Genomic DNA, 72,089 nt, shown 5'->3' with positions numbered 1-72,089 from the left:
GAGCTAAGCTAATTAATCATCAAGTTCTACCCTTCATATCAAGATATTTAGAATAGGTGCCATGCTTCCTTAAACAAGGTCAAAGGACTAGTTTTAACAAGCTGGAGAAACTTTCCCAATATTAACACTCCAGAAAGGTATTCCATAGACTGCAGTTCCAGGAAGATGGGAAAAAGTGAAGTTTACCATAGACTATTGGACAAAGGATTCATTGTCCACAAAGTTTACCCTTGAGTTCAGTTACTACTGTAACTTTGTGCTCCTGGAAGATGTCAATTTTTTGGTTTACATTATATTATAAGTGAAATAATTTAAGATGCTGAACATTTACAACTTAACTAGAAGGACAGATATGCAAATGTAACTTTTCAATATGTGAAATGCTGGTATACTTCAGGGATTCAGACACAATTAAGCATTTCTTAGATCCTACTCCATTTCAAAAGCTTAGAATAGGTGTTAGAAGGATAACAAAGCCAGCATTGATGCTAATATTCTTATCTTCATTATAGTGATAATTATCTTTCCTCCAAGACCTTAGAGATATTAAAAAAAAAACTCACCAATAACTACAAGAAATTATAATAGAAAAGAACAAGTCTGACTCCAGATTAGGTCTGTTTCTTTGGCTTTAACCCTATGTCCTTTTTTCTAGGCTCAGTCTTGCTGGCTCCACATATTTTGTAAAAGAATATTGCCTTTCGCCTGAAATAGACAGGAGAGTCTGTTCCCAAGGCTCTGAACTTTAAGGATGTTAACACTTTTGCACTCCTATAAAGATAACAAGTTGCAGAATAGAAAATAATATTTGTTGTATTAGAGGTTTTACAGGGACACCATGACCTGATCCACATGGACAGTTACAAGAACAAAGTATGCCTGCACCAAGAAGTTTGCAACAACCAACCACACCCCCCCTTCTTAGTATAAAAGAAGCCTGAATTCTGACTTGAGTAACATGGTTCTCCAAGTCATTAGCTTGCCATATACTCAGTCTGCTGGCTTTCTGAATAAAGCTGCTATTCCTTGCCTCAACAATTGTCTCCTGATTTACTAGCCTGTTGTGCAGTGAGTGGACCGAGTTTGGACTAGGTAACAAAATAGGATGGTATCAACTTATATTGCCACTAGTTGTATATAAAAAGTGGCTATTTGCACATTATTTGCACTGTTTCCATTATTTAACTTTTTCTAAGAGAGAGATATCTCAATTCGGAGAGTTTTTTTTTTAAATGTGTTTTTTAAAATTTGTATTTATTTTGTGAATCGCTTGTTCATTTTGCAGGTCGTCATCTTTCTATTATTTACTTAGAAAATATTCTGGTACTAATATACAACATTGCTATATTTGCAAAATGTTTGTTACCCCGTCAAGATATACAAGGATTCAAAAATCAGTCATTGAGAAGTTTTCAGAGCTGTATTAGATTCAGCTTGGCTACATCAGTATAATCTGTAAAAATAAGAATGCCTGCTTTCGTAGAAGCAGTGAAGGTTATACAAATTATTAGAAAATAATATGCCAGATTTAGAGGCACACTCTGTAATCATTTAAGGTACAGATAATCTCATCTTATAGAAACTCTTTTAGAGATAGAAAAGGAGGTAAAAATCTCCCACCTATTTTTTTTTTCCACTGGGGAAAGAACTGTATTTGCATATATTTATGCCATCCTTGTCAGGAACTTTTTTTTGTTGTTATTTTGTTATCTTCTATTTTTTAGTGTATATATTTATTGAAGTCTAGTCAGTTTACAATGTTGTGTCAATTTCTGTTGTACAGCATAATGCTTCAGTCATATGTGAACATACATGTTTGTTTTCATATTCTTTTCGCCATAAGTTATGAAAAGATGTTGAATATAGTTCTCTGTGCTATAGGGTATGAATTTGTTGTTTATCTCTTTTACATGTAGTAGTTAGTATCTGCAAGTCTCAAACTCCCAACTTATCCCCTCCCATCCCCTTCTCCCCCAGTAACCATAAATTTGTTTTCTGTGACTGTGAGTCTCTTTCTGTTTTGTAAATAACTTTGTCCTTTTTTCAGATTCCATATATAAGTGATAGCATATGTCCCAACTGTTTTTATGTAGCTGAAATAACCGTTGAACTGAAATCAGACAAGGACAAGATAAGAATGAAAAGTTGTGGACCAATGTCACTTATAAATACAGATGCAAAAGCTGTAGTGCAGAAAACCTGTGTAGCGTTGCTGAGTATGATGTTTTTAATGATGTTTGGAGTGAAGGGTAAGACTCCACGTAGATTATTAGCAGACTCTCTGATACCAGAGCAGTGTGGCAGAATCTCAGGTAGAGCTTTACCTAAATCAAGTCAAATGAACCTGGATGCATTCCCAAGCACTGGGCATAAAGCATGGATATTTTCTTCCTGATCTAAATTTTGTTAATCAAATTTCAACTTTGTGATCAGCTTTGCTGTTTACGAAAGGAATCTGTCAAATAAGAATTTTTCTTTGATGGGATCAAAAATTCTCAGAATGGATGAAAAGCAGGAGCTAGCTATATTGGGAAAGTTAGTACTTTTATTGACTTACGTGCCAAATAAAAATGCTATAGCTGCCAACTGACCGGTTTCAAAAGATGAGAAAACACTTATCATTGAGCCCAAAGTAAATGTTACCTCCAAAAGGCATTGTTACAATTTAATATCTTTGCTTTTAGCTGCACTTATAAGACTATATCCAGGGCATATAGTCTTACCAAGAGCTCCCATTGTATACGACTTCTCTTGCTTGGCAGTACAGAAAAAGAAATAGTTAGATTACCTCAAGACTTAGCTCTTTTGTAACAGCAAATGGAGTTTTGCTAAAGTCCTATCCACTTCAAATGGATCGATTTCATTTACAATATCCACAGTCAAAAGAATTTTCAGATCAGTTTGAAAGTAAAAGTAAACACAAGCTTCATTTTCTTTAATAATCACTAACATATTCTAGCTTTATTTGACATCAATTGAAAGAATTCAATGAAAGATTCTACTGCATGAGAGAGACACACACGGAGAGGGAGACAGAGAGAGAGAAAGGGAATGTATGTCCTGGATAATAACATTATCTATTGTTATTTTTCATCATCACAGAAATAACTTTTTAAACAATAATATAAAAAAGTTATTCCTACATTTGGAAAGTGATGCACACTAAAATATGCCTCAAAGATCTGAGAGCTTGTAAGCATGTTTAATTTTCACTTTGTATTTAAATACTCACTTTGGAATAATGATATTCATTTCTGCATGCCTCTTGATTTACTCCAAGGAATTTAGCCCTCAAATCACTGTATTATTTTTATGGCTCTTTAAACAGAATATGAAATAAACACTTGAAAATATAGTAGCTGAATTTATCATTGACTTTCAAGTGCTTGTATGTATAATCAGAATAGAAGACTGAAATAAAGGTGTTGAAGTCGCTCTGTATGAACATTTTCGCATACATACATATTCAAACCTTTTCTTATGAAGAAGCCAAAATGCACTTTTTAAACTTTTCCTTCTTGCATATAATCTGTGACTGATAGTCATACATAATGATTCTTCACAATAGATACTTCACAGCTTCTGGAAATTTGCTTCTATTGTAAATGTTATATAGTCAAAGTCCAAGACCTTAGAGCATTGCTTTTTTTATATATGAAAAATATTTGTGGGCTACCCCAACCAAATGTTTACATTTTGATACAGGTATACCATTTCAGACTTCCAGTATATATTTTAAATTTCTGCCTTCCACAGCCAGGGACAAGAACAAATAAGCCTTTGAAGCAGTGAAACAGTTTGCTATCGAATTAACTTACTGATACTGCTTCAGAATAATTTAACTCCCTCGAACCAGAAGGTCCAACACTTTACCTTTAATCCTTTAAATTGAGTTTCATGCCACTTACTCAGATTTTGACAGGGCTTTACGGTGCAAATTTCTACATACTCCGTGTGAATATTGAGTATTTTGGGGGTGTGGCTGAAGAATACAGAATGTTCACTAGTGTTGCTTTGTGACTAATGGGGCATGACAGCAAATATCCCAGTGTGAGTGAGTTAATTAATATTTTGCAGTACTTAATGCATCGATTTCAGTTCGCAAGGCAGATTCTGCATGCAAATTAGTGTAGGTCCCACTATCCAGTGTCTCGATAGAATCCATGAAATGAGCCACAAGGAACTTCTACTGAACTATTACCATGTGCAATCCAGCTGCTTTACTGTAAATATTTTAAGGTACTACCTTGAAGTTTATATCAAATACTAATTAATTCATTTTAATAATTAGCATAGCGTTTATTATTTCCATAATACCAACTCAAATCTTTGAGTCAGATTTTAGATTAAAAAGAAAAGTTACACAGCATTTAACTATTAAAGTTTTTATTTTTAGCATATTTCCACCAGGGGGCACTACCCACATATAGTGTAAAAATCAGTCTCCTTTCTGAATTGTAAAGGTGTCTATGTGACAAATATCTGTCTCCAGATCATTTATTTTTAAGCCTAAAGGTTAAACCTTTGAGTCAAAATTCAGTGTTATATTTCCATCATATTTACCTCTATAATCTAGGCAGGCCATTTGGTTAGAAAATGCCCTTTATGAAATCATCAAATTTAGAATGCTTCACTTTATTTAAATCAGCAACTAAAATCCACACTATTGTGGATTGTGCTAGCAGGACTTAATTCATTATCTTCTGAATATTAAAGAAAATAATTTACTTAGTTGAAATTAGTAGATTAGATGTAAAGAATTGTTACAGTAAAAATCACAAGTGCTAATTCAAATAGATAAAAATAATTTAGGGATTTTATTGAGATAGACTGCATAAGAAAAATAAACTGTTAATAAAATAAATCCTACAGTCTAGTCATGCGGCCTCAGATACCTCTAGTTCCATTAATATTAAAATTCTGATTTTTTATAAGCCATTTATATGATTACAGGAATCAAGTACTCTCTCACCATAAAGAAATACATTAAGTGCAGCTATAACTCCTAGAATTAAAATTATCCCCTATGTTTAAAAAAGTTGATTTTCAACTTCCATTTGGTTTTCCACTTTTAAGTCTATAAGAAAAATATTGTGTTGTTATGATTTTTGAAACAACCTAACTGAAACATTAATTTATTTAATCATGTTATTTAAAATAGTGGTGATTATTTCTGTGGTTTTAGTAAAAGATGATCACAGTGTACTACAAAAGTAGCAGAAATAGCCACAGACAGTCACAGTCCTAAGAGCAGATAATTGCATTGCTTGAAAGATCTATCTTAAGATAATAAGTAGAAAAACAGAAGTCTACAGCTTAGATCAAGAGAAGGTACCCCTTACAGTGTTAATCTCTTAAAAACTTAAAAGCCTCTATCTCTTTCAAATGACAAATCAGTTCTAAGTTTCTCTGTAAATCACCAGGCTGATAACCCTTTTGATTTCTTAATCTTCCCAGTGTTGCTGAAACTGTGGGTATGGGATTAACATGGTCTTGCAAGTTTCACGATTTAATCAATCAAAAATCGAGGACTTACTGAGCATCTCTAAGATAACCCCGCAAATTCCACTATCTAGAATTTGAACCTGAAACTCCTTCTAGTCCAACCCTCCTCCCTCGTTCCTGTTCTGCATGAAACTATTAGCGTGAAATAGGTGTGAGAAACAGCCACTTGCTTATTCAAACAAGCAGTCATCATTAACTTGAGGGGGTGTGAATGTATGTTTATCTCATATATTTTACATGGACAAGAACAGATTGGAAGGAAGATGGTGGAATATGGCTGTAAATTTCTGTACGTGTAGGTTAGTGAATTTAGAGAGCATTTTCTACTTACTCATCTGCTCCACATTTTTGAAGTCTCACAGTGTAACAAGCACTATGTTGTGCACTGAAGATATAATGGCAGATGAGACACAGTGCCTGTCCTTTTTTTTTTTTAATTGAAGTATAGTCAGTTACAATGTGTCAACTTCTGGTGTCCAGCATCGTGCCGCAGTCATGCATATACACTCATAGATTCCTTTTCATGTTCTTTTTCATTAGAGGTTACTACAAGATACTGAATACGGTTTTGTATTTATCTATTTTATATAAAGTAGTTAGTATTTGCAAATATCAAACTCCCAATTTATCCCTTCCCACCCCTTTTCCCCTGGTAACCATGATTGTTTATTGTGACTGCGAGTCTGTTTCTGTTTTGTAAATGAGTACATTTGTGTCATCTTCTTTTTTTTCTTTTTAACTTCACATATGAGTGATATCACATGGTGTTTTTCTTTCTCCTTTTGGCTTACTTCACTTAGAATGACGATCTCCAGGTCCATCCATGTTGCTGGGAACAGCATTATTTCATTCTTTTTAATGGCCAAGTAGTATTCCTTTGTATAAATGTACCACAACTTCTTTATCCAGTCATCTGTCGATGGACATTTAGGTTGTTTCCATGTCTTGGCTATTGTAAATAGTGCTGCTATGAACATTGAGGTGCATGTATCTTTTCAAATTAGGGTCCTCTCTGGATATATGCCCAGGATTGGGATTGCTGGGTCATATGGTAAGTCTGTATTTAGTTTTTTGAGGACTCTCCATACTGGTTTCCGTAATGGCTGCAGCAAACTACATTCCCACCAACAATGTAGGAGGGTTCCCTTTTCTCCACAGCCTGTCCAGCAAGTGATTGTCCTTGAAAGATGTGTTGGCAATGGATTCTGGGGAGCAAGAGGCAATGATGAGTTCACTTCTTTAAAAGTGGGTATTCCAACTGTCAAAAAAATAATCTTTCAGTGAGATGCTACGTGTTGACTCCATTGAGCACAACTTTTGATTAAAGAATTCTAGTCTTGAACTAAATTGGACGGAACTGATTGACATACAGATTCTGTCCTGGCCGCCAAAGTTTCAAATGCCTTCCACTCCCAACTCTCCACATCTCCATTCCTATGGCAAAAATGACTTTTGCCTCTATTTACACATTTATTTCAACATTTCTTTATACACTGTCATTTTTTTTACCTCTTTGTGAACTGATATATTATATGTAATGTCTGCTAGTTCTGGTTGTCTCATGAGTGAAATAAAATCTCTAACATGGGTTTATTTTTACATCTTTACAAGAGTCACGATTTTACCATTTTTGGAAAATTATCATTTAACATGATTCATAGTTGGATCGGACATGAGAGTTTGGATCTCAGCAGTTTGCAGGTACAAGGCACCAGAATTCATGGGAGCAGATGAGAACTCCCAGGGAAACTGGACTTAGCAGGAAAAGAAGGATGAAAATAGAACTTTGAGGAAGGCTGTAATTCAACAAGTCAGATTTTGGAAGGGTTCCCTTACATCAAACATTTTTTCCCCACTTGATTCACTTTTCAATTCAGATTAAGTTTTCTGGAGTAGAAACACATTGTTAGAGCAATTTAGAGTGTCAGATTTTAAAAGTAAAATTTGCAGAGCAGAGCACATCTAGAACAGCAGTTTTCAATCTTGGCTGCACGTTGAAATTATCTGTGAGCTTTTAAAGTGCTGGTACTTCTAATTCCATCCCCAGAGATTTTCATTTACCTGATTCAGGGCAGGGGTCTGGGTCTGGGATTTTTTCAAAATGTCCCTCTGTAATTCTTGTGTGCAACCAAGACTGAGAGACACTGATCTAGGAAGGGATAGTGAAGATGCTCAGGGCCACAGAAGAGATGAGGAGGAGGCTTTCAGAGTGTGGTGTGGAGTGGGGAGTGGAAGGAGTTAGTCCCCAAGGAAATGTGGCCATCTTCAAATGTTTGAAGGGGTGTCAGGCGATGCTCTATTTTGCTTCATACATATAGAAATAGGAAGTTCAGTGGAGGTTGTTTAGGCTTATTCTAAGGAAGAAACATCAAACAATTGAAATATATTAAAATGTTAGAGGGTGCTTTGAAGAACAGTGAAGCCAACACTTGAGCATTGGGGACGACTGTCAGAGCTCTTTCTCTGGTACAAGATTGTAAATGTGTCCGAATCTGTCATCTTCTTCAAAAATGATAAGTGACTACACTTAATGGCACTGTGAAAAAAAATTGAAATATCCTATTGAATATATTCATTATCCAGGGCATTTAATACATACATACATTTTTTTCCTGATAAATCTAGAGTCATCAGATTTCTCTTTCTTGAGGTCAAGATGGAGTCACCCCCATAATACAAAAGCATCTCAAGCAGCTCCCCATCACGGGTTTGCAAAAGGCTCTGGGTTAGTGGTTTGCCAGTTATGCTATGCATAACCTCAAAGTTTTCAGACTCCACGTGTAAGTGAGGTCTTGCAGTATCTGTCTTTCTGTGTCTGGCTTATTTCACTTAGCAGATTCCTGTAAGTTCATCCATGTTGTTGCAAATGGTAGAATTTCCTTCTTTTTTAAGGCTACGTATGATTCCATCATGCATTCACACCACACTGCCTTTAGACCTTCTTCCATCAATGGACACTCAGTCTGCTAGGCTGTTGCCATATCTTGGCTATTGTGAATAATGCTACAGTAAACATGGGGTGTGGCTACCTCTTCCAGAAACTGTTTTCATTTCCTTTGCGTAGGTCCCCAGAAGTGGGGTAGCTGGATTTTATGGTTCTTTTCCAAAAAAATAAAAATTAAAATTAGATTTGTGAGTTTTTAAAAAAAAAGTAATGAGAAGATTCATGGTAAAGCAGATAGAAAAATGCATGGTGATTGCACAGATTGGCAACAGGGGAAAATGGACTGCTATTATTTCATGAGTCTAGTTTTGCGGGATGAAAATTCCTGTGTGGATGGATAGTGGTGACGGGGAACCAGCAACGTGACTGTACCTAACGGCTTGTTTTCTGTTTGCACTTTCTACAAGCCTCTCTCTCTTAATTGAAGATTGTGGCTTATTTTCTTAACAGAATCAGCTTTTGTAGTTCAGTTCTGTTGCTCTTTGATCTGAGCTCAGTTGAGAGCGACTAACAAGATTTACACTCCATCCAGAGTAAGACACACTAGACCCGCACTCCAGGCTTGGTATCTATTTTATTTTAGTTTAAGAAAATTTAGTTTGAGTCTTCTAGAAGGCAACTTTTTTTTTAACTGAAATATATCTGCTGATAAAAAAAAATTGGAAGCAACCATTTATATCCTGGACAACTTCTTTCAGAACCTCTATTTCCCTTGTCTTTATCTTCCATGACATTTTTATGATATGGGGAATTCATCTACCATTTAAAAACTCATCCTACTTATTAGTTTTCCATATATAACATGCTCTTGTTCATTGCTACCTACTTTGAAAGTCTTTCAATCTCATTTCTGGCTTCTTACCCTCCCTCCTCATATCTTCCTGCCTGTCCCCTTACCCTAAAGCTCTCTTTTTCTTCTTTCTCTCCAATAAACTTGAGAATTCAGTTTTCAGTTGTAATTGAGTAGTTCCTAACTTACCATCTTGTAACTATCATGTGCTACCCTCTTTTTACGTTCATTTAACCCTTCCCTTGGAGAAGCAGGGCATTACTAATCTTTCTGAAACTGGTGTCTCATTTATAAAAATGAAAAGCATAATAGTACCTGCATCATAGGATTGTTGAAAATCAAATGAAACAGTGCATTCATCGTGCTTTTTAAAGTACTCTGCACAGGGTGAATATACCAAAGACGAGACCCGATCATTGCAGGGGCTGGGGCTTTAGAGATGTCACCATCCTAATGTGAATTCCTCATTGCCTTCTGCGCAGCTCATAAGACTGTTTTTCTAATGGGATTTACTTCAAGTCTCCTGATTTATTACGTCCTGTATCCTAAAAAGAATCTTTCTAAAACACCATTTTCATCATTTTACTCCACTCTGTAAAAAAGTTCAAAAGAGCTCCAATTTCTGATTTTTTTCAAGTATTACTACCTAATTAACATTCTTTACTGACTGTTATGGACTGAATGCTTGTGGCCCCACCCCCATTAGTGTATTGAAGCCTTACTCCCCTCATGTGATGGTATTTGAAGAAAGAGCCTTGGAAGGTAATTAATATTAGATTAAGTCAATGATGGGACACTCAGCATGGGTCTGTGAACTTATAAAGAGAGAAATCTCTCTCTCTCTCTTTTGTCTCTTTCTCCAAGTGAATGCACAGAGAAAGGGTCATGGGAAGACACTTAAGAACTTGACTATTTGCAACATAAAGAGAGAGCTCTTGTCAAGATCTAGATTGGCCAGTAATTCCATGTTCTTGATCTTGGGCTTCTCAGCCTCCAGAACTGAGAATAAATGTCTGTTTTTTAAAAGCCATTTCATCTGTGATATTTTGTGTGTCAGCCTGAGATTACTAAGAAAATGATCATAGTGGTACTTCCTGAATTTTAATGTCCCGTTATGAGAAATTCTAGCATATGCATATTTGATCTTTGTAACTTTTTGGTATTTTCAAATTGCATTCCCGAGTAAGTTCATCTTAAGCCACTACCATTGAGAATAATTATGTGAAATAGGGACCAGTGGTTAAGAAGGCAAGAATGGAGATGAAGTGTGACACAGAGCAGATTAGATATTGTGTTTGTATGTAAAAGAGCTAGGGGGGTAATCAAGTAAATAGAGTCAGAATAGCTCAGATTCTTGCATTACATTTTTTAATATTTTAAGAGAGAGAGACAGAAGACTCATTTAAGGAATTCTAATTGGAATCCACTGTAATAAATTTGCTCATTTATTGACTGAGAAGTAGCTAAAACTATATAAAACAGGGTACTGAGAAAGGAAAATGGATGAAAACTAATAAACAGAAAAATAAAACTTTCACTGATATTGAGAAGAGAAAGTTGAATGCCATTTATTTCAAAATTGAAGGCAGACAGAATTGTAAGCATCATTTTCAAGAATAAACAGTTTTCAGTTAAACCACGAAACATGTTTTCTTTTTATTTAGAAATTTTATATTTATTTGAACTTCACATATATATGAAGCTGAAAAGCCTAATTTAACATACATTTCATTATATGCTTTTGTGTATACAGAAAAAGGAAAAACAAGCAAATAAACTGCTTAAATTATGATTAAATTTTCAGAGTCTGAATCATTTTTCAGTTTATGCACATTGTTGGTGATTTTTTACATCATCTTATCTGGGCTGTCATCAGTTCTTTAAAAATGCCCATAAAAATACTAAACTTAATTGTGGTGTGGGCTCAAAGCAGGATTTACAGTAGTGAAGAGCTGGCCTATTTTCCATTCCTGCTGGAGCAGTGTTAATAAACATCTTATCACCACATTACTCATCCCTTTGTCACTACCACTGGGTTTCTAAGGGTTCACGGATGACTTCACGTCACCTCTTGGACAGTTTTATATGTTGAAGCACAGTGGGCTAGATCTGATGCTAGTGAGTCCAATACCTGAGCGATTCTCCAGAAATGAAAATTAACGAGACTGTTGCCTTTCCGCACCAATTGTAAGGTGTTCATTAGAAGATGCAGCCCAATTTCAACAAGTTAAAACATTTAGAAAAATGTGCCTTAGTATCTACGAACTTTGGAAGATGTCACTGCAAACTTTCTTTCCTCTAAAATAGTCCATCCTTCTCCATCTCTGGTTGTTGTTGAAATTCTAGACTTGAAAACAGTTCCAAGCAGAGAAGACAAAAGGACTGGTGTGCAAGAAAGTCAGAAAATAAAAACGCTTCTGGGTGTGCCTGTTATTTATAACAAAGCCAATAGGTCATTGAAATTGTTAGGGGGGACCCATGATGTGTGGGGGGTGAGGGGTACAAAATGGAAAGATCATTCCTTCACCAGTTACTACAGCCTCAGCATTCTGTGGATGTTTCACATCTTTTGCTAATTTCTTCCAAATAGCCTTATGTGAGAAGAGTCATGCCCATGTGTGGTAATGAAACAGGTGTACATGGGTTGAGTCATCACCCTTGTGGCTAACACGGTAACACAGTGGAAGTGTCAGTACCAGTGTTAGATGCTCAGACCCACACATTATGCCCCTATGGCTGAGAGCAGTGCTTCTTAATCTGTCTTATCTGATGAAGACTCGTTAATTATTTCTACAACACATGTCCATTCTTAACTTTTTTTTATTACATTGATTCTCCAGGGATGAGCTGGGAGAGAGACAGGGGCTTCGTTTGAAAACCCCCCTGGGTAGAGCTGCAAAGCACATCCACCCCCTCTTCTTATAATGGTTAACACATTTTTAATGCATTTTCAACGAAGATAATGAAATCCACACTAAAGAAAGAGGTAGTATTAAGATTGTGAAAAGATGTTTTAAGATATCAATTGTATGAGGGTCTAATCTTTCACATCATGTAATAAAAAATAAACTGATAAAGGTAAAGAGGAAAAGTGTACATGAAAGAGATGGATGAAGAGAGAGCTGTGCCAGACTGCAGCGTAGACAGGAGTGACTGACCACCTGTCACTGACTTGGTGAGGATCAGACAGCTACGGAAAAGTGAGCTGAAAATAATGATGATTATTATCATCATTATCACGGTCAGCATAGCTATATGAATATTCACTATGTGTCATGCACAATGCTGTGTACCTTAAAAACATGAGCTCATCTAATCTTCTCAACAAAATTAATAGTGAATAATCAAGTTTCATAGAAATGTTAAGTAGTTGGATAAGTGGGGGCATCAGGCAGGTAAAGTGGAGGAGAGAGATGATGATCTAGACGATGCTGGCATGCCCACTTCCAGCATAAAGGAACTTTACTTCCTCTGAATGAGAGCCAGCAAGAAACTGGTTAGAATCTGACAGCTGCAACTGCGTAGTAGTGACAAGGACCTAACCAGTCATGACCCGATGCTCACTGTAATATAATCAGCATTGCAGTTTAAGGTCCCCTCAATGGGTCTTTCTGTGTGCATCGTGGGTAAAGACATGCACAAAAGGGGATGAGCATGCCTTAGCACTCCTGGGGGAAGAGTCCACAGTTAATCAAGAGACCACCTGTAGGCGAGGGTATAAGAGAGGGGACCCAACAAAGGCCACTGCTACCTGCCCTTGGAGCAGCACACCTCCCACCCTTGGAGGTATACTTTCCCCTTTAAACTCTTTCACTACACAAAGCTGCTGTCTCCCATCTGAATTCTTATTTTTCGGTTATGACAAGAACTGGGGTCTTATTTTCCCTCCCCTTTTGGGGGTAACAGAAGCTCTTATCCAACTTAAAAAAATAGCAAAAAGAGAAAAATTCTTCATTGTCAGATATGCTAAAGAAAATGTATTATTGTTCTCAAAACACATGGTAATGATTACATCGCAGTTTGCGGGAAAGCTCAGTATATGCCTCCCTGACTCAAAGGGCTTTCAGTAGCGGCTCCATGAATTCTGAATGCTTGATTATCAGGTGAAATATCTGGGAAGAAAGACCTCATGGATTTTATCCCAGTCCCTGAAATTCCACGTGCTGTTCTCCAGTGGCTTGGAGAATAAGATCATTGAACGGGAACAGACTTCACATCCTCTCGTGGGAAAAGATCTTGAGACCTACTTACAGGATTTTCTGGAGCCACAGGAGGTTCACAGAGTACCTCACTAATACTGGGAAATCTCTCGGTTCATTTTTACTGTGCGATTTTTATATATTTTCACATACTTTGTGGATATGGGTTTAAAAAATAGGAGTACCTTATCAGGGAAAATACAAAACACATTCCACCCACAACTTTGGAAATCAGATTAGTGATTCATCCACCCTGTGCTCTGCCCTAAGTAATGTATTGGGTGCTGGGTGACATTTAAATGTTCAAACCACTTCATCTCTGCCTTCAGGGAACTTGCAACCCAGCACCAGTCTCTGGGGCAGGAGAGAAAGATGAGTCTAAGAAGATCTGTGAGAACTCTACTGTTTCCATTTTAGAATCTTACCTTAGCTCTACTGGCTGCACTTTATTTTGCTTGGAATGATTCAGCCCAACTCTCATTTTAACGGTGTGTGTCTAGGATTCACCATCAATTGTTCTTATTAATTTTGTAGCTTGGTGGTGAACATTCACATCTACTTTGGAAACATAAACAAAACTTAATGAATGTTTAAATTGAACCATGACCTTGAAGGGCTTGCACAATATGAACAATTTGTAATTTCTATATTGAACTGTATCTTAATAGAAGCAAAAACATCTGTACATAAAAGATAACCTCGCATTCCCAACATACATCATTTGATGGTAACAACATATAATAGACACCTACACCGAGTTAATGACAATCATTTGTTTCCTTAAAGATGAGAATGCTTCTTGGCAGGAATAAATGTTACCATGAAATTATGTTTCCCTAAATTATTGTTGCTCGCTTTTAATTAGTACTTAACTCACTTATTCCATGATAATCTATTATTTCATGGATTACAGGCTGTATCTGATTCATTAAGACTGCTCTATTAATAGCCTTGAATGTAGTCTCTGACCTTAACACCCCAACTTCCCTCTTCACACCACAGGCAATAAACATTTAAAATTATTCTAAAAGCAAAAGCTGTGCATAGTATTTTTCATGCTATAAGATACTTGAAACAATAATCAATTAAATGCAGTAAGTTTTTATTCAAAATTAAATTTAGACACAGAATTATATCAAGTAAGAGGACCTGAGGGTAAGAAGAGGTCAAGAGAAACTATGTACCAACTGGAATTGTACTCTTTCATTGGCAAGCTTAAGTATACATATCATATATATATTTACATATGTAGACAAAGAGTGTCACCTACCATATCAGTCAACGTAGGATGCTGTGGCCATCAAGCCATCAACCACTGCAGCCGCCCCCCGTGGTGCCCCCTGAGGGGACTCAGGATGGAAATGAACAGGATACTGGTACAGGATAGCTAAGGCAGATAGCAAAGGAGTGATTTCAGTGAGCCCAGACTCTTGTATATTTCCACGCATAGAAAGGTGCTAAATTTGTTAACTTGAGATGTCTGGTTTTCTTTCATTAATAGTAATCTTTTGATGTTCTGATTACCTGGTTTTTGCAAAAACTTCTGTGTATCCTGCCTCCTCCGTAGTCTCTTCAGAACGGTCCCTCAGAGCTATCTGAGAGGCTGTCTCCTGGGCTTAAGGCCTCCACTGAATAAATCAGTAAATCATAATTATCAATTTTTAGGTGTGCATTTTTTCAGTTGACACCTATATGGATTTATATATGAAAGTGTGTAAAATTTATGTATGATGAATATACATGTGCAAGCCCATCATGTGCACATGCATATATATACACACATGCTCACATCCATCTATGTATGGATATGTATGTTGTAGGGGAGCAAAATTTGCCACCCGAAAGTATATCTTTGGCGTGTGGGTTATTTTGAGCTAAAAACAATCAAGGCTCCAAAGATTCAGGAAGTCTTTTTCCTTCCCTCACTGTACCTGTCTAAACACCATAGGTAGAGGACCTAATCCATGAAGGGAGCACCACCATAGAGCACAGGTGAGGATGAATAGGGAGGAGCCTAGCAAAGTCCGTTTGTTAAAATTCCTCTCTGCGTTCCATTGTCTCTGCCTGGCTTAGCAAACATTTGTTTACCAAACATTTGCTTTTCCAACTTCATGTGAATTACCTTCTTTCTTTTTGAAATCCCAAACAGCAACCCCCCAAACCCTCTTCTGTCTTTAGCTAAAGATGATATTTAAGGCGTTCAACTGGAGGGCTTCGGCCACTGTAGTGAGCTACGTAGCTTTCCTGAGTCTTTCCCATGCATGTTTTCTATTAAACTCTTGTTTGATTTTGCTTTAGTAATTGTAGCATTTCCACATTAGAAGAGGCTTTTAATCTAGTCCAAATTATTAGGAAGTCTTTTGGATCTCTCCTAAAGAGATTTCTGCCCACCACTCACAATCCCACCAGTGATACAGAAAGACATGGGGGGAGAGGATGGCTGAGCCCCAGGTCTCAGCTGAGTCCCTAGAAGACACCCCACCAACAGTGGGTCCTTGGCTCATCACAAGGAAGAATTCATGAGCGAGCCACTGTTGAGAAAAGGTAGATTTATTCAGAAAGATACGTACTCCATAGCAGAGTGCAGGCTGTGTTAAAAGGTAGGAGAAAGGCCATGAGGTGTGGGGGTTGTTGGTTTTTAGGGGCTCAGAACTTCATACACTTACAGGTGGGAGGATTATCCTGGCTACTTTGGGGAAGGGGATGTGATTCCCATCTCTCACCCTTTGACCTTTTATGACCAGCCTTCAACCTGTCCTGGCACCTGCAGGAGGACCATTTAACAGCTGTTGTATTTCAATGAGCATCTATTGAAGCTAAAGGTCCAAGTCCTCCAGCATCTTGGTGTTAATGGCTGTGTCATTCTTTTAATGGTTTTGCCTTGTCCACTCTCCTCCTGTCTCACCACCACACATGGCCTTCAAATGTTTAAAGTCAGTAATTATGTTTCCTTCTTTGTCTAAATATAACCTGTATCATCAACTGTTCATTGTGTGACTCACTTTACAGGCCCCCTTGATGTCTGACTTAGTTGCCTTCTTGGGCACATTGTTTAATTGGTTCATAACTCTTTAACATGGAACTTGTAAGTCAACCAAATGCTTTGGTTTGGCTTCAGAAGGGAAGGGGACAGGGCACAGCCATTAAAGGCATGACACAGCCATCAACATCAAGATGGCAGGAGAATCAACTCCCAGTAGGCCTTAAGGCCCAATATGGCAGGAGATTTGACTTTGAGTAGACATTGAGCTTCATTATATGCTACTATAATATGTTCACACAGTAAATGGCACTTCCTCAGGTGCCATGACACTTTCGAGGCTGACCATAAAAATACAAAATTGGGCAATGGCCCAGTTCCTGGGAATCTCAGCCTTTTCCCCAAAGTAATTGGAACAATCTTCCCACTTGTTAGTGTATGAAGCTACACAACCCATAAAAACTAACAACTCCGCACCTCACAGCCTCTCACTCCCTGGCCTTTGGAGACAGCCTGTACTCTATCTATGGAGTGTGTATCTACTTTTGCTTTAAACACCTTGTGGCCTTTCTCCTGCCTTCTGAGATGGCTTCAATTCAGTCTATGGTGTGTTCCTCTCTCTGAATAAATCTACTTTTACTCAACAATGGCTTGCTCTTGAATTCTTTCCTGTGTGCCCCATTTTTCCTGTATCAAGTGTCCCTAGAAACTACTACTTGCTTTGGGTTTTCCATGAATATTTCATACTGCTGACTGTTAGTATGGCTTGTATCAAACAAAAGTCTTTCACATACATTTACGCCAAGCCAAGATCTTCTCATTTTGCTGTTAAGAGATGAGCAATGAACAAAGAAGAGAGAACAGAGAACAAAGAGATGGCATCTGAGAAGGAAGAGTGGGTTCAGCACCAATGCATCAGGGAGGCTGCCCAAGAAAGGGGCTAGTGTCCATTCACACTTACAGGGTTGACTTCAGCACACATGAGCTGATCTAACGCAGATGTTAAGAGATGAAGGAGTGAGCAGAGTAAGTATGAGAAATTCCTTCAAGCTTTTGGAATTAAAGAGCAGGGGAGGAAGCAGTTCTGAGGGGAAAAAATTGCTCTTGTAGTTTGTTTTGGTTTTGTTTTGCTTTTTCTCAGGCAGCGGAGACAGGGAGCAAGTTTCTAGGTAAGGAGCAGATGTAGGGTTACGCTGCCTTCTTTCCTGGTTATAGCTGTTGGTGTGCTGACAGTCTCTGGGCACTGAGATAAGCATCCTGAGAGTGAGACTGGTTCCCATTTGGCTTCTCAGCTCCGTGTCATTCACAGAATAGGCACGACACAAATATTTGTTGAATCGAATTGTGTCATTTCTCCCAATGGGCATATTTCTTCCAAGACTGCTGTGAGTAATTCTGCCATCCCAGCAGCAAATTTGTTTCATTTATTTCTACCGTGGTCTGCAACAAATAAAACTAATATGAAGTAGAAAGAAAAGAAAATGAAAGAAAGAAAAATAACAGAAACACATCAGCAAATTTTTGGATTTTGGATGTTCTTTAGCAAATAGGATAATATATCAAGTTGAGAGACAGGAAAGACCATCAAGGGAATGAATGCAATTGGAAAAGTAAGGGGGGGTGAGGACTGAGCCGTGGGGCACTCAGGATTGAGAGGTGAGTCAGGAGGACAATTAAAGTAGTTTGAAGTGAGTAGCCTGTGAAAGGGAATAAACAAGACAGTGTGAAACCCTGACGGTCCAAAGAAGAGCGTACATACAGAGGAAGAAATGACCACAGGTCAAACCCTGCTCTTCACTCAAGTAACATAACTCAAAACTGACCACTAGATTCATCAAACTGGAGGTCGTCAGTGACATTAAAATCAAGCCCCAGAATCTCTAGATACCGCATCCCGTTGTAACAAAGACTGTGTTCTGTTCTTACAGTGCCTCTGAGATTGGGTTGTATGCCTCCTGTTTTGCCTTTCAAGGACTAGACATCGTATTCTTATCAATAGTAGTATCTGCATTATTCATAAATTCATAAGCTGTTGAGATTCTGCACTGAATAAGGGACTCATAGAATTTGCTTTCAGGGAGCTTAGAGTCTGTGGAGAAGTCACTCAGCCACATCCTATCCACATATCCTTGTATGTTTTGCACAAAGAATCTTTTTTTTTTTTTGGAGGTGTTGTATGGCTTTGTGTTGTACTCCTTTCAAATCACAATAAGAAAACGTGGCAAAGTCATAGCCCGTTACGGCAATGCCGTCTCTCTAGCCAACAGGGTTACAGAACGAGCATGTCAACTGACCACGACCATGAGATCTGAGGGGACGTCTAGGGATAGACTTCCAGGAAGGATGCTCAGGTATTAAAAAGAGATCAATGTGAAGAAAGGAGTCTCTTTCCTGGACTGGTATCATTGATGAGGTTCAGGACATGCGACCCCCATATACAGAAACTTGGCATATGACATTTTTTTAAGCTGAAGGATTTTGGGAAAAGAGCAGAAACAGGAAGGCTACACTGACATCCCCCCTCCCTGCCCCAGCCCTTCTTCCCTGAAACAGGTCCTAAAACCCTCATGTGAGAGGCGCCCTCCCTGTTCCCGGAGGAAAGGAGCATCCTTATACTTGAAAACAAAGGGATGTCAAGAAGAAACCAAACAACAGTCATCATTTTACTACAATTATCCCCCACTTCCTAACCTATCATAGCTCCACGTGACTGCCCATTCTTCACCAAACCCCACATAAAATATGTGGGTCTCTTTCTCAGGGTCTTTATTTCTTTAGGAAGGCTCTCTTTGTTAGAGAAGGCAGGTAGCTAGATATGAGCAGAGAAAGGGGGACACAAGCAAATGGCAGAAAATGATACATCTTGTGAACAATGGGGGTTCTTGGACAGGCCAAGAAAAACAGGATACACTGGACTCATTAAAAAACTACACCTTCTGTGCTGATCAGTGTCCTGGAGGCAGAAGTGTGGGACAGGACAGGAATCCCCACCATCTGAATGTAACCTTTCGATCATTATGACCTCATCCAACTTCCCAATCAAGAATAAATAAGGATGAAAAATCCCTTCTTCACACCTGGGAAGGTAGAACTGGGATGGAAGTCAGGAAGATGACCCCAAACCCCTCCCCACCAATGAATCCTGCCCGTTCATTTTTGCACTCATATAACAAGCTTGCCAAGGACCCTCGGGGCAGCCACCCACCGGGTCTGCCCGCTCCTTCCTTGAGAGCGTACTACCCATCCCTTAATAAGTCCTGCTTTGTTTTCTTAACCTCTGCATCTTGTCTCTGAATTCTTTCGGTAACAAGACAAGAACTTCTCTCCTGCAATACCTTGTCACATAAAATTTATATTAAATAAACTTGTATGCTTTTCTCCCAGTAATCTGAGAGCCATGAGATGATGAGTAAACTATTACAGAAGGAAAAGTCAAAATGGCATTGGAATTTAACTGGAAGTTGTCCTGAGTACACATAACATTTTGTTACTTGAGCCACTAAACTCTTTCCTGGGTGGGAATTAGCTGGCAGCCAAATACCTTCTGATATCCATATTTTAGCCTCAATAAAAACATTTTCTTTTCCTTGGAGGATACCTAGGAAAAGCGATGAGGGAAAAAGAAGGTAAGTGAGCTAAAGAGTAAAAGTAATAAAAGTGTAGTTGTCAAAAAGACAGTTAAACATAATATATTTGATACATTGCAAAATATGAAACAAAACAAGGTAAAATAGTGAAACCAGTTCTGAAAACCAATTACAAGCACAGATGACTTATGACAGCACATTTCTATAGCTCAACTGCCGGTCATCTTTCAAAGAAGGAATCATGCATTGGGGACACCCACCACAGCATTTGGATAATGGATTCCAGTGTTAACCTGGAAATATAACGTTTGGATTCATTAAATAAAAGCAATGGAGTTCATTAAATTATAAAGCAAGTCCTCTAGTGACCAACAGCCACCAGACATGTTCATTTACAAAGACGCTTTTTTGAAGCATGTATGACTTAATGTAAATTCAAAATTAATGCAGACATGGGCTTGGGAAATGGCCTTCAACCTAGTTCAGTTAAAGCATAGAGGCAGGTTTGTTAAGTCAAAATTAACCTATGACAAGAATCTATCTTGGACCTATAAGGAAAATTGAATACATTGGGAAAAGGCACATGCCAAAAGTAAATACACTTCAAAGAGGAAAAAGAAAACATAAGGTGGAGAATTATAAAGTAGCCCAGAGTGGTGTTTCTCATGGAAACTGACTCTTTAATGTCATTCAAATTCTAGTTTTAAGTCTTGCATTTCAGCAGGAAAGCTTTTCCACTTGTACATCATAGCATACCACTTTTAGGAAGCCTGCAAGGGTTGTGTGATGATGTGGTCTTAGTGTAAAATCAATTTTAGGAGAAAGAAGTTTAAAAAAAAATTGCCATTTAGTTTCACTGTCCAAAGATTTCCATCTTGATTGTGTTAAGGGGACGATGAAAATATACTTTTAGACTTTAAGATAAATATTTTTAATCTTAAGCAACTTCTAAATGGCTGGTAATAAATAGCAAGATTATAGCAGTGGATTTCAGCCTATGATGGCTCACAGTAATGAACCCACATCGGGAGGTGTGATGTGTGATGGAAAGAGATGGCTGAGTCACAGAGCCACAGGTGATGCAGCTAAAATCCACAACACTGAATATTAGGAAAAAAGACAGATTTTTAGAACATTCACTTTATGATTCAGCAGGAACACTTTAAATAGGTAAGAATAAGTTTACCTTCAATCTCTGTCCTTTTAAAAGGATTTCATTGTTCCCCATTCTCATTTTTAAAGTTGGTTGATACTAAAAGATTATATAGTCCTTTGAACAAAGAGAGCAGAAGCTTCCCAGGGCATTCTGTACCCGAATACCAACCAGCCCAAATCGGACAAGGTCACAGTGAAGGGGGAACAATTAAATGGCCACATTTAGGCTAACAGATGGCTTATTCTTATGCTTGCCCTTAAAATGGTCAACTGACCTGCCTGATCAGTTGCTACTCACAGTTCCAGGCTCACTGTTAAAACTAAAATTATTGATCTTACTGTTTCTACTTCAGTCCAGTATCAGAAGCTATAATCATGCTTGGTCTCTGAGTTGATCTCCAGGGAGAAGGTCACAGAACAGTAACCTTACAAAGTAGCCTAAATACCAAGAAGACTGCACCTTGAGTGCTTATGAGACAAAGAGATCGAAAAGGTGACAACTGGCTTCCTTAGAACTGGTCACCTGGAGGCATCATGATGCCTCTCTAAGTCTCCTGATGAGAAAATGACTCTGTTGACTGTTCCCGATGCTTTATTGTTTGAACTATGGCTCTGTAACCACCCCACCCCACCCCATCCCCAAGGTGGGCTCCAGTTGTGAAGGCACCAGCCTGCTGTGAGTCCCCTTTGCCCTGCACAGTAGTAAAGCTGCCTCTTTCCTTCTAAGCTCTGAGACCTGATCTCTGAGTTATTTGTCTCATCAGGGAAGGGGCTGATCTTTTGGCAACAACTCTTGAGTTTGCAAAACACATTTTTTTCATTTAAACCTATTTGTGCTCAATAAATTGAGGTACTAAAAATTGCACAATTAACTAGAAAATTTGAAAAATAAGACTATTCTAAGCAGTGAAAAATATGCCTCTCAGCTGGATATCCTAATTACCGATTTTTGACTATTTCTAAAAAGGGCAAACCGAACGCCAGAGTCCGATTCATTTAGCCAGCTTCCCCACATTCTGGAAATCAGCAGGAACGAACTGATCTGTTCAAAGTAAAGGTAAGGTCTAAGTGAGTCTGAATTTTTGAGTAGCTAGAGGCTGGAAAGTCTGATCAATCCATGGAATGATTTGATTACCATTGCAGTTTGTTTGACTAGAGAAGAAATTGGTTATTGTTTTGGTCAAAACTTTGAACCGATCACGTTACTTTCTCTTCCATTTTGCATCTATGTGAATTAGTACTAAGTGATTAATTTCAAATGGAAATACACGAGCAACACTTGGGAAAAATAACGCAGTGCCTCCCTCAGTGTACTTAGGAAATCAGGTGACCTTCCTGACAACTAACATATCATTTAGAATGAAAAAAAAAAACAACAAAAAACCAAGAAATATATGATTAAGTATATTCAAAAACTGAAAAAGCCTTGCATGTCTATTGAAATGTAAACACCAACAATTCAAGTTTTGCACATAATTTAGACCTTGAAACGGACAGCATAAGTGTAATAAAATGACTGTCTAGCTTGAAAGATGGAGTAACTGCAAAAAACCCCCAGGATTTTGGAAGATGTAGGGGAAGTAAACTAGCTTCTTTCCATGTGCTGCCACATGAGGGTTAATAAAACAGAAACAACAGAGGCACTTTTAGAACATGATTCTGATGCAGTGCTCATAGACAACTCATTTTACTGAACAATTTAAGTGTGATGCCCAGAAGGCAGAGCAAAAATATCTATTTAAATGGTCAATCCTAAAGGCTAGGTACAAAAAGGAAGCAAAGAGAAGAATTCAAAGATAGATGTTTAGGACTTTATTCTTCTAACTGCCAAACTGCTACAGGTGGCAGTAAATATTATTTAATTGTTTATTCTCCAATGTCTATAAGAATCTGAGTCACAGCACACCAAGAATAAACATGGTGTGAAAGGAGTCATTGTGTGTGTAAACATATATATGTACATATGTACATGCATGTATGTGTGTGAATATCGGAAAATACACACACACACACAAGTACATATGCATGTATATATGTGGGTGCATATACGGGTATATATACACACATACATATATATGCATATATAGGTATCTGAATTGTGAATAAAAAATACTGTAAATCGTATCAGTAAACAAAGAAGGCTGAAGCCATCAAGTCATCAGCGCCTGCCCCACCTCCTAGTGAGGACATCCCTGCAGCCCAGCCTCTGCAGCCACTCACAGTGGTGCACCCTGAGGGGACTCAGAATAAGAAAGGACAGGACGCTGGCCCTAGATGGCTAGGTGCTCGTCAAAGGAATGAATTCAATGGGCCCAAATGTTTGCTTCCTCCCCTACATAGAAAAGCACTAAATTCTTTAACTGGAGATGCCTGGTTTCTTTAGGTAACAAGTGACATTTTAATGTTCCAACTACCTGGTCTTTGTTGTAAAACTCCTATATATCCTGGCCCCTCCCCTACCATTTTGGAGCAGCCCCTCAGAGCTATCTGAAAGGCTGTCATCCTGGGCTTAAGTCCTCAGAAATGTCCACCAAATAAAACATAACTCTCAGCTTTTAGGCTGTGCATTTATTTCAGTTGACAGAATATAGGAATAGATTCACATGTACGTACATACACATGCATATATATGAGTGTGGGTAAATACAGGATTTTATATATAATCTAAAATGGAAGTGGTAACTTTTATGGACTGAGTATTTCTGTCCCCATCCAATTTCATTCATATTTTGAGACCTTAACCCCCAATGTGATGCTCTGAGGAGCTGAGGCCTTTATGTTTAGTGGAGTCAACAGTGTGTGGCCCCTATGAGGGGATGAGAGACCTTACAAATCTCTCTCAGCATGCAAGCTTCCAAGAAAGGCTCACGAGAAGGCAGCTGTCTACAGTAAAAGCCAGGAGGGGGAAAGGTTCTCACCTTGAACCCAGTCTGCCAGCACCTTGATCTTGGACTCTCCAGACTCCAGAACTGTCAGAAATAAGTGTCTGTTGTGTAAGCCACACAGTTTGTGGTGTTTTGTTATAGTAGCCCAGCTGAATGAGACTAGTAATTACACAACTTGAGTTTCTCCTCCACTTTGTTTTCTGTACAGAATGAAAGGATTTTTTTTTTAATGACAATTGAAAGAATATAACTGAGATGCATTAGATCTGAACTCTAGGACTAGCATTTATCTATCCATGTGATACATTATTATTTTTATATTTTCATTTTACTTACCTGTGAATGAAAACTTGAAATACATAAACTTTAAAGTAACTTTTTGCTTTAAAGTGTTTGATTTAATGGGTACCATCAATAGAAAATCAATTAGAATTTTTTAAAAATTCTTAGGTATAACAGAATGTGTTGGCTTGAGCTTATAAAGAAAAGAGTTTCACAAATTTCACCAAATATCATAAAATTAGTTATAATTTGCTTCATGTTCTTCCTTTTATTCTGCCATGTAGAAGTACTTATATGTTTGGTTTTAAGGTAATAGGAGGCTGATAAATAGCACCTTTGTCTACTTTCTAAGTTTGGAACTGATGGAGCTACTTTATGGATAGAGCTGCTTAAAGAAAAGTCTTTGATCTATGACCAAAGCGGCCTTCTACTGCATCCTGTTTACCCCAACACACTCACCCCCTTACCCTTCCTAAGTTATTCACTGGCATAATGCATCTGAGATTAGAAAAGAGTTTGTAGACCGAATACATAGATCCTGGACTTTTGCCTCATGGAGACTTGGGGAGCAAATGCAACAACAGGAAATAACTACTCAGTTTCTGCAGAGTTTGATAAGGTAAACCTCGCACCCAAGTAGGGAACGTGTTGCAATGGATGTCACCAAACAATCCAAGAACTAACGTTTCCCCCAGGGCTCAGGATGCATATAGGAGCGAGTGAGGGGTCCAGTAGTATTGCTCTAACAGGTGCTTCTTGACATGGAGAAGTGAGGAGTGGGGAAGACATGTTCTGTGTCTTCTGGTCAGTAGATGGGTTTCTGACTTCTTTTGAATTGAAGTCCAATTTCAAGATGCTTAAGGATATCCTGAAAATGTTGTGCATATGCCCATGTGTGTACATGGTGGATGCATTTTTCTGGGAGTCCAGTGCTTTAATTATAGCCTCAGTGGAGTCAGCAACCATCAAATAGTGAAGACCTGCAGATGTGGGCTATTGCCTTGGACTCTTTATTCTGTTGTTCAGTAAAACAAACGGTGGGAGTGAACTTTCCCTCATGGAATCCAAATGAATAGATCACATTTTTCAGATATTTTGACATGGGCTAGTAGCTGATTCTGTGTATATTTAATTATTTGTCTTAAAAATTTCCTTAGTGGATTCCAGGGATATGTCAATGCTGTAAAATATGCTTGCTCTTTCCCAAATTTGTTGTGTTGACTGAAATAAAGTGCACAATCTAAAAGCTGAGTTATGTTTTATTCAGTGGACATTTCTGAGGACTTAAGCCCGGGATAACAGCCTCTCAGATCGCTCTGAGGGACTGCTCTGAAGAGGTGGGAGTGAGCCAGAATATATAGGAATTTTTATAACAAAGACCAGGTAGTTGGAACATCAAAAGATTACTGTTAATTAAAGAAAACCAGACATATAAAGTTAAGGAATGTAGCACTTTTCTATGTATGGGAAGGTGCAAAGTTCTGGGCTCACTGGAATCATTCCTTTGATGTGCACTTTAGTGATCCAGGACCAGTGTCCTGTCCTTTTGCAGCCTGGGTCCCCTCAGGGGGCACCACTGGGGCTGCCTGCTTGTCTGCATCCTGAGTTTCCCCCCACTCACTGTAAGGGGTGGTGGCAGCAGCTGATGGCTTGATGGCTGTCGCATCCTCTGTTTACTGATATGTCTGGCAAGATTTTTCATTCACAGTTGTCTGTACCTGTATCTCACACACGGAGAGTGGAATATTAGGATGTAAGTTAATTGGCCCAAACTATCCATCAACATTAATAGGAACTCAAGTCCTTAGTTAATTTTGCTCAAAACTCTTTGTTAATTTCTTAAGTGACTAAAAAATAACATGTTTCAAAGGGGGCATCGCAGGGGTTCTGAAAGTGGAATCGACGTTGAAGTGGGGCTAGTGGTCTCCATGTTGAAATAGCAGCCTTTATTGCTATTCTGTCTCCCTCCACCTGCACAGTGCACAGTGCACAGTGAGGCCAAGCAAAACAAAACATCAGAGTTTGGAGCAGAGCAAGGTTTATTGATCAAGAGGCCACCAACCCAGAAGATGGGAGACTTAGTTTTCTCTCAAATCCATCTTGCTGACTGGCTGCCTGGCTGGGGCACAAGATTTTTAAAGGCACAAAGGATCAATGGGAGGGGGGATTTTGTGATTTCAGCTTTGGGATTAAGATCTCCCTTGCAGACCTCTGGGCACCAGCTTGTGAGTCCAGGTGTCACTGGCAATTGTGATGGATCTGTGTGTCCCTGCAAAGCACACCAGTAAGTCAGGGTCTTGTGCTCTCTTAGCTCCTTTCTATGAGAGAACAAAAGCCATGACTGATGCGTTTTATTATTTACTTAAAGCCTATGTTACGGATGAAGAATTTCAATTCCCAATTGGCCCCGCTGTTACCTTCAAGGCCATTGTGTTTCCTTTGTTTTGGGTTTCCTCACTTCCCTAATTAATTACTGCTTCAGTCTGCTCTTACAACTCAGAGAAGACCCTGAAGACTAAAGTCTTTTTCTATAAATAAGAAATGGGGATGATGGGGAGGATTTTGTTTCTGGGAAGGCCCCACTGTGTCCTCCTCAATTTCCGTATCACTCCTTCATTGCCCTGTAGAATGAGGGTGTATTGAGGACTTTTTGTGACATGAACAAAGACACGTTTCCTTTTCATATTCAAGTATGACATTATTTACATAATTGTCGATGTAACGATAGACATTTTGCCCATTCCTTCCTTCCTTCATTCAACAAACATGTATTAAGTCCCTACTAGGTATCAGATGCTGACTCGGTTCAGGCAGCACAGCCATGGAGAAAGTTCCAGCTCAGTCCAGTCCTCCCTGTATGTGCACATACACATCAATGTTACACCTACAAGGTGTATATAACAAGACAGATATAAGGTATATTTTACATTAATAGTAAATGAATGCATTCACGTTTATGTTAAAGATAAATATTCTAAGTTAATAAGTCACTCATTTAAATTGAAATGTAATAATTATTTAAAGGTTCTTTCCTTAGGTATGAGACACATTTTAATAGAACAGTAAACACTTAGTGAAGCAGAAATATTTTTTAGTCATTGTCAAGTTTTTTGCATAGTGAAAGATAAGAAAGCTATGTGTAATTTCTGTGTAATATATTCAGATATGATGCAACATCTAGCTGTCAGCAAAATTCTAATTTTCCCCTAATTCCCCAGCTGAACTGAGATACAGAGAGGTCAATGGAAAGGTCAGATGATGAATCAGTGGTTGGTTATAAAATGGAAAAGAAAGCACTTTCCATTTGTAAATCCCCTACTGTAACCACCTGATAACCCAAACATACTTGACAAGAATACAGCACCACACTTACTGGTTTTCTACCTTCTACAGCCAGATAATAGTAAGTAGCAATTTTTATGTGTGCAAAATCCTGCAAATAGGATGATCTTGTCTTCCTTCTGCAAATCTCAACCAATATAACATTTCAGAAAGGAGCAATATCAATTTGATGAAATAAATGTTATATATATATATATATATATATTTAAAAGAAATACAATAGAAAGTTCACAATATATCACACTTTAGGCAGTTTGTGAAGAATACTGGGGCTACATAAAAACATATTGTATTCTGTGGATGGAAGAAGAAATATAAAAAAAAATCTGGCTACATGAATAGAACATAAAACCAATAGCATTTTTCCTAATTGAAACAACCTGTGAAATCTTGTGGGATCAGTAGTAACCATTTTATTTTATCTTCTTTACTAAATCCTGATAACATCAACCTGTAGTGTTTCATTACATACAATTTTAAAGTAGAGTCCAACAGACAGATGTTTTAGATGAGAGGAAAATGGTGTCAGATTTGGAACAGCTCGCCTTTTGAGTATGATGGGGACTAGAAATAATGGTCCACTCTTTGTGAGGTGTGTTTTCTCTGTACATATATAAAGAGAATTTAATTAGTTTTATAAACTATGAATGGTTCTATGAATTCTATGACTTTCCAAATAATAGGACTATTCAGAATATGACAAGGAAAACGAAGGGAAGTATTTAACCTAGTCCAGGGGATGAATTAGGGACTCTGGAAGCTTCCTTCATGAGGTGTTGATGATCTGTATCATATTTCTTTTCTTCTTTTTCTTTTCCCTTCTCCCATGCAGGAAGTCCCATCCTTCCATCCCGTAATTCCCACAGCCATTTAGTTTTCTTCTTTCTCTTCATTCCTTTCTTTTTCCTTTCTTTTCTGTCTGGTCTATTTTCTATGTATCCATTCTTTACCTTCATCTTCCTCAGCTTTGATGCAGGGCAGGTAAGAATGTATGGAATTAAAGTATCTAGGTCCTAGTTATTATAGAGTATCCTGTGAATCCAGTTAAGTAATAACTCCACAATGCTCCTGGATGTTACTGTGCCTTCAAGAATACTTACACACACACACACACACACTCACATGGGATGTGGTTTATAACACTGTATTTTGAGTGGGTCTAAGGAATTTCCATCAGGGCCTCTGTGTGTCTAGGGGGGTGGCCATGGGTTAACACTGGGATTGTGGATACCGCCTCAATCAGAAAATCCTTGAAGTCTACTAGTCATCTGGGTACATTTTTTTGCTTGAATAAAATGCCCTGAACCTTGAAAACATTTTGAAAATTAATTCCCTAGGAGTGGTATTTGTTTATTAACAGTGAAGTTCACATTACATAAAGTATGTGTGAAGGAAATTAGTGGTACAAATTACAAAATTGCTTTTGTTATATTTTTAGATGTTTATTGGGCTCCTGTATTCATGACACTGTGTTACAATTGTAAGTGAGAGAGACAAAGATGATCAAAAAGAGACTGATTTCAAAGGTCAATGATCTTCTAAGAGAAATAAAGCTTTAACCAGTGATTAGGAAGAGACTTTTGCACTAAAGAAAGGGTAGGTTTAGGACAGATGAAAAGGAAAAATGATAATCAAAGACACAGAAAGAGGAAATTTTGCAGTATACTCAGGAAACCTTATAAAGGAATTCAGTTTTCCTGAGAGAGGTGCTCCAGTATTTCGGTGAATACCGATCCTGCAAAACTGGCCTCTGTACTCAGAAAACCGAATTAGGACTCAGAGGCAGAGTTTTGGGGAAATCAGAAAAGAACAGCTTTATTGCTTTGCCAGGAAAAGGGGAGTCGCAACAGGCTAATGCCTTAGAAACTGAGAAGCCCTCTTGGATTGGGGTCCTGAGGTTTTATTGAAAATCTGGATGGAACAGAAAATGTGATAAGAATCAGGGCATTTTACAGGGTGCTACATTCCTCTTAGCCTTGGTGAATCTTCCCTCCTTCTTGGAGGAACTCCAGAGGGTCTGTCCATTCTTATGAGATTATCAGCCCATTACCTCCTTCCTGGGGTGTGGCATCTGGGGTGAAGCTATTCTCAGTAAAGACTGTCTAGGCAGAGGGGAGCGTAATGGCCATGAAGCCAGTTTGTTATTTTGTTTCCTACTCCTCCAATATCACAGCAGAAGGAAGACCTAAATGCCGTCAGCAGATCCTCCTCTAACTCCTGGTTACCCAGACCCTAAATAGTTTATGATTCACAACCAGGACCTTGTTTCTTCCTCCATAGTCGACGATGTGAGGCGTCATTTCAGTTTGTTTCACACAGTCTAGGTGTCTGTGCATTCTGCATCACGCCAAGAAAAACGCACTGTGAGGATGTTGCCGGTGGATGTAACCAGTGTTCCAGGTTCTTGTCTCATCCTAGAAAGAATTCAGAGACAAGACGTAGTGGTTCAAACAGTGAAGTGAAAATTTATTAAAGGTTGGAGAGCACACTCTCAAGGGGAGAGTGGGCAGGCTCAGGCGAGCGGCTGCCCCAAGTTTCTTTGGCAAGTTGGTTACAGAGGGTGTAAAAATGAATGGGTGGAATATTCACTAGGGAGGGAAGGGTCTGAGGTCGTATTCCCTGATTTTCATCCCAACCCCACCTTCCTAAAGGGAGGAGGGATTTTTGTTCTTATTTAGTCTGGATCGGAAGTGTCATGGAATCAGTGCATGATGGGTAGTTCTTATCTGCAAGGCTAATTTTATTGAAATGAGGGCATAATGAGCAAAAGTTTACATTCAGACACTAGAGATCCCTGCCTTTTCCCACTTTTCCATGCCGACCTCTGGGCCACTTATCATCCCCAGATTTGTTACCACTTATCAGCCCAGAGGTTTCTGCTTTTCTTTCTCTGCCCAGGGACCCCTGGTGCTTCCATGATGTGGGGTTTCCTGCATTTGGCCTGTGTCTCTCCTTTCTCTGCTCGTATCCAGCTATCTGCCTGCTCTAACAATTTCATCTGCTGCTGAAACTGTGTACAACAAAGCATCATTGTAAGTTATTTCATACAAAACTGTTCACGTTGGGTGGAGGGAGTATTAAATATTTGACAAGAGTTTTGATTTATATGTGTAAGTTTTTTAGATTAAAATATAAGTTTTCTTACAGCACATATATTTTGGGAATGTGCAACTGAAGTATACAATGTTCTGTTGTAAAGAGTGGAGCAAATTCATAAGAAAGGTCAAAGAGCTGAATAAGGTGGCTTCTTATTTTAAGCTTGTAACTCCAAAATATAATATAACACGAATCACAGTGCTATAGATGATTCTCAATCATACAGTTATATTTAATAATACTATCTCTTGTACTATAGCTTGGATGTTAAGCTGAGATCCTTATAATACTTAATCTTAATTTTGTATTTTCTCCATAAGGCAATAAGCCATCTTAAGTAAACCGAAGAAGGAAATATTCCACTGGGTATTTTCAAGTGTCAGCTTAAAACTGTCATTTGAATGGAAACAAAATCACAAGAAAAGGAAATCAATATTTCAATATTCAATATTTCAATAAATCAATGTATACAGTGTGAAAAGAAGACATGGGTAATGCCTTCAAATCAAAACTTTCCTGTCAATGAATGATATAAGAATTTGTAAATTCTGAAAATTTCTTTCTATTAGTAATAAACTAGAGACTGTTGATCTTAAAAATGTTTTCTAAAGGTATAGTGGGTGGGAGGCACAATTGGAAATAAAGGAGGTAAAATCATAGAAGATCTTAAAGACCAGAATTGGAGGGGTTGGGATTACACAGTACAGGAGATGAACTGGTTTCTGTGTCTGCAATGACCTCTTTTCTTGTGCCTTCCTGAACTACAGAGGCTGCAAAACTAAATGTCATTTTCTGTGCTGCCCTGTGGCTAGGATTCTGATTGAAATTTAGGTTCTATCAAATTGATGCACTTGTGTGAAATTTGGAACTGTGGTCTTTTTCTGCAATAATGTCCAGCTTTCCAGTCTCTGCCTTCACAGATGCCAAGCAGGGGGCAAAGTGTGTGTTCCGGGGGTGTCTCCACCACCCTGGTTGGTAGACACCCCTGGGAAGCCAATGTGCCAGTGTTGTCCTGGAGGTCATTTCTCAGGGCCCTGCCTCTGACACATGCCACCACTTTGTTACTTTTGTTAAATTAACTTAAGATAAACAGGGGGGAGGGCATAGCTCAGTGGTAGAATGCATGCCTAGCATGACCAAGGTCCATGGTTCAATCCCCAGTACCTCCATTAAAATAAATAAACTTAATTAGCACCCCTACATCCTAAAAACCCCAATCCTCAGAAATAAAAATAAATATAATATATAAAAATAATAAATATAAAATAAAAATATAATATATAAAAATAAAAATAATAAGTATAAAAATAAAAATAAATAAAAATCTGGGTGATAAAATAAAGTCTAACCTAAAAGGAAAAAAAATAGATAAACAGAAAGGTTTCTGTGTCTTACAACTGGATCCTACCAGAAACACTGAACTTTCTAGAACCTGAATTTTTGAAGTCTTTGCAATAAATTATATCATATCATATGGTAGCCTGAACTTCACTTAAGCCAATTAAAACTAAACTGCATTTCCTCCGGGATGTCACAAGGCAATGTGTTCTCTAGAAGTAGATCCTTGATTCCAGGTTTGGCACCTTAGGGCACCGTCTTCCAAAGCATTAATCCATAATGGAAAGAGGACAGCAGGTAAGCCCTCCTGACCACAGGAACAGAGTGGTTGGGAAAGTAGCTTGATTTCTCCATTCTCACTGAGAAAATGATGTCATTTCTTTTTGCAGGTGGGGGCAGAAAGAAAATATAGGGCAAATCTGTGCTTGTAAACCATTCTGGTTTTCAATTGCCTTGTCTGGCTGAGAAATCAGTAGAGTAATGGGGAGAAACAATGACGAATGTGTTGGAATGACATTTTTAACTGCTTTGCACCATTGAGAATGTCACTATGTCTGAAAGAGATGATCAGTTGTGGATTATGCATTTTAACTATCACTAGTTCTTAAGGAGAAAATGGTAATAAAGAAAGAAATTAATGAGGTCTCCAATCCACCAACTTGTGAATTTAGCCTCTAGATCAGGTAGAAAAAACAATGCTGAATATATTCTGTGGCAACTATATCAAAAGAGCATGTTATTGATACCAATGAATTCATGAACAGAGAGATGGAGGGAGCCAGCAGTCATCTTGAGGGGACTTACTCTGATTTTCCCCAACCAGCCATTCTGTGTAAGTGGAATTAGTCAGTGGCCATGGAGCCGCCTGGACACCATGGCCAAGGCCAGCACGTAAACTCGCTCCCCTGGTTTTGACCCAGAGCAGAGGACGCTCCACTGGAGCCTTGTCTTTATGGGTTGGAAGCCTCCTCCTGTCACTAGCCCACACCCATAGGGCTCATAAGACCTAGAACATTCACCTAGTGCCTTATTTCTCCTCTGTGGATGAAAAAGAAATCCCCATTTCACCATGCAAGGCTTGCAGGGGCATGGAATTATAACACTGTGTTTTCAGAAAGGGCCCAGAGCCCAGGAGACTAAGACTCATTACGTTTCCATGTTCCTATTAAAAATTTGTCATCTCTAGGCCAGAAAATGGGAACCTTCGAATTTCAGAATAAATACTTTATAAGAACTAAAATTACTTCAGCTGAAGAAGAAGGAAGTTATACATTAATTATAAGGGTTTTCACCGTTAAAAGTACCCTGTCAAGATGAAACTAGTTGGATGAGAAAAAAAGTATGATAAACTCCACAAAAGAGCAAGAAATTCACCATTTGGTTGAAGGACATTCCTAATCAAGTATTTAGACAATACATGAATATGTATCATTATCTTTATATTCAAATACATATATTAATCTATTTGCTAACACACATCCTTTGGAACAAAAGTACATAATCATTAAAATGACTGTACTTTACCCTGTGCATCTATGTGTGTGTGTGTGTTTCCATTTCAGACTTGCTTCTAGGACTCAGAAATTAACTGCCAATTTTAGTTAGAAGGAAAAAATCCACGTATTCCTCTGTTTTAAAAACAAAACAACCAGTATGAGTATTTTTCCTTGTGTAATTCACATTTAAAATAAGTATCTAGAGGAATTAGCCACCATGAGTTTGAATTCATTTATTTCCAATTTTGTCCATTTATAAAATACAAACTTTAATATGGCTATCTTCAAATTATTTGAAATTGTTTGTCTCAAATAGTGAAAAGTGTTTTCTTACAGTTATTAGAACATTCTTTTAATAAGCAAGGGAATAATTGAGTCAAACTATGCATACGTATGCCTAGAGAAAACCAACAAATATTAATGTCAGCATACTTCCATTATTTCTACTCTGCAATAATTTTTACAACAGATTTTTAAAAAAGCTATTTTTAATTACACAACTAATGTGCCTTCATTATAAAAATTCAAACAAGAAAAAATAAAAGTCTTTCTGGATGCAGTGGTAAAAATTCTATATTTTATGATTAATTTTGTTGTCTCTTGAGGTCTCTGTTTTGTACCATTTTATCAAGTTTGAGAATTTCCTTAATCAATCCTTAGTGAATGTTTTTTTAAAATATGTTTAATTTTTTGTCTTTTTGAAGTATTTTTCTCTTCTTATTGGTAAGGTTTGTTAATTACATTCACCATTTTTTTTGTTGTTGTTCAACAATTGTTGCTTTTCTAGGATAAAACCCAAACAGGTCAAGGTGTACCCTTCCTCCAATAGACATGGGACAGCTTGGTCATATATGCTGATATTTCATCACATTTCAGTTAGAACATTCTGTGCTCCCAAGTAAGATTAGTTCTATATTCAAATATATTCTGTGTTCTCCCCGAGTCCTCTTACCATGGATACTGTTTTCCTTCTTGAATTTTGTATTTTAATTCACCTTTGATTTCTTGTACTTTACCATCAATAATTTTTAAAACAACTTACAAGGGTTTTAATTACCAGGTAGAGATATATATTTGTTGCCTTTATCAAATTCTGAAATTCAAAAACAGAAAATTAGTTTACTTTTACCATTTTACTATTTTCACTACTTTTTAAATTTTTAGTACTATTTTATTTTTCTGTCTACTATTTTTGTAGGAGGGCACCCACTGCTTTGTTCCATGGTTTCTATTTTCATTGATTTTTCTCATGTACAAAAAAATATGTCACGTCTTTGACATATAAAGACCTGCACACATTTAATGTGTATGACTCGGCGATTTTGGGAATAAGTAGACACTTGTGAAATCATCACCCCTGGATATTGCCTAAAAGTTTTTAAGAGGTCAGGTCTTGTGTTAAGTATTCTTACAACACGTCTCAGTCTGTTTGGGCTGCTATAACAAAGTGCCAGTGACTCGGTCAACAACAGAAATTTTCTTCTCACTGTTCTGGAGGCTGAAAGCTCAAGGTCAGGGTGACAGCGTGGTCCACTTCCAGTGAGGTCCTCTTCCTGCTGGCAGATGGTTACCTTCTTCCTCACAGGGTGGGAAGGCTCAGGGAGTTCTGGCGATGGGGCTCCTTCATAAAGACATAGCTCCCATTCCTAAGGGCTCCACTCTCATGACCTAATCACCTCCCCAGAGCTCCGCTCCCTGACACCATCACCTTGGGGCGTAGAATTCCAACACATGAATTTCGAAGGAGACATCAATGTTCAGCCCATAACACCACAAAGAATAACTATACTGAGAAAGAGGAAGAGAGGAGGCTCTGGGCTATGTCTAGGCTGGCTTCTCCATCAGTCTTTTGCACGTTACACTGCTTTCTCAAACCATTTTGGTGCACGTGGCTTCCTGGTACAGTTTCCAGACCATTCCTTGACATCTTGTTCATGCTTCATGAGAAACAATTCATCCACCTCTTTGATTCAATTATGATGAAGTCTCAGTGACCCTCTTCAACTTTTCTCCAGTCTTGTTTATCTTCCTATCCAAGCTAGGGATTGAGGATGGGGTATTGTATTCTCGCTACCTTTTGGTAACCTGACAGCAAAAATAGTGGACATAGGGAACTGTATTCAATATCTTGTAGCAACTCGTGGTGAAAAAGAATATGAAAAAATATATATATATATATTCATGTATGACTGAAACATTATGCTGTACACCAGAAATTGATGCAACATTGTAAACTGACTATATACTTCAATAAATAATATATATATATATATATATATATATATATATATATATGCTAAGAAATAGTGGACAGAGAAATCTCAGAAGAAACTTTTAGATTCTTTGTTGGAGAATCTGCTATTTTAGAATTTTTAAAAAGTCACTCCACTTTCTTATTTAGGTAATCTAATTTGGGGGGACTCCCCTCAAAGTTCATGTTGCCTTCCCCATTGAGAGGTAGCTCTGAAATACGGTCAGGTTTTGGCTTGTGGGGTTTTTAATAGATGCTATGGTAGCATCTCCTGAGACGCTAAGGTAGTAGAGGTCAGTGCATTTGTTTTTAATCCCTCATCCTTCATTCCTTAGCTGCATGATTTGGGGCAATTGTATTTATCTTCTCCTAATTCAGTTTCTTCATCTGTAAAATTGGAATAATAATAGTAGTTGCTCATTGTTCATGAGGAAATTGTATCAGTTTAGTAAACACTTAGTGAGAGTAGCTATTTTATTAGTAAAAAAATTAAAATTCTGTTGAAAGCCTCTCCACAATCAATACAGAAGGAAAGAAAATTGACTTATAAGTGAGTAAACTCAACATAAGTAGCCTGCAAGAGACTGCAAAATCAGAATGAAATTGCACACCCTTGATACAAGAAGCCAGAAGAAAGACCAGTAATACTTATCTCCTTGACAGTCAAATGGTTACTTCAGCAGGTAGACCCCTAAATAATACTGGAGGTATGTTATTACATTTCCAGGAATGATGAGATCCATAACTTTGGAAATATCTCTGTGCTATAAAACTGGAGACTGTGTTTATACAGGTTTGGAGAGATTAATTTATATTCCAGAAGGTTAAAGCTAAGACTCAAGATCATTATGTTCTCAAGGAGATCCCTGAAATCACCAGTAATATTATTACTCAATTCTGCATTTGTTTCTTTCCAAATAGTGTTTGCATGATAAAGTGGGATTATTCTCAACTGTTATATTGCTTCTGGGAGACAGAGGTAGGATTTGAAGTCAGGTTAAACCATGTCAGAGTTTACGTATGAGATTATTCTCCATTCCTTATCTGTTGTTGATAAATCATTTATTCATTATTAGAATGATTGCTTTTTGTGTTCAGTATTGGGGAAGGGAAGCTCTGTGATCCATCTTTGCCTTATCCTTTTACTTAGAAATGTAAAGTGTATTTTTTTTCTATTTTTATATGCCCTCTATGTATTTGTCTTAACTTTTCTTTCATTATAAAAAATGTAAAAAGTAATAGACAGAAACCTTAGGTAAAATAATCAGACAACCAGAAAGGGGAGTGCTCACACCCTACCATGAGAGCAGAAACAAACAGCAAGAAGAAGGACTTCCTCTGCCTGCCTGGCAAGAGCTCAGCCAGTGAGAGGCTGTCACAGCTCAGTCAATGAAAAGTCACTGCACTTCAGATTCTCCCTCCAGTGAACTCTTGGTTTACTACAGCTCTCACACCTTCCTGTTTTCCTTTACGATAGAGTTCTCCTCTCCTTTTATAGGGGACTTGCAGGTGGCTTACCATGGTTGCAGACTCCAAATTGCAATTCTTTGCTGATACCACATCAACCCATTTTTACTGGAGAAATAACTGGCTTCCTATTCATTTTAGATCAACAGACTTTATATCCATAATCTACGCCCCATAAAAAATCATCCTTAGATTCGTATTTTAAAGATTTTCAAGGGCTAAATGATCTGTTCATGAGAAGTCAAATAAAGACTTACGTCTAAGTGCTGACCCTTACAGGTAAACAATTGTTTTAAAGAAAATTGCTGCTGAAAATACTTCATGGTCCTCCCCTGTCTTCATGGCTGTGTGTGAACATCCAAGTGTCAGTAAAAATCAACAGGGCTGGTACATCTCTGCTGAAGGCCTTGAGATTATCAGCCCATCTTAATGCAGAGGGTAACTGAGTGTCTACTGTTCTGCATTCAGCCACACACAACTTCCTGCACAAACCCATTTCTCAAAGCAGTGTCATCACTCGTGGAGTCTAGGAAGGATGAAAGTCTCCAAATTAACAGTGCTTCACTTCAAACTTGCAGCCTACTCTTTTTATAGCTTCCCTCCAGAAGCTTCTCTCCCTTTCTGTAATCACCACCAGAACGAATCACTTGCTCCTTGTTAAGCTTTTATCTTAGTGAAGCGAAGGTGACAATGATACACTGTGCTGTAAGACCTTCTTGGCAGCTCTCCCGCGATGCCTGCTGGCCTGTTTTGATCCCCTTCCATATGTCCACAATTTAAGTGGCAATACAACTCTTTCTGAATTGTATCATACAGCACTGCAGGGCACAATCTTGTGTTACCTGCTTTTGGAAAAGCAGTCTTTTCAACCTATTTCAATGTTCACATTAAAGAACTGGCTGCCTGAGACTTGTTGATTTCAGGTTTGTAAGGACAGGATCAAGACGCCAGCAGGGAGGCAACCGTGAGAGCCTCATTCTGCATGTACAACAGCCTCTTTGTTCTCCTTTAAGTAATTTGAAGCCATTGGTTTTATTATTGACTCAGATAGCACCCCCCCACAAGTCAACAATTCTGACATTCATTCTAATGAAATGCTGAAGTTCAATATCTTGTAGAAAAGTAATTTCTAAGGTGTATTAACAAACATTTATAAATTGCTGGGGAGTTTAAAGAGTTAATCTATCAGTGGCTTTCAATCTAGAAAATTTTCTGTTTAATGATTCTCAAAGGAAAAAAATAACCAATTTTTGTCTTTTGATTAAAGACTGTGAGCATCAATTTTCTCATAGGAAGAATTTCATTTTCTTTAAATGAAGTTAGTGTTCATGAATAGACTAGTGTTTTTTAAATTGTTTTTTTGCTTAATCTGTCTAGTGTGTTTATTTTGTTTCCATCTGAAGTTCTCTAGAATTACTTTTCATCAATTTAATAATTGTTTTGTGATGAAACAGTTTTTCCTGTGAGTGTATTTATAAACAAGGAACAAAGATTCAATGCTATTGTTAAGAATTGATTTTTCTGTTCATTAAAAACAATTTACTTGAAAGCAAGTCTATTCTTAGTCACTACTAGGTTAATAAACAAAAATTTTCACATTCAAATCTAGTAAATTGAAAGATTTGTTAACCTAACATTTAAATCAGTAATTTTACAGTCTCTTTCCCTGTTTACACTTTAAATATGTCTAGTGTACTAATGAGTAAAGAAAGAAATTATTCAACTAATGATTATAAAGTTTTCTATGACTGCAATAGAAATTTATTTTAAATTTTGTCACAAAGATATTTTATTTTTATTTTTAATGTTACCCATTTTTCCTGATTGATATGTAACTCCATTGGAAAAGGTGCTTTAACTTTAAACTTCATAATAATGGTTATGTAGCTTAAGATCTTTTTTTAACTTTAAAAAAACTGAAGTAAAGTTGGTTTAAAATTTTTTTTAGTTTCAGATGTACAACATCATGAGTCAGTATTTTTATAGATTATACTTCATTTAAAGTTATTACAAAATAATGATTATATTTCCCTGTACTGTACAATATGTTCTTATTGCTTATTTTTTGTATATATAGTAGCTTGTGTCTATTAATTCCATACTCCTACTTTACCCCCCCACCACTGGTAACCACTAGTTTGTTCTCTATATCTGTGAGTCTGTTTATGTTTTGTTATATACATTGCTTTGTTTTATTTTTTAGATTCCACATACAACTGATAACATAGAGTATTGATCTATCTCTGTCTGACTTATTTCACTAAGCATAATAATGTCTAGACCCATCCACATGTTGCAAATGGCAGAATTTCATCCTTTTTATGACCAAGTAATATTTCATTGTAGATAGATAGATAGATAGATAGATAGGTAGATAGATAGACAGAACACATCTTCCTTATTCATTCCTCTGTTGATGGACATTTAGGTTGCTTATATATCTTGACTATTGTAAATAATGCTGCTATGAACATTGGCATATCTGTATCTTTTTACATTAGTGTTTTCATTTTCTTTGGATGTATATCCAGCAGTGGAGTTGCTGGATCAAACGGTAGTCTTATTTTTAATTTTTTGAGGAACCTCTGTACTGTTTTCCATAGTGGCTGCACCAATTTACAATCACATCAGCAGTGTACAAGGGGTCCCTTTCCTCCACACCTCACTAACATTTGTTAGTTGTATATTTTTTGATGATAGGCATGTGGACAGGTGCGAGGTATCTCATTATGATTTTGATTTGCATTCCCCTGATGATTAGCAATGTTGAGCTGTAATTAGTGTGCTGCTTTTTCTTTGGAAAAAAAGTCCGTTCTTGTCTTCTGCCCATTTTTAAATTGAATTGTTTGTTTTTTTGAAGTTGAGTTGTATGAGCTGTTAATATATTGTGGTATTAACCCCTATTGGTCATATTATTTGCAAATATGTGCTCCATTCGGAAGGTTGTCTTTTTGTTTTGTTGATGGATTCCTTTGCTGTGCAAAAGCTTTTAATTTTAATTAGGCTAATTTTAATTTTAATTAGGTCCCATTGTTTTGCATTTGCATTTCTTTTGCCTTAGGAGACAAATTAAAAAAAAAATACTGCTGTGATTTATATGAAAGAATCTTCTGCTTATATTTTCCTCTAGGAATTTCATGGTTTCAGGACTTACATTTAGGTTGTGAATCCATTTTGAGTTTATTTTTCCGTTTGGTGTGAGGAAATTTCTAATCTCATTCTTTTACACCTTGCTGCCCAGTTTTCCCAGCACCACTTTTTCAAGAGACTGTCTTTTCTCTATTGTATATTCTTGCATCTTCTGTCATAAATTAATTGACTGCAAGTGTGTGGGTTAATTTATGGGCTCTCTATCCTGTTCCATTGATCTCTGTCTTTTTATGCCAGTGCCATACTGTTTTGATTACTGTAGCTTTGTAATACAGTCTAAAGACAGGCACTGTGATATTTCCAGCTTTGTTCTTTTGTCTTAAGATTATCTTGGCAATTCAGGGTCTTTTTAGTTTTTTCGCTTTTGTTTGTTTTTTGTTTTTTGCTTTTGTTCTTCTCTTAGCTTGAAATTTTTTTTTTGGCCTAAATCTTACTAATTACTTACCAATTCCTCTAATCTTTCCAAATCTCCATGGCATGTGGCAACAGCTCTGAGTTGTGGTTGGAAGAAGTCATATGCTCTGTTCTGAGTTCAAGGTCCCCTCATTGTTCGGTGGCCTGTGCTAGAGGAGGAGGAGTGGAGGGAGGCAAACTTGAGGGCAGTGCTCATGTGTTTGGAGCAAGATGTCAGATGACAATGGTAGTGGCATAGAGCTGCAATAAAACCAAGCCAACACCGTGGAATGGCAAGTAGGGAATGAGAGAGAATTTTGGAGAGCTTCAAGGACAGGGTGGTGTCTGTGAAGGTGAATGTGGTGTTGCAGGCCCGTTGCAGGCTTGTCAGGAGATTTCACCTGGTCTTAGATTGCCCCTGGCTCTCCATGGTCTTCAGTTGAAGTTGAAGGTTAATATTGGTGGAAGGCTTGTATTACAGAGAGTTTATCTTGTTGGTTCTCAATTCCCTGCAAGTCAGAGTCTCTGAGAAGCTTTTTAAATTTTTCAGTTTGAACTGTCTTATTGAATGTTACTTTCTTAAACCTTTCAGTCTCACATAGGTTTTCATTACACTTTTTTCAGTGATTTTTAAAAACTTTTCTTATTGAAATAATTTTAGATCTCCGGAGCAATTGCAAAGATTTGACAGAAGGCTGCTGTACACCCTGTACCCGGCTTCCCCCGATGTCAAAATCCTACATAACTGTGGTAATTTTTTTTTAACAAATATTAGTATTGGTGTAATAATACTAACAAAACTACAGGCCTTTTTCAGATCTCACCAGTCTTTCTGCCAGTGTCCTTTTCTTACTCCAGAATCTGATCCAGGGTCTTACATTGCCTTCAGTGGTCACGTGTCCTCAGTCTCCTCAAGTCTGTGAAACTCTCTCATCTTCCTTTGCTTTTCATACTTTTAAAGAATACTGGTCAATCATTTTGTAGAATGTCCCTCAAAGTGGGTTTGTCTGATGTCTTCTTATGATCTGATGGAGGTCATGAATTTTTGACATGAACATCACAGAAACGTTACACTGTTCTCAGTGTATTTTTTTCAGGGACCCAGGGTGGTGATTTGTCTTTAAACTGCCCAGTTGGTTAAGAAAATATCTGCCAGGTTTGTCCACTGTAGAGCACTAGTTTTCCCATTGTAATTAGTAAACATCTTAGGGGAAATACACTGAGACTGTGCAAATATCTTTCTTCTCTTCAAATTTCCACTCACTGATTTTAAGATTCAAAAATTAATATTATGGTTTTCTAATAGTGCTTTCTTGTTGACCTCAGTCATATTAAATTTAACAAGTGGAATTCTTTTATAGCATGAACTGCCCCTTTCCCTGATATATTTATTTATTCAAAATTTACATCATTATGGACTTATTTTATGAATTATAATCAATATGATTGTAACTTATTTTTTTGTTGGAATTATCCAAGCTTTAGCTAAGAGGATCTCTTCTGGGATGCCTTCTGTGTCTTTTCTATGTGCTACCATCTTTCTCTGTGCACATCCTCGTGTTCTGACACCACACAATGTTCCAAGTTCACGTCAGATTTTCCCTCATCCAGTCCTGGAATCAAGCACTTCATAAGGTTTCTTTTTATTACAGAATAGTATTTAGAAGGCAGCATCTGGGTTCCTTTTACTGAAGAAGAGTATTTGGAAACCAAGGTCTGGATGTTAGATGTGCAACAGGGGTATTATTGCTTTTAATCCCTTCTCAGTGAAAAGAACTCAGAAATATATGTACATTCACTAATTCATGCATAGACCACACAGCTATGTAGCTATGTAATGCATGCATGTATATGCATTTATCTTATCTGTCTATCTATCTTTGATCTATCATGTTTGGATCATTTACATTTTAGTGAATTTTGATATATTTGATATATTATTTGATAGTTGCATTATGTATGTCCTTTCCACTTTTTTGTTCTTTCCCTTGGTTAGTATTGTTTGGATTTAATTGAGCACTTTTTAATAATTCAGACTTATGTTCATTCAACTTAATAGTTACATACCACATTTGGTATACCCCAAGATTTATAATATGCATCTCTAGTTAATCAGAATCCACTTTCAGACACTATTATATTTCTTCACATGCTGTGTAAAGACATTACACAATTATATTTCCTGCCCATCTTGCCATCATTTGTACTGTCACCATAGATTTTCACATATGTTGTCAACACAGGATATACATTGCTGCCATTTTTGCTTTGGACAGGCAGCATTTTAAGAACAATTAGAAACAAAAACAATCACCCTTGTTTGCCCTCATTTATTACATTTCCAACCCTCCTCATTTCCTTGTGTTGATTAGGTTTCTGGATGATATCTGAATTTTGCCTGAAGAAATACACTTCACATTTGTTAAAGTATGTGTCTGCTGGAGATGAATTCTCTATTTTTGTCTGTTTGACAAATTCTTTATTTCTCTTGTAGTTTTGAGGAAAACTGTTTTTGCTAGGTATAGAATTCTGCTTTGACAGATGCTTTTCTCTCAATAATTTAAAGATTTCAATTCTTTTTCTTCTGTTATATATGAGTTCTGATAAGAACTGCCCTCTACTGCTTCTCTCCCTTCCTTTGACTGCAATGTGTCTTTTCCCTCTGGGCAAATTAAGAATTTTATCTTCATCTTTTTTCCCAATAGTTTAAGTATGATATATCAAGGGGTGTGTGTGTTTCCTTGTGTGTGTGTATTTGTACTTATCATGTTCAGTGTTAGAACTTTGAATTGTTTGTTGTCATTATTTTAGGAAAATCCTTCAGTCAGTATTCCTTCAAATATTTCTTTTGTCACATTTTGCTCTCTTTGTCTTATCTCTTGAGGTTTCAGTAATTTATCTAGCCCATAGAGGTGGAATGCTCTGTTCTCTTTTTGTCACTCTCTTTTTTTTTCTTTATGTTTCAGTTTAGACAACCCTTACTGAGCTATCTACTGATAATATCCTCAGGTGCGTTATCTGCTTGTAAGAATGCCAAAGACATTATTTGTTTCTTGTACTGAGTTTTTTTTTAACCTCTGTCATTTCTGCTTGATTTTCTCTTTTTTTGTTTTCAGCTCTAATTATCTTTTTTATTTCTTTTTTTCAGTTGAATTGTAGTCAGTTACAATGTGCTAATTTCTGGTGTACTGCACAATGTCCCAGTCATACACACACATATATTTGCTTTCATATTCTTTTTTATTAAAGGTTATTACAAGATACTGAATACAGTTCCCTGTGCATTACAGAAGAAACTTGCCTTTATCCATTTTTATATATAGTAGCTAATATATTTTACATTTTTCTGTTAAAGTTACCTATCTGTTCTGGCATGTTATATACTTTTTCCATTAGAAATTCTAATGTAACAAGTTTAAAAGTTAAATATAACAAGTTCTCAACTATTTTCCACTTTTGTGTCATATCTGAGTATGTGTCCATTGATTGTCTTGGCCTCGGGGTCTGATTTTTCTCTCCCTTTAGTGCGCCTTTTCTTCCAAGACATACATATCATACAGGACCACAGAGACTAAGATCAGCAGTTTCACAACTAGAAATGGACATGCCTTTCTATCTTCTAGGTTTGGGGGTTTGTATCAATCAGGTCAGGATTTGGGTTCGGGTTGAGTTTTTTCCATTGTCATGGTTACCCACGGTGCTCACTGGGTTTACTGTGAGGGCTGTTTGTTTGCCAGGGGTTTTTTCTCAGTGTCAGATCCACCCGCAGTCTCAGATCTTCCTTTGTTGCAGCTCAGAGAGTCTCTGTCTCTTGCAGCTCCCCCACGAATGCGTAGCTATTATTTCACTCCAGATTGTTTGCTTGATGGTGACAGGGAGCTGTGCTCTGATGTTCTGATTGAGCCTCAAGCCTTAGACTCCTGGGTCTTCACAAGTCCTCCGGCTGCCTCTAGGTTTGGATAAATCCACAGTTACCTTTGATATGAGGCAAACTTCATGCTCACGTCCATGCTCCCTCCTCTCTGGTTCTCTTCTTAAATCTAATAATTACTGTTAAGTCACTTCCACCCTTTGAATCTTTTGAATTAACCAGCTCGAAGTTTGCCCTCCTTTCTACATTTATGTTTCCAACTGACAGCCCATCTCGTAACATTTTGGGGGACTGCAGTGGGAAGTTAGTGTTTTTTTAAATTACAGAAGCAATAAAAACTCACCAAAAAGGCAATGTGGGAAATACAGAAAAACTATAACAAAGCCAATCAAATGACTTATTCTGCTCCCATTTAGAGGAAATGTTGTTTAAAATTTGTGACATTTACTCTCAGTCTTTTCTCCAAGCAGTATTTATTTGATACCTTGCCAATTAAATTATTCAAACTGTTTTATTCTGTTTAATATTATAATGTCAATTCTTGCCATGTGTGCAAAGACTGCTATCCCTCTGTTGTCTCCTCCCCTCCAAAACACAAACTACATTCATCTCCCCTTCTTTCTGAATGAACTTTTCTACAGCTAGGCTCTCCTGGACTGCCTTATAACTATAGGAATATTAGGTATTCCTAACTAAGTGTGTATGAGAGATCTTGCAGTATGTGGACTTTCCAGGAAGTCTCTTAACAGTGAATAGAGACAACACATCTTCCTGTCAGTTCCTGCTCACTGCAGTATGAATGTGGTGACTGGTGCATAGGCAGCCACCTTGGACCTGAAGTAGCACACTAAAAACAGTGGGGCAGAAAGGACCTAGGAACCTGAGAGTCATGGGGCCACAATTTTAGGTCTAAATTGCCTACTTTGCACTTCTATATGTGAGAATTTGACAAATCATATTTAAGTCACTTTTTAAAATATAGCTGAAACTTTTCTGGTATAGTACGTAATTCACTTTCATAAGCTCATATTAAGTGTCTGTTAAACATTCCATAAGGCATATATTTTACCAGTTGTATAACCTGTTTATCACCTCTTATTGGACAATTTCTGCTGTCAGTTATTAAATGATGTAAATATGTCTGGAATTAAGGTGAAAGTAACTACGATTTTGTCTGCATTTCAGGATAATTTCCTAGGATAGTCTATCTGATACAGAATCACAGGTCAATAATTCCTATCTGAGATTTTTGGCCCAGATACATTCAGAATTGAGGAACTTTGTATTATTGCTTATACTCTATATTAATAGCACTCCCAGGAAATTCTTGAGACAGCATCCTCTTATCAAATATATTTTTATTTTTATAATAGAATATATAAATAATTATACTGAGAAGATCTGGTTAGGAGGCAAATGATTTAAGAAAAAACTTGTTTCTCAGAGAGTTTCTATGATCTTTTAAATTTTTTTTATTAGTACAGAATCCCTTGGTGGGCCACCAATTTGTAAAATTAATACATCTTATCTAACAGCAAGAACTGAAAGAACATTTCGTGTATATTTTAAATAATGTGTTAATCTATAGACAGCAAAATGTGAGTGATTCCTTGTATCTTATAGTTGTCTCATTATGAACCCAAACTGCTGATGTCAGAAAGCATCTTTATATTATAAATCACTGAGAATTAAATTTCTAGCAAGTAAGTGTTAGAAAAATCAAAGCATATTATATGCAAACTTATTTAGGTTATTTTCTTATGAAATATTACATGTAAGATGGCTATTTCTGAACTAGTGTGATCTGATTCCATATGTGCAGGAAAAAAATCAGTTTTGGATTCCTTCTCTTAGCAGAGTCTGGAAGTGCCAGGTGAATTCTAATATAACTGACTTTTATTATTAAAGGAATTTAAACTTCAATAAAATGAAACTATTAAATAGATTAAGAAACAGTGTAAGACTTGAATCACATTTGAGGTTAGACAGCTGCTTCAAATCACATATTCAAGCTGTTTTATCTGTTTTGGGGACTGGACTTGCCTAATTCATTTCCTTTTGCAATGACAAAAGAAATCATAGCTAAGCAATAAATTGTAGTTTAACATCTCTTTATTACCACCTAGCCCATCATTTTAAGCAAAGCACTATAGAAATAGAAAATATCCCAATGCCCATGAAAACTGTAGGATCACTTTGTGTTTTATCGCAGAAGAAAAAGGAATTGAGTAAAATACCTGAACTAAAGGCATTACCCCATCTCCCCCTCAGCAAGCATTTAATTTCAGCAGGTATCATTTGGTTATCACTCAATCTCTGTTATAAACCTACGTAAGTGTTGCAGAAAGGGTTCTGTCCTTGGATATAATTGGTTTGCTAATAATAGATAAGATATGAGAAAGGAAATCTCTATGGCAGCCAACGGACCGGAGGAGCGAGGCAATTCTGACGTCTTGTGGGGGCAGCGCTGCAGGAGGGCGGGGCTTATGCGCAACGGAGAGGATCTATCATATATGGGCTAATAGCTACAAGACAGTCTTGACAGATCTCCAACACGTGGTTTAACTGTCATCTTTAGGCGTTCCTATGACACCAGAGACCAAGAGTAACACAAAAATAATAAGCAAAATTACAGTTTTTAATCATCGCCTTCGACTAGTACCATTTTGAAAAATTGAGGTCCTAATGAAAAATTAAATATTATCTAAATGACTGATGCCTCAGTACAGGCAAATATAATCTACAGCTACATGTTGGGTACCTACCCTGATTTCATGATCATCAGTTCGAACGTTTAATGCACGCTCAGTAAACAGCTTGAAAAGAAAAGATGACAAATTTTAAAGTTCAATTTCTGGTTTTGTCTTTACGTTTCTCCTGGATCTGTTTGTATTCATTTACCTTTAGTCCACTCTTGAGTTAAGCAAAACAAAGACTATTTCATATAGAAGCTTTTGTATACTTACATATTAACTGCCTCCTTTTTCACCTGGAAGGAAATCTGTACAAGTATATGTAGCATAAACTGTCAAGGTAGCTTCTCTCTGACGATCACAGCTACCGCAAGAATGTCAAGATGTCCCACAGCACCAGAAAGACAAGTTGTTTGCTGTTGAAAAAAGACAACAAAACCATCTAACATCCTGCAACAAAGCAAGCCGTTTGCTCTCAAGCAAATAGCAGATCAAGCTAATGTAGGACTTTCAATGTGAGATGTAAAGATTTAAAGTTAGAACAAATTCTTCCATATCACCATAGAATTATAACCTTTATCCCTAATTCACGTTTATAAAATTATTCTTGGCATGTATCTAATGAGAAGAAACTATGGCTAGAAAAGAGAAGAATTGATTATCTGAAAAAAATCAATGTCTGTATTGAGACATCTTGCATCACAATCTTTGTGTATTTAAGAATTTTCTGTAATTTTACCTTATGGACCTTTATGCTTTTTCTCTTTGTGTCTTTCTTTTAATAGGAGATTTTGAGAGCCTAGAACACTGTTGGAAAGGAGGTATAAAGCCATGGTGTATTGGATAGTATTGCTGTGTAAGATGTTGCCCCAGAACCCAGCAGGTTAACAAACGTTAATCATGTCCTGTCTCTGTGGGGCAGGGATCTTGGGCACAGCTTAGTTGAGCATCTCTGACCCAGGTCTCTCCTATGGTACAGTCAAGCTGTCAGGTTAGTTTCCTTCTGAAGGCTCGACCTCAAGGAACATCGTCCACCAAGCTCACCCTGTGTATGTTGCCAGGTCTTTGTTCCTGGTCAAGTTCTCACATGACCAGGTAGCTGGATTCTTCCATGGAGAATGAGGAGAGAGTGAGAGGGGTGCCCAAAACAGAAGCCACAGTCCACTTCTAATCTAACCTCTAAGTGCCATCCCATCTCCTCTGCCATAGTCTCTTCAGTAGAAGCAAAACAAAATTCTCCACCCATCATAAGGACGAGGGCTTACTCAAGGCATGAGTACCAGGAGGTGGGGTCATTCAAAATGTTTACTTAATGAATGGATTAATGAATGAACAAATTTTATATGTATTTTTTTACACTAAGCATCACTTATATCTTAAGAGATTTAGTTCCTGCAACGTCAAATACAAGTTCCTTGTAATATTTCCATTTCCAAGCTTTCACTTGGCTTTCAAAAGTCATGCAAATCTAGCTACACAGGAAAGAAAAGAGAGGCGTGCTGAGCAGAGAGCTTTAAGGGCAGTTTGGTCCTCTTTCATTTGTGTCTAAGTCCCCAGTCCACACTAGTGTGGCTAGATAAGTTAGAGAAATATTACATTGTTTTTATTCTCCTCACATTTTTCCTCCTCCCATTAAAGGCAATACTCACTCTTGTTTTAGTTTATTATCCTGGTATTTGAGGGGAATGAAAGTGTAGATGAAAGGAAGTTGGGTGGGTGTGTTCAGAGGACATCTCAGGAGTAATGACTGATACTAATTTCTCGCCTGTGTGGAAGGTAGTGGACTTGGAGGAGATGTATTGGCTAAAAAATAAATGAATGTGATCTTATTTCTTGCACATCTGAGCTTGTGGTTTCATGTTCATACCCACTAGAGAGCCTTATACCTGACCCTCACTTAGTTTTCCAAGGATGTGATGTCAAACCAAATAAGAAAAAAATTCTAGACATTAGTTCCATAATATAAGCTACTTTGGTAGAAAGAGAAGTTTGAGCTCCAAGAATAATTTAAAAAGATCAAGTAACCCTCTCCAGTTTTTTTTTTAAATCAACCTTCCATTGGATAAAAATGTATTCTTTACTATAGTAAGTAGTATTGAAAGTGTGTGGCTTGAGGATTATATTTTGTCTGAGAACATATCAGAGATTTTTCCCTGTGGAAACTAATAATGTACAAAACTCTTGAGCTGACCTGGGAATTAGAAGGAAGGCAGCAACAATGTTGTGTTCTGTGATTTTTACTTAAATATCATACACACTTTCCCATATAATTATGGCATCTATACTTTTTTATGGTTGCATGGCAATCCAACAATTTCAGGTGCTGGATTTACTGAAAAATCTCTCCTACAGCTGGACTTTTTAGTTTGAAGAATTTAGTTTGAAAGTGTTGATCAACCCATTAGGAAGGGCAAGTGTGAGTCCCCATGGAGTTCAGACATCAATCTTTAAAGGCTTTTGAAAACAATTCCAATATAACATGTTTCTGTAGGAGGATATTTTTTACCTTCAAATAACTTTTCTATGATTGTGTGGTTTTAATTGACCTGATCACTTTTTCTTGGTGAAATCAAAGAGTATAAGTTAAGGAAGTGAGATATTAAAACTCAAAATGAAAAGGAAAATGCTGTAGGTTTCTCCTTGATATCAAATCTAATTGTAGATGAAATTTATAATTTGGGGATTGGAAAAATAAATGTTTATTACAGGAAACAGACAAGGATATGCTGTGCAGCATGGGGAATATAGGCAGCATTTTACAATAACTATAAATGAATATAATCTTTAAGAATTGTGAATCAATCTGTTGTACACCTGAAACTACCTAACATTGTGAATCAACTATACCTCAATTCAAAAAAAAAGTTAAAAAACCAAATTTGAACCAGATCTCCACAATATAGTCCAGAAAAGGCTATCTAAACATGTTAAATATAAAATGAATACTTTCCAAGGTAGAAATGACTTAGCTTTTACAGGATTTGCTCTAACCAAGGATCTTTGCAATGAGAGTTCTGTTTTGAAAGTCCCTATAAATGTACTCAAAGAAATGATGAATATTAGGAATTTTGTTGGCTTTTTCCTAATCATTAATAATGTCAATGGCTAATTCAAAATACTAGGACACTACTGTTTACGGAAAATCAATCAAATTAAGCCAAATTAATACATGATGTGCAGTCCAGTCCACACTTCCTCCCCAGGAAGCCCTCAAGAACTAGGCTCTTGTAGTTTTCTCTTCCTCTGTTCTCAGCCCAGAGGAAACACAAGGTGTGTAGCAGGCACCAGATAAGTGCTTAGTAAAGTCATGGAGTAAAACTGTCACCACAGGAGATCCAAAGTTGTGTAAATCTTAAGCCATTTCTGAGAGCTTTCTGATTACCAGCACAGGGCTCTGCATTTTAGAAATTCTCTCCCATTGAGTCGTCATCTTATGTGGAAGCTTCATTATTCCCATTGCTTTATAAGCAATAAAAATTTATGAAATATTTGCTCTATGTAACTTGTAATGGTACTTTAGAAGTTTATTAGGAAGCTGGGGTTGGACCATAAAATTATGCCATTATGATAGATACATAAATCAAACATCGGATAAATTCAGAGTAAATAATCCTGAAAAGGTAGCAGAACTAAATTCCATGTTTAACCTTGTGCAAGAGCTTTCACTGCTTAGCAATTACTTCTCTACTCTTTAACTTGACTAAACCAAATTATTGTGAAACTCTTTTAGAACTTTGTGTTTGCTCTGCCCCTGAAGAGTTGGTGTGTGTGTGTGTGGGTTGAGAGGCCCTGACAAAGGGTTAGGAACCCAGTTTCAAAGTCCCGGCTCCAAACATTAAATCCATTAACCTGAAAATGTTCACATGGAATTGTGCCCCTTTTTTCTGTGTCTCAAGTGAAAAGGAAACTATGAACAGGGAGAAGCTTTCATAAAAGCATTTTAATGCAAAGACATTTGCAATATCAAGCTTTAAAATTTACTTCTGTTTTAAAATATTCATTTCTAAAAAATAAATAAATAAATAAATAAATAAATAAATAAATAAAATATTCATTTCTAAAAACATGGGCCTAGTCCTGTATTATTAATATTCTTTCTCAAAAACTGATGGTTAGAATGACAATGTTATTGATGTGCACAGAAATAATAAAGATTTTTGCCTTGAGTTGATCTTTTTTTTAATGTCAGTGGAAAAAAATCTCAAAAAAACAAAAAACATCCCTCTTTCTTTTTCAACATAAAATTGTAGATGTCCCTGCTTCTTTGCACCACATTTAACTGAATTAGTTATGTAAGTTGCTGGCCTCTCAAATGTCTGTGGGTAGCTTAATGAGTCAGATTTCCATCAGGAAACATTTAATTCAAACATGATCATAACCACTGCAACACTATCACAAAGACACGAAGGCAATCTTTTAAATCAGTTTCTTGAATTACTCTTTGGATCATAAAGTGGGACTTTCCTCTTAAACATTTTCATCCCTGGTGCAGATTATCTGAATTTAAACTCTGCCTTAAGGAGGCATCAATGTGAGAAGACAGCCCTACCTTGGTTGACGTACTTTCTACCATGTTCACTGCTCTCCATGTTAACAACAGGGAAGATGAGGGAAGGAAGGTGGCATCTCCCACACTGTTGTAATAATCTTTCAAAGAAATTGCAAAGCCAGATTCGGGTTTGTTTCCCATGCATTGGGAGAAATTCAGTTTTCATAAACACAAGGATCTCTTTCCCTAAATTGCATTTCTCAAGACCACACTGAGTTAACTTGAGACTGTGGTACATTTGTTAGCATTGCCTCAACTCTGTAAACCTGAAAATCTGCCTCCAGGTGCACGTGCTTCTGTCAGGTAGTTAGATAAGTGGGGGCACCGGGCAGACAGGTGGAGGGGAGGAAGAATGGTCCGGAAGATGGCAGTATCCCTGCCTTCAGCATAAAGGGGCTTGCCTTCCTCTAAATGAATGTCTGCAAGAAACCAGTTAGAGCCTGTGCAGTAGCGAGAAGGACCTAATGGGACATGACCCAGTGCTCATTGTAATACCACCAGCATTGCCGCTTAGGCTCCCACTTGTGTTCCTCTGTGTGCGTAGTGGGTAAGGACAGGCACAAAAGGGGGCAAGCATGACTCAGCACTCCAGGGGCAAGAGCTGTCAATCAATCAAGAGACCACCTCTAAGTGAGGGTGTAAGAGGAGGGACAAAGCCCATGGCTCTCTGTCCTTGGATCAGCCCGCCTCCCGTTTCTGGAGGTGTACTTTCCCTTTGCTTTGAAACAAAACCTTTAAAATCTTGGCTACCAATGCTTCTGTCTCCCGTTTGAATTCTTATCTTTCAGGTGAGGCAAGAACTGGAGTCTTTTCCCCTTCGCCTTTTGGGGTAACACATCCACGTTGAAAACATTCAATGATTTCCTGTTGATAAGATGCTGTAATGAAGGCAACGAAGATGAACTTCATAATTATGACCTGAAGACTAACAGATGCAGTAACAGGCATTTTTAAAGAAAATTTTATATGCAAATATACATACATTTTCTGTTTATAAGACAGAAAGAAATAGTCTTAAAAATTATCAAAGCTGATGGCAGCTTTACTAAGTATGACCAGAGATGCTAAAAACCAGAGTGCACATCTGTTAACAAGTTACGCTAAATCCCTTCTTGAATCTGCTTTTCTACAACAAAGATTTATTCTGAATTTGTCCTAAAAGATGAGCTAAAACCTTATCATGTATTTACCTTCAACCATTTATTTGACGTGTAATTGGGGAGGGAAATTGTTCAGAGGGCTCAGATAATAAAAAGTAGGAAATACATCCAGTGACCTTGAAATACCTGTAGCTTCAACGTGTATTCTATTCCAGCCCTTCTGAACGTGAGCGAACTTCTTCAGCAAAAGAAAATAAAACAGTAAAAATGCTTATGTGTAACTAAGGCAGAGGGACTTAGTTAGAGGACTGTCAGTTCTGCTACGTGGGGTGGCGCCATAGTCTAACTAACTTCAGGGGCTGGACCCGGCACCCTTCTGTCCTCATCCAGCCCCTGTCACTTTCCTGGCTCTGTGCCTTGACCACTTATATTACCATGTCTCTGTTTCTAACATGAATACTTCGTGTGGCTTTCTCACATTTCAGGGTACTGCTCTCACACTTTAATCTCGAGGCATTTAATTTACTCTTCTAAAATGTGGGTAAGTCTCATTATGCTGACTTTACAGACCAGGAATCTCAGACTCTGAGGCTGGAAGTAAGTTGTGGCTGTCACATAACTGATGGTGGAAAAATAGGAATTCTAACCCAAGTGATGGCTGGTGCAAATCACGTGACTTCAGCTAATTCATTTGTACATCTCAAGCTCTTAGCTTGGATCTGACCACCAAAGAATGCTTCGCCAGCCTCCTCCAAGATAATCATTTTTTCCTTTTCTGTATTGTATTCAATTATATGAGAAATACATTGGGTACATTATGGGCCTGTGTATTCAAAGTTTTGTTACCCTATGAAACAGTCCACACATTAACAGAATTAAAAAGTATAATAAAGTATCTATAATGTCAACAAAAATGAGCAGTTTTATCATTGCATGTATTTGGTGTTTAAAATAAATGAGGGCGTAGTGGAAATAAGAACTCGTAGAAACCATGGCATGACTATAAATGTAAGCACTATACATAAAAATAGATAAAAAACAAATTTCTTCTGTAGAGCACAGGGAACTATATTCAATATATTGTAATAATCTTTAATTAAAAAGAATATGAAAATGAATATGTGTGTGTATACACACGACTGGGACATGATGCTGTACACCAGAAATTGACACATTGTAACTGATTATATTTCAATTAAAAAAAAGGCACATTCATGTATAAGTCCTGAGACCTGAGAAAGGAAATGTTGTGTGGTGGAAAGAATGTGAGGTCTGGCATCAAACTGATTCAGGCTTCAATCTTAATTTATTAGTTTCATGTCCTGGGAAAACTATATATGTGAGGTTTGTTTCTTCAGCTGTAGAGTTGGATTGACATTTAACTGAGAAATAAAACTGATTGATTAAGTGAACCAATGTTTAGTATAGAAGGTAGGATACAAAATTGACCTTAACCGTGTCTTAAAGTCACAAAAATGAGCGCAGTGACCATATGTAAATTTCAATGAGCGCATAATGAATGTTATGATCTATGTTACAATATTTAACCTGTAAGGGACTAGTGAAGGGCAAAAAGAAGAAATTATTATACTGAAGCCCTTTATGTCTCTTCTTCTTTCTTTTTTTATTGAAGTAGATTCGGCTTACAATGTTGTGTCAATTTCTGGTGTACAGCACCATGCTTCAGTCATCCATACACATACATATACTTGTTTTCATATTTTTTCACCATGAGCTACTACAAGATATCAAACATAGTTCCCTGTGCTGTACACTATAAACTTGTTTGTCTACTTGATGTATACCAGTCAGTATCTGCAAATCTCAAACTCCCAGTTTATCTCTCCTCACCACCTTCTCCCCCACTTCATGTCTCTTAGTAAATCCTTTTCAGGACTTCCCTTCTTTTCTTTTCTCTTCCATCATTTTCCATCTTTCCAGGTGTCTTGTCTTCTGTTTCAGTGTAGTGAGGACTTCACAGAGGTTGGACTGGATCACTGTGGAGGTGATATGATTGCACCTCACATTAGTTGCCTGAATAGTTCACTCGGGTAGGGCCGCTGCTAACAAGATGCCCAGCGCAAGCAAAGAGCCTCCTTAGTGGTTTCCGGGAAAGACAGAGAGTGTCTACAATACCCTCCCCAATATGGCCGAATTAGGAAGACAGTTTAACAGCAAAACAATGCCACTTAATCTCTCCTCAGCTCTGCTGCACCAGAGACAGCTTCTTTATTTCCTTACTTTCTCGCCTACTTGTCTTTGACCGGTTAACAAGAGATTTCAGGTGTTAAACACAGGACTGAGTGCTACAGCGCCATCAGTGCATTTGCATCGATGATGCTGACAGTGAAAATGACATCAATTACATCTTTTATCTATAAAGCTCAGGATCCAAAAAAAAAAAAAAGCACTGCTAGTTTATATCAAATACTAAGTGCACCCAAAAAGGGGGAACTGATATGATGTTTTTGGTTTGCTGTTGTTGCTTCATGTTTGCCATTTTATCCAAAAGAGAGTATTGCTGAAAGTACAATTTTTCAGTTGCATAAATGAAACGTTTCTGGAAAGAAGCGCTGTGCGAGAGAATATCTCACCCAATTCAAAGAGTCAATGGAAAAGTGTTCCCCTGTAACTGGGCAAGCTCTAATAAAAGGGATCTTAGGATGACTGGTAGCAGCAAGTCAGACATGTGTGTACTTTCTGCTAGAGTGAAGTGAGACTGCAAAAGAAATAAAAGAATGTCTTTTACAACCATGATTTGCACCATCTATGAAGAGGAGAGAGCTGGCAGGAAGAAAGCCACTTAGGGATCCATTCCACATTTTTAGGTGGGAGGAAAAGAGGTTATATCACTCCCCCTGCCACCATCCCTGCCTTGTGCTGTCATCTAACCTTTTCCCTTCTTTCCACTGCAGAGAAACCCTTTGAGGAGGCTGTACAGGCAGGTCTGGCGCTTTTCTTTTGTGACTATACAACACCAGAAGGTGTGTGGCAGGCACCGCATCCCTGCAAAGTTGTTTTACTGTCCCTCACAGAATGCTCTCTGCTCTCTGAGTAGAAGCTCAGCCCTCACACCTGTAAAATCTGTACCAGAGAGCCCACCTGTCCATCACCCCACAGGCTCCTGCAGTAAAGCGTCTGTCCAGTTCTGTTCATCCAGCAATAAGGAAAGAAAAAATGGGGGAGGACTATGTAGAACAGGAGAGTACCTGGAATAATTCCACACGTGAATCTCAATCTTCATTTTATCAAAAGAGATGCTATGTATTAATGAAAAGTAGATTTATAAGAGATCCTTAAATTGTGCTATTTTGAAATTGTAATTTTATAATTAAGGAAAAATTGAATTTAGCCCATGCCAGGCATGTGTCATTTCAGCAAAAGGAAATACACAATTTAAGAATAATTTTTGGAATGTTAAAGCCACAAGGGAGAAAAAATAATTATAATAATACCACTGGAAGAGGGTGGAACATTGTTTAATCTCAATGTCTTTTGTTAAACTAAAGGTATGAGTTTAATTACCTATTTAAATTACAAGCTACATTGATTACATAAATCTCTAGTTACTTGTAAATCACAAAATTATATCTTATAAAGGCTTCCAAGCAGAAGATCATCCTTCAGTTTAATTCATGAATAATTATCTGGGACTCAAGAGTAAAAGTAAAATGCGATCCACATTTGTAGCAAGAAAAACAGTTTCTTTTGCATAACATGTGTGTTTTGTTTACTCTCACAAGCAAAACTTGAGAACTGATGAGTGTACACAACTAAGAAAAGATTTTTTTATTAAATCAATCTGATTTTGCTGCCAAAGTATTACATATTGTTATATTACAAATTTCATTGTATTCTTTTTCCCCAGCATTATTTAAATACAACTGACAAATAAAAATCATATATGTTCAATTGTAAAGTGTGATATTTTGCTATATGCTGCAAAATGATTACCACAATCAAGCGAATTATCATATACATCATATCTCACATAGTTGTCTTTTTTCTGGTTCTTAAAACACTCTACTCTCTTAGCAAATTTCAAAAGTATAGTAATGAATTATTAACTACAGTCAACATGTTGTGCATTGGGTATTCAGAATTCACTCATCCTGCATAATTGAAACTCTGTACCCTCTGACCAAAATCTCATCATTCATCCAATCTCCCAGCCCCCTGGCAACCACCATTCCACTCTCTTCATTTCACGTGTTTGAAATGTTAAGACTTCACGTATAAGTGGCATACAGTTTCCGTCTTTCTGTTCCTGGATTATTTCACTTAGAATGCTGTCCTCCAGTTTCATCCAAGTTGTTACTGTCAGCAGGACTTCCTTCATTTTGAAAGCTAATTCACGTCCACCATGCATACACCACATTTTCTCAATCCAGTTGTCCATCGACCTACAAGTAGGTAGTTTCCTTATCCTGGCTATTGTGAATAACCCTGCAGTAAACATGGGGATGTGTATATGTTTTGGAAGAGCTCACAGTTGAAGACACCTGGCCCAGGGATTTTCTCTGCTGAGATTTTCCTTACTGATTCAGTTATCTCATTCATTATTTGTCTGTTCACGTTTTCTTTCTTCATAATTCAGTCTTGGGAGAGTGCATGTTTCCAGGAATTTATTTCTTCTAGAGTATCCAATTTGTTGGCATCTAATTGTTGATAGTAGCCTCTTATAATTTCATATTTCTGTGGTATCAGTGGCAATGTCTCCTCTTTCATTTCAGTTTCATTTACCTGAATCTCTTCTTTTTCTCTCTTTGGCTAATGGTCTGTCAATTCTATCTTTTCAAAAAACTGACTCACTGTCATTGTTCTTATCTATTGTTTTACAGTCTCTAATTTCATTGATTTCTGCTCCAACATTTATTATTTCATTCTACCTGTTAGATTTGTGCTTGCTGTATTCTTCATTTTCTAAGTTTCTTTAGTTGTAAAGTTAGGTTATGTATTTTGTATCTTTCTTTTGCATAACATAGGCATTTATTACTATGAACTTCCCTCAGAACTGCAGCTTTGGCTGCACTCAGTAAGTTTGAGTCTATTTACATTTTTGTTCCTCTCAAGACACTTTTGATTTCCCTTTAGATTTCTTCTATGATTCACTGATTGTGCAGAAGTGTGTTATTTAATTTTCACATATTTATCTTTTTTTCAATTTTCCTTCTATTATTGATTACTAGATTCATACTATTATGGTATTTATATTCTGAAATTTGTTAAGACTTATTTTGTAGCCTAGCATATGATCTAGCCTGGGGAATGTTTCTTGTGCACTTTGGAAGAATGTATATTCTGCTGCTGTTGGGTGGAACATCCTGTTTACATCCATTAGGTAGACCTGGTCTGTGGTGTAATTCAAGCCTGAAGTTTCCTTATTGATTTTCTGCCTGCATGATCTATCCATTATCAAAAGTGTGTGTTTAAGCTCCCTGCTATCTTTGTATTGCTGTCTATTTCATCTTTTAATTTTATTGCTTTATTTATTTATGTGCTCCAGTGTTGGGCGCATATACATGTATGTGTGTTAAAATGCTCTCTTCATGAATTGTCCCTTTTGTCATTTTATAGTGACCTTCTTTGTCTCTTATACAGATTTTTGAATGAAAGCCTATTTTGTGTGATGTAAGTGTGGGCCACCCCTACTACCTTTCAGGTACCATTTATGTGAAATATCTTTTTTCACTCCTTCCCTTTCAGTCTTCAAGTTCTTAAAGTTAAAGTGAGTTTCTTGTAGGCAACATATTGTTGGAGCCTGCTTTTTTATCCATTAAGTCACTCTCTGTGTTTTGATAGGAAAATTAAATTTATTTACATTTAAAGTGTTGTTAATTTAAGTAAGGTAGATAATGGTAAGTGAAGACTTAGTATTGCTGTTTCATTGTTTTCTGATGCTTTGTATTTTCCTGTCCCTTTCTTCCTCTCTTGCTGTTTTCCTTTAAGATTTGTTGGTTTTTCTTGAAGTGGTATGCTTGGATTTCTTCCTTTTTAGCTTTTTTGTACCTACTAGAGCTTTCTTTGTTGCTACCATGAGTTTTACACAAAACATAACACTCCATTTTAAACTAATAGTGACTTAACTTCAATCACATAAAAAACTCTAAAATTTACTTCTCCTTTCCAACATTTTAGGCTATTCATGTCACAATTTACAGCTTTTCATATTCTGTAAACATTAGCAAATTATTATATCTACAGTTACTTTTGATAATTTTGCCTTTAACTTTTGCAATAAAGTTAAAAGTGATTTACTCATCACCATTAAATATTAAAGTGCTTGGAATTTGACTTTTCATTTCCCTTCACCAGCGACTTCTATCCTTTTACATGTTTTCACATTGTTGCTCTCATTTCAACTTGAAGAACTACCCTTAGTATTTCTTGTAAGTCAGGTCTAATGATAATGAAATCCTTCCATTCTTGTTCATCTGTGGAAGTATTTATCACCCCTTCATTTCTGAAGAGCAGTTTTGCTAAGTATAATATTCTTGGTTGCCAGAATTTTTCTTTCAGCCCTTTCAGGATATCAGAACACAGGAGATAATGCTCACTAACACACTCTGTGTATCTAATAATGTGCAGAAAAGAGGAGGATGTCAGTGTACTAAAAAAGTAGGTTTTAAACTAAGGGAACCATGGAGGAATGAAGGGTGACATATCTCTACTAGGAACCCTGACCAAAGGAAGTAATTCAGGCAATCATTGAAAAGGTGAGTTTTTCATAAGACATCACATCCATTGGAAGAATCTGCTTCCTTCGTTTTCTATCTTCTTTTCAGATGATGTGTTATAAAAATATACAGACAACAAAAGGATGTGTTGGAATTATGGAAATCAACCGTATTGTACATTTTATAGCTTTATTGGTAGGGAAAGTGAGGATTTAAAAAAATGCACATGACCCTGGCCATGCTAGACCACATTTTTTCAAGACTGCCAGAGAGGTGCTGTAGAGCTTTTAACAGGGAATTTATGGAAACATGGTACCTTTGTGTAGTTATAAATATAAAGAGTACTATTTGGACAGAGTGTTAGCATGTTCTGAATATTTTTATATATGGTACATCATTTGGTTTAAACAATAAGCTTAAAAGTTCAGTATTGTTAGCTGCATTTCATAAATGGAGAAACTTAGGTTCAGAGAATGTTTGCCAGCAAACAATAATCACATATCTAGTAAGTTCAAAGTTATCACTTATACCTGAGCTTCACCTCTTTATTCTCTAGAGCATGAAAGTTAACAATGTACATAGTCTTCTCTATGTAAGAAACTACTGTTGTCTTCTGTATTAAGAATTGTGTTCATTATTTGAATAATACCCATGATAAATCATATAATTGTGCTTAGCTTCATTCTCTGCTCTATCCCCAAGCAGACGCTCACTCTCCTGAACATTCCCATCCTGTCTTACACTAAAGTAGCCCTAGTCTCGCTGATTTGCATGTATCCTAAGAAAGCAAATAGCACCAACTCTCTGCAGTGGAAATGCCACTAAGATTTTACGTGTCCTAACTCTTCGTCTTCCCCTCGTGCCTACACACTACCTGATAGCCAACTGTCAGCAATACGTTTAAGAGAAAAATTTTATAAATTAACAGAAACATGTCTTCTGCATTATTAATTAGCACTGAAAATGCTTATAATCTGGCTAATATCCCTGCATATCATTGGATACCAAGGTTAATATTCTTTTTTGGATAAATATAAAAAGTCCCTCCTACCATTGCTGTTTAATTCCTTCAGAGAATGAGGACTGGATAAAAAAGATGAGAGACTTAATCAAATAGATAAGGGCATTTCTTTGGTTATAATTTTTCGGGTAACTCTGACTTTTCCTGTGAATTTTGTACCTCAGTGTTTTTCACTCACTTAGCTATGAGGGAAAAGTGGAGTTTTAATATGACACATTTCCATCACAGCCCAAATCATCAAACTGGGTAAAACTAAGTAACACTAAAAATATCAAGAAGTGAAAAGAGACTTCAGTTCTGAAAACCAAATCCCAGATGACATTCTATAAAACTTTATTTCCTGAGATTTAAAAACGGGCTGTTTTTAAAAATATATAGACTCTCTCGTGGAAGGTCTTGTCTTGTCTTCTCCAGGATCCATTTATTCCCCTGAATAATCTCCGTGTGGCTCCCTTTATAACAAATACAAGAGAATCTGTCCCTCAGAAGAGAGAATAAAGAAATATTATATGCTCTCATTCAAAATGAATAAAACATCTTAAAATGAAGTATAATAATACATTCTAAAAATAAATATTTCAAAAAATTATTCCAACTGAGCTGAGTGAACCATCTATTAAATATCTGTGTGTGTCTTATCCCAAATGGAGGTGTCCGCATAAGTCAAAAGCAATCATACATTTTTTCGAACAAAACACAATGTTTATTTTTTAAACAGAAAATTAAAAAATATTCTGTTTAAAAGAATATTTAAAGATTGGGAAAAATTATCTTTCGATAACATATATATATATATATATATATATATATATATATATATATATATATATATATATATATAAAACAAAACAAATTTTTTAAATGGAAAGAAGATATTTCCCAAGTTTGTACCTAAATACTGTCTTCCAAATTGATCTCAATAATTAAATCTACTTAAACCACTTAGCATGCAAGATTACACAAATATGTGTGCTTCTAAAGAAAAACAGAGGATTCAAGAAATTCATGTGGAATATTATCCAAGCATTTCGATTTTTAAAAATTCCACACTTGTGTGATGTCAATAACCTGGGAGTACAGCAGAGAGGTCCTGGCATGCTGTTGGAGCAAAAAAATCCAAGAATGGGTGCATTGAAGAGGGTGGGGAAAGCGGTTTTACTTTATCAGCATCATCTCTTCTCAAAGGCGGCACATCTCAATACCCAGATAGATGCTGTTGGCCTGGGATTCCTCCCACAGGAGAACGTGAGCATGCAGTGAGCACCCAGGTTCCCTTCCCATGTGGGATGCACCCAAGGGGCCCAGTTCCTCCATTTCCTGCCCAGAACACTGAGGAGGTCAGATGGATGAATAGTCTGAAGAGCTAAGAGCAGGGAAAAGAAGTGTTAAGAAAACAGAAGGATTTGAAATATGTAACCTAGCTTTTACACCTCAAGGAACTGAAAAAAGAAGAAAAAACTAATCATAAGCTTAGCAGGAGGAAAGAAATAAATATTAGAACATGCAGAAATAAAATAGAGACCAGAAAAAACCAACAGAAAAGATGAACAGCAATAAGTATTCTTTTATTTTAAATAAACAAAATTGGCAAATCTTTAACTATGCTAATCAAGAGAAAGAGATAGGAGGTCAAATACATGTAGTCAGGAATGAAACAGGAGATATCACAATTGGTATCACAGAAATACAAAGAATCATAAGAGGCTACTATCAGCAATTAGACACCCACAAATGAAATAATCTAGAAGCAATAAGTTCCTGGAAACTTACACTCTCCCAAGACTGAATTACAAAGAAAGAGGAAATGTGATCAGATCAATCACATGTGAGGGGGTGGCAGCAGTACGCAAAATCCTCTCACTGAGGAAAGCCCGTTAGCAGATGACTTCCTAGATGGATTTTACCAGGCAGTTAAAGAACTAATGCCAATCCTTCTTAAACTCATCCAAAAAATGAAGAGAGAGGACTTCCAAACTCATTTTACAAAGCAAACGTTATCCTCATATGAAGGCCAGAGAAGCACACTATGAGACTGGAAAGTTATAGGCCAATATTCTTGATAACCATAGATTTAAATATCCTTGACAAAACAATAGTGAATCGAATTCAATGGTTTCATCAAAGGATCACACACTGTGATCACACGTAATTTACCCCTGAGCCGCAAGGGTGGCTCAATGTACACAAATCAGTAAATGTGACATCACATTAACAAAATGAAATATAAAAATCATATAATCATCTCAATTGATGTAGAAAGATTATTTGGCAACATTTTCAAAACGTCCCTACCATCCAAAGCAATCTAGAGAATGAATGCCGTCCCTGTCAGAATTACAATGGCATTTTTCAAAGTAACAGAAAAAGTTATTTAAGCGTTCATATGGAGCCACAAAAGACCCCAAAAAGGCAAAAAGCAATTTTGAGCAGGTAGATCAAAGCTGGAGGCATCACAATGCCTGACTTCAACCTATGAAAGCTCTGGCAATCAGCACAGTGTGGTACTGGCATAAACACACACACAGAGACCAACGGAGCATAATAGAGAGCCCACATAAACCCACGCACAAAAGGCTGACTAATCTGTGCCAAGGGCTCTAAGAATACACAATGCAGAAAGGATAATCCTTCAATAAATGTGCTGGGAAAACTGGATGTCCACATACAGGAGAATAAAACTGCGCTCTTGTACCATATGTGAAAAACCAACTGGAAAGGGATTAAAGGATTAAGCATAAGGCCTGAAACCATTACATTCCACGTGGGAAAGTTTTTGGATATGACACCTGAACAAAAGCAAAATAAACAAGTAGGACTACGTGAGACTAAAACATTTCTGTACAGCAAAGGTAACAATCAGAAAATGAAAAAGCAATCTCTGCAATGGACAAAATGTTTCCAAACCACATATCTGATGTGCAGTTAATGCTCAAAATGTTTAAGATATGCCTGTATCTCAATGGCAAAAAATACTGCTGCCATTTATGATATGGGCAAAGACTTGCATAGATATTTTTCCAAAGAAGGTGTACAAATGGCCAACAAATGATGCATCAGGTGGTCAAAAGTTACAAAGTTTCAGTTATAAGATAAGTAAGTTCTGGAGATGTGATATAAGTATAGTGACTGCATTTAATAACCATGCCCATTTGAAAGTTGCTAAGGGAATAAATCATAAAGTTCTGATTACAAGAAAAATTTCTGTAACCATGTAAAGTGATGGATGTCAACTTATTGTGGTAATCATTTTGCAATCCATACATATGTTACATCATTATGTTGTACACCTTAAACTAATACAATGTTAAAGGTCAATTATGTCTCAATAAAACTAGAAAAATAATGCACAATAAAAATGGAAAGATTGATACACAGACAGGGGTTATGGGATTTCCCCCCATGTCTCCCCACATCTGGGAGGCAGAAACAGTAATATTTTCTAATCATTATCTAGTGTTCTTTAAATGAAAAAGAACATAACATGTAACACGGTAAATGCAAGTATATTTACCAATTCTAATTTGGGGGTAGTTCTCATTTTAATCTTTCTTACTTTCAAAAATGGTGCATAATGAAAATAAATGTAAAATTTTGATGGCTATTATTCACCCTCCATTACTCACTCTGCTTGTTGTTTGTAATCAAGCAAGAGCAAAACTTAACTCATAAGGAACTCATGGCAAATAAAATATCTTGGAATTATCAGAATGAATTGTAAAAGGATACTTGCATTCTGCATAACTCATAAAAGGTTTTTTTTTTTTGCAAGTACTTAAATTGATTTAGTATAGACTAAAACATAATTTCTGGTAATTTCTAGACAGAAAATTTTTCGTCAGTGTGAGTCTAACAGAAATCTTAACAAAAATAATACATTAGTTTAAAAAAAAAGGCAAATAGACCTAGTGTTGCTCTAAATCAGCCTGCAATCCAAGGTAGAGAATCAAGCAAGTACAAACAGAAAAGTAGTTACAAACAAAGAATGCTACAATGAGAGATCACCTCACTCCTGTTAAGATGGCCATTACAAAAAAGAGAATGGAGCTAGAGAAATCCCACTCCCTGATTTCCGACTATACTGCAAAGCTATAGTAATCAGAACAGTATGGCACTGGCACTAAACCAGACGCAGATAAATGGAACAGGATAAAGCGCCCAGAAATTAACCCACACACTTATAGTCAGTTAATCTAGGACAAAGAAGGCAAGAATATACAATGGAGAAAAGATCACCTCTTCAGTAAGTAGTGCTGGAAAGACTGGACAGCGACATGTAAAAGGATGAAGTTGTAACATTTTCTCACACCACATAAAAAATAAACTCAAAGTGGATTAAAGACCCAAATATAAGATGAAACCATAAAACTCTTAGAACATAGGGAGAACATGCCTTGATGTAAATCATAGCTATATATATTTTATATATATATATATATATATATACACACACACACATACACAAACACATATATACATATATATATACATATATGATTTATTTTCTAAGACAAAATAAACAAATACAAAAATAAATGAATGGGACCTAATTAAACTTAAAATCTTTGAACTTTTAGTAAACTAAAAGCTTTGAAACTTAAAAACAGAAAAGGAAATCATTGACATAATTAGATGACAATGCACTGAAGGGGAGACAATATTTGCAAAATAATATGACAAATAAGGGGTTAATACCCATAATATAAAAACAGCTCAAATAACTCTGTATTAAAACCAAAACCAAATTAAAAAGTGGGCAGAAGACTTGAACAGACATTTCTCCAAAGAAGACAGACAGATGGCCAACAGGCACATGAAGAAAGGCTAAACATTAATCATCAGAGAAATGCAAATCAAAGCCACAAATGAGATATTACCTCACACCTGTCAAAATGGCTATCATCACAAAGTCTACAACTAACAAATGTTGGTGAGGATGTGCATAAAAGGGAACCCTTGCACGCTGTTTGTGTGATTCTAAATTAGTGCAACCACTATGGGAAGTAATATGGAGGTTCTGTAAAACACTAAAAATAGAACTACCATATCATCCAACAATTCCACTGCCAGGTATATAGCCAAAGAAAATGGAAACATGAATGTGAAAAGAGGCATGCAGCCAAATGCTCATAACAGTATCATCTATAATAGCCAAGATATGGAAGGAACCTAAGTGTCCATCAACAGATGAATGGATAAGGAAGATGTGGAATACAATGGAATGCTATTCAGCCATGAAAAAAGAATGAAATCTTGCCAGTCATAACAAAGTGGATGGACCTAGAGGTTATTATGCTTAGTGAAATAAGTCAGACAGAGAACAACAAATACTCTGTGTTATCAATTACATGTGGGAGCTAAGAAATAAAAGAAAGAAATGTATATAACAGAACTGAAACAGAGTCACAGATATAGAAAAAAACTAGCAGTTACTAGTTGGGAGAGGGGAGGTGGGATGGGCCAGGTAGAGGTAAGAGATTAAAAGACACAGACTAATATATATAAAATAAATAAGGAACAAGGATATATAACTATTATTTTGTCATAACTTTAAATGGAGTATGATCTATAAAAATATTAAACAATCTGTTGTGCACCTGAAACTAATATAATACTATAGCTCAACTATATTTCAACTGAAAAAAAAGAAAATATAGTAAAGGATGGAATATTATTTATTCAACCATAAAAAGAAAGAAAGCTTGGATAAACTTGCTGATTTTATGCTAAGTGAAATAAAGTCAGACCCAGAAAGAAAAATACTATGTGATCTCACTTATATGTGGAATCCAAAAAAGTCAAAGTCATACAACCAAAGAGTAGAATGATGGTTGCCAAGGGCTGGTTGAGACACTGGGTAAGGCAAGATGTAGGTCAAGGGTACAACCTTTCAGTTCTAATATGAATCAGTTCTGAAGATCCAAGAACAGCATGGTGATTTTAGTTGATGATGCTGGATAATGAAATCTGTCAAGAGGGTAGATCTTAAAGTGTCCTCACCATGAAATAAGATGGTAAATACATGAGATGTTGGGTGTGTTAATTTGATTATGATAATAATTTCACAGTGCATATGTATGTTAAATCATCATGGTGTACCTACCCCTTAAAGAGAAAGAGAAACATCAGATGTTTGCTTACAGCCTTTGCTTTCTCTCATCATTTGCAACTCTCTCCCACGCTTCCATCCTTGTGTTCTTCAACAAGCCAACATGAGGCATTTCAGTTCAGTTCAATTTAAATTCAATTCCTTGATTTGTTCTTTGAACATGATTTTTAACTTAGATCTTCTGATCTATCACTCAATAGTAAAAATAAAAGAGAGGATTTTAACAGTATTTAGAGAGTGGAAATATATTTAAAATGAGGAACCAATGTAGGGAGAAGGAATATAGAAATGCCATCTCCTTTAAGCTTTTGCTTTTACTTTATATATTTTGAAGTTTTAGGTGCTTTCCACTTTTTTTACTTTCAGCCATTGAATCATTATTCAGGAATAAAGGTGGGTATTATACAAAAGCTCAAGAGAAAAATTTAAGACTGGGGAATTAAAAAGGTTGAGAAAAAATAGGAAATGGGAGCAAAAGAGTGAAATCAGGTGATTGGCTAACAGGAAAAATATATATATGGAAATGAAGTCATGATAAGGAGACAAAATTTGGAAGAAAAGTGAGATGAGCATGTGTTTTTATTTGAGAACAAATGAGGGATGATCAGAGGTCATGAAAAACATTTTCCAGTGTCTTTTATTAATTAATTCATTCATTACTTAATGCCTCTACCCATCATTTAAAAACATTAATCTATTTACCTGTCACTTATATCATGAAACAACTAATAAAAAATGTCAGAGTCCAGAAAAAGAGTGTACCTCACTGGAAAAGTACGCACTGCAGCTTATGTATTTCTGTTTCTATGGCAGTTATTTTATAGCTTTCTAAGTTCTAGGCAGCAGCAATGCAACATAATTCCTGCCTGTGAACATGTAATTCTGTCCAGTGGAGGAAAAACTGACTTCCCTTCCCAGCTGTCACCCATTCATTTCAATATTCTAGGTTTATGATGTTTATTGTTTGGATTCTCCTTTCAGTTGGTTGCAGCTCATTACCATTTCAGTCATTATTGAGCTAAATAAAACATTTTAACCCATGTTTATTTTTATGTGTGTGACAATTATGATTTTTCTATTTTTGAAAATTATCTTTTAAGAGCCCTCTTATTTTGTAAAACTTCTGACTCAGAATTTTCTTTTGGGGGAAAAAGGAGTTGATGGTAGCAATTATTTCACTGCAATACTATGTGTGAGAATTTAGTATTTTAATTCATTTTTCTAGATATAATTGACATACAACATGCTTCAGTTTCAGTTACATGACATAAGATTAAATATTTGTGTTTTAATATGCTCCCACCGCAAATCTAGTTAACATAAGCCATGTGCAGTTTCAGAATTTTCTTTCTTGTGATGAGAACTTTAAAACTTAGTATTTCAGTTCTAACCTCATACCTTATATTACGAAGAAGGTGTTTTCTTGAATTTAGCAGTTGACAGTCTCCTGCTGCAGATTTAAAGTAATACAATAAGACTCCTTTTTACCAGGAATTAGCATACATGCATTTCATGGTATAGATATTTCATATTTTGTTCCCTAAAGCCAGGAAGCATCTCCCACCTAAGCAGTCTTTCTGGGTCTCAGTGTCTCTGCTCTTCTGACTTCTCCAATGTGACTGTAACTTAACCACCTAAGAAAACCACCAAATTCCATCCAACTATTCACGACAGGAGCCTCTGAGTTCCCCTTAGCCATCTTCCTACTGAGGTAGACTACTATTACCCCATCCGGTTTTCTCTTTTAGCCCTTAGTAAAACTTGCTTAATAGTCTAAACAATTCTTAGAGACATCTATATTTTCCAAAAATACTCCTTATCAGTTTATGATAAATATATTGGTAATTTGTGACCTGCAGGATTGATTACTATTTCCTCATTTAAAAGTGCTACATATTGTTTAACATCAAAAGAGCTGAAAAAAAGAGAAAGAAGTAAATTCTGAATGTTGTAATACTGATTTAGTTCATAGACACCCTTGCATCTATTAATACAAAAAGGAACTCCCAGAGACACCTCTATTTCCCCCAAATGCTCATAATTCATATTTACATTTTAATAGAAGCATGGGCTCACGGGCTTCACTGTAGTCTGGTGCGTGGTGTCAGTCATAATTTTATAGCTACATCTGGGGGGAGAAATGGGTATTGGCAGTATCAATTCTGTGCTGATTCCATTATAAAATGAATTTTGTCATGATGTCAGTAGAGTGACCAGAAAAATGGAAAAGAGATGGGAAAGAAAAGAGAGGAAGAGGCAGAGAAGGAGGAGGAAGAAGAATAAGAGGTGAGGGAAAAGGAACAGAAAGGAGAGATGAAAAGAAAGAAGAAAGGAAGGAAGAAAGAGAGAAAATGATAGAACCCCTCTGTCTGCTGCTCTGTGAGTGAAGGCAGCTCCTTTCATCATTTTAAATCCAGAAGGGATTCCTGCTGGTGGCTTATAAGTGGGTCACAGATCCTGTTATCATTAAAAAAATCACTTTAGGCAAGGAGAGATGATATCTTAAATTACTATAATTAAAGTTACTATAATAGAGCTTTAGAGAAATCTTTATCAGTTTATGATAAATACAATGGTAATCAGTGACCTGCAGGATTGAACACCAGTTCCTGATTCCTATTCTATTGTTCAACTTCAAAATTGCCTGGGAAAAAGAGAAAGAGGTACATTCTGGATGTTGTATTATTGATTTAGTTCACAGACATCCTTGTATCTAACTGGCTTTCTTCGCGTTTAATAGTCCCAGAGCATCCTGGTCATGTTTTCCGGAGCTGTTCTGAAGGAATGCTAATTTATCCATTAAGAATAGCAGCACTATTTACAAAAGCCAAAACATGGAAACAACCTAAATGTCCATCAACAAGTGACTGGATAAAGAAGATGTGGTATATTTATACAATGGAATACTACTCAGCCATAAAAACTGACAACATAATGCCATTTGCAGCAACATGGATGATCCTAGAGAATGTCATTCTAAGTGAAGTAAGCCAGAAAGAGAAAGAAAAATACCATATGAGATCACTCATATGTGGAATCTAAAAAACAAAAACAAACAAAAACAAAGCATGAATACAGGACAGAAATAGACTCATGGACAGAGAATACAGACTTGTGGTTACCGGGGGGGGTAGAGGGTGGGAAGGGATAGAATGGGATTTCAAAATTGTAGAATAGGTAAACAAGATTACACTGTATAGCACAGGGAAATATACACAAAATGTTATGATAAATCACAGAGAAAAAAATGTGACAATGAGTGTGTATATGTCCATGAATGACTGAAAAATTGTGCTGAACACTGGAATTTGACACAACACTGTAAAATGATTATGAATCAATAAAAAATGTAAAAAAAAAAGATAAAAGGCACCGAATGGCACTCTTAACACAAAAGGATTAGGGTCTTGGGATGTAGCATCACACCCTCTCTGGACTGAGCAAAGGGGGCCGACACGGCAGTGATGGATGTCCCAGGGTCTATTGTCCGTGATGGCACAGTCCATAACCTCTGAGGCACAGCTTGAGATCACTTTCAACCGCACACGTGGATTTTCTTAATGAGACCACGTCTCCATGCTTCCCTCTAAAAACGAGTTCCTGCACACGGATTTCAGCACATAGACTCCCACGTGTGCATCATACAGACCTTAGATGTTAGGAAAAGGCAAATTCAGATTCCAAAGGTGGGAGGAAGTCAATCCAAAAGTAAGCATGCAAGTAAAATCCTTGCTTGAATAACTTCACTAACTCTACTGGGTTTAGGTTGAACTAGTTCATGTCTGAAATAGCTTAAAATTGCATATTAAATATTAGCACACACACACACACACACACCAAAACACAAACAAAACCCAAAGGGACATAAGGGGACCATTGGAGGTGACTGATGTGTCTCTCATCTTGACTGTGTGATGGTTTCATGCATGTATGCCTGTGTCCACACATCAAAATCTACACATTAAATATGTGCCATTTTGTGTTTAATGATGATACCTAAATAAAGCTGTTAAAAAGTTGTTAGTCCTTAAAGTTAAATACTTTAGATACGTTTATTTATTTTTTTATTGAAGTACAGTAAATTATAATGTGTCAATCTCTGGTCTACAGCACAGTGTCCCAGTCTTGCATATACATACATATATTCATTTTCATATTTTTTCCATTAAAGGTTATTGCAAGATATTGAGCACAGTTCCCTGTGCTCTATAAAAGAATCTTTTAAAAAAATCTATTTTTATGTATATGACTAGCATTTGTAAATTTCAAACTCCCAAATTTATCCCCTCCCACTCCCTTTCCCCAGTAACCATAAGATTGTTTACTATGTCTGAGAGTCTCTTTCTGTTTCGTAGGTGAGTTCATAGTGTCCTTTTTTTTTTTTTAAGAGTCCACATATAAGTGATGTCATATGGTATTTTTCTTTCTCTTTCTGGCTGACTTCACTTAGAATGATGATATCTAGGTCCATCCATGTTGCTGCAGATGACATTATTTTACTCTTTTTACAAAGTGAGTTTAGAGGAAACATATCTCAAAATAATAAAAGCTATTTATGACAAACCTACAGCCAGCATAGTACTCAAGAGTGAAAAACTGAAAACATTCCCATTAAAATTTGGGACAAGACAAGGATGCCCACTCTCATCGCTTCTGTTCAACATAGTCTTGGAAGTCCTAGCCATGGCAATCAGGCAAGAAAAATAAATCAAAGGGATACAAATTGGAAAAGAAGAGGTAAAATTGTCACTCTATGCGGATGACATGATACTATATATAGAAAACCCTAAAAGCTCCACACAAAAACTGCTAGAGCTAATAAAAGAATTCAGCAAGGTAGCAGGATACAAGATTAACATACACAATTCAGTTACATTTCTCTACACTAACAATGAATCCACAGGAAAAGAAAGTAAAGAAACAATCCCTTTTAAAATTACACCCAAAACAATAAAATACTTAACAATAAATCTGACCAAGGAGGTGAGTGACTTACAAATGGAGAATTACAAAATATTGATTAAGGAAACTCCAAAGGACTTAAAGAAATGGAATGACATCCTATATTCTTTGATTGGAAGAATCAATATTGTTAAAATGGCCATACTGCCCAAGGCAATCTACAAATTTAATGCCATCCCCATCAAATTATCCAGAACATTTTTTGCAGAACTGGAACAAACAATCCTAAGATTTATCTGGAATCACAAAA

The sequence above is a fragment of the Vicugna pacos genome, unplaced genomic scaffold (genome assembly GCF_048564905.1).
Source record: "Vicugna pacos unplaced genomic scaffold, VicPac4 scaffold_20, whole genome shotgun sequence".
NCBI lineage: Eukaryota > Metazoa > Chordata > Mammalia > Artiodactyla > Camelidae > Vicugna > Vicugna pacos.
The sequence above is the reverse complement of the archived record's forward strand: the minus strand, read 5'-3'. Positions refer to the sequence as shown.